The sequence below is a fragment of the Salvelinus fontinalis genome, unplaced genomic scaffold, assembly GCF_029448725.1.
Source record: "Salvelinus fontinalis isolate EN_2023a unplaced genomic scaffold, ASM2944872v1 scaffold_0073, whole genome shotgun sequence".
Classification (NCBI taxonomy): Eukaryota; Metazoa; Chordata; class Actinopteri; order Salmoniformes; family Salmonidae; genus Salvelinus; species Salvelinus fontinalis.
Window position 1 is genome coordinate 411,748 of NW_026600282.1, and position 70,827 is coordinate 482,574.

The window sequence follows — 70,827 nt, forward strand, 5'->3', positions numbered from 1 at the left end:
TCCCAGACACAGATCAAGTCTAGTCCTAGACTCAAAAAGTTATTTAGATAGAGATCGAGCATGATTTTCAGTCCAGGACTTCATGTGTCCAGGAAACCAGCCCTAACAGTATAAGTGTAGTATCTCCAGCTGTACACGGACCTTGTCGTCTCTGACCTTGGTGCCTCGGGGGGCGTCCCTGGGGGCGGGGCGGTCTGTTTTAGGGTTGGTCTGGCCCCTCCCTCCCGGAGCCCCTCTGGGCTGCATACCTGGAGAGTCCTTCCTCTGCTGGGGTTTCACCCCACTGTTAGGACGCTTCACTGCAGTAGGGGCCCTAACACACACATGCATAGGGACACACACAAACACACAGAGACAGGCACACACACGTAGGGACACACACAAACAGAGACAGGCAGACACACACAGACAGAGACAGGCAGACACACACAGACATAGACAGGCAGACATAGACAGGCAGACATAGACAGGCAGACATAGACAGGCAGACAGACACACATTTTCCATTAAGCAATCAAAGTCCAAGCAGTGTAGCGAAACAGAACGTCAGTTTGAGGGATCATGGTGGCTGTACGATGCTACAGGGCCTATAGGCTATTTTAGAAAGTCATAAGATATACAGCTAGTGAATGAAACTATGCAGCATGTAACCTTTTTATGATGGTCCTGTCACTGTAATCGCCATGCTATTCAGAAGATGTGTAGCCTACTCTCTGCCATGTGCTGCTGCAGCTGAACATCCAATAGGAAGCAGCAGCTTGTCAACTTCAAGAGGGGATCATTTGGTTAAGTGGCATTTCCTCCTCTCATATCAGTGGATAACAACACACTGATATGTCCAGTTCAATGCACACCACACACACAGAGTTATTGGAGCTATAACGTTACGGTGTTAACGCTACAATGCTCCACATGATGTTGCCTTAAGATATTAACTTAAAGCTCTGTACTTGTTCTTCGTTAAAAATGAGACCTTACACAGCCAGGTGCTGTTTACTCCGTCAGGTTTCCTCCACTCCACTCAGTAATGAAGCTGGTTTGGGGGAACCAGGCTCAAGTGATGATTAAGATTACCTGAGACCTGAAGAATTGTGTTAGGTCTCAGGCACTCCATGTACCTGTGCTCTGCAGGGGTGGGTGGGGGCCACACTGCAGGGTCTCTGGGCCCCTCCTCAGACTGAGGGACGGGGAAGTCAGCTGGCTTGTCCACCTTAAAACTCTCCAGAGTACCCACAATGCCTTTCACCTGCTCATACTCCTCCAACAACTCCTGTCTCACCTAGAGAGAGAGAAAGAGAGAGAGAGAAAGAGAGAGAGAAAGAGAGAGAAAGAGAGAGAGAGAGAGAGAACATTTCGGTAACACTTTTAGCCAACCGGTACATCACATTATTACTTGTTGAGCGTTCATAATGTCTTATTACCAATGCTTCTATGCTGCAACATGCATGTGTAATGTATGCGTTTGGGAGAGTCTCACCTGTTGCCACTTGACTTTGAGTGCAGGGTCTCTGAGGGCTTGGCCGTGTTTATGTATCTGCTGGATCACTCCCTGGTAGTAGACCATAGAGGAGTCATAGTTTCCCAGCAGAGCATACTCTCTGCCCTTCTTAGCGTTGTCACAGATCTCTGCCAGGTTCATCGTAAATGGAGGACAATGTCTCTGTGCTGGAACCGTCTGGCAGGGAAACAAAAGAAGGCAACATTAGGATGAAAGTTCTCCTTCGATCTTCGGGTCGAAACGTTGCACAATAAAACGGAGGCAATCAGCATCAGTGTGCGGGTATCTCTCTCTGTAGTTGACTTGTTGTACCCTGCACCTACAAGTCACTACTCTGAAACTAAGCTATATTAGTATGACATGATCTCAGCCCTGAGAATGTAAAAGTGACGCAAGTAAACCAAGATCACGGCATGGCTCACAGGCTTTATTAACAATGGGTACTGTTGTCAAACAGTAGTGAGAGCTCTGGGTTCCTTTTACTTTGCTCTACTGCTGGCTGTGTCATATGATCCCTTTCTTCAGTGTGTAGAGTTGGCTTGTCAGACTTACTATGTTCGGATTAGCTAGCTGACCAGCTAGCTACATACTATCTGAAATCAATTGACTGTTTGGACAGCCAGGGTTTGCAGATACTAGTTTAAATTGGAGTAAGAGCAAACGCTCTCTCAAAACAAGAGTTAGATATAATAAACTGTATAAACTGGAGGACTATGAGGTTATCACACCGTGTGGGCTAGGAGGTTCTCACACCGTGGGGGCTAAGAGATAATCAAACCGTGGGGGCTAAGAGATAATCAAACCGTGGGGGCTAAGAGATAATCAAACCGTGGGGGCTAAGAGATAATCAAACCGTGGGGGCTAAGAGATAATCAAACCGTGGGGGCTAAGAGGTTATCAGGACCTAGTTTGGGAAACCTTGTGCTAGACAAGCAGTAGGATCCCGGGTAGCAGCGGTCTAAGGCACTGCATCTCAGTTATTGAGGTGTCACTACAGACACCCTGGTTCGAATACAGGCTGTATCACAACCCGGCCGTGATTGGGAGTCCCATAGGGCAGCGTCGTCCGGGTTTGGCCGGTGTAGGCCGTCATTGTAAATAAGAATTTGTTCTTAATTAACTGACCTGCCTAGATAAATAAAATCTTATCCCGTGGTAAGCAGGATGTCCTATAGTTGATAGCAGTGTCCCTTCATTCCGGTTACACCTACATACCTTTCATTAACCATATGTTCATATTAGCTAAACTAACTACATTAACTTCAAAGCCTATTTAATGTAGCCCTACTTAATCCAGATGGGTTTCATAGTTAGCTAAAATAGCTAGCAAACATGATCTTCACAATGTAGCTAGCTAGCTATGGTAAATATGTTAACCATTATCATTAGCATTACTAATGGGCTAGTATGTGAATCAACAATAATAACATCAGAAGGAACCATTTTCAAAGAATGCACATTAACCATAAAATCTATCTCCCCGCATATCAGGACCCTGGTCTTGTAGTTCAAACACAGACATCTATCCATCTATTTTAATCAGCAGTATGTGTAAATGAAACAACATTTCCCATAAACCTCCAGTCAGTTACACCCCAAGCTTAGGCCAGATAACAAAACGAATCGCATGGCAAGAAAATACCCTCTCATTTAGAATAAATTACGTCCGCGCAAGTATGCCACAAAAACCCAAAGACAAACAAATAGCTAGTATTTACAACTATGTGCAGGAAGAGAATATGATTGTACCTCAAAGAGAAGCACTTGTTTCTGTTGTTGTCTGCAGTAGTCCGTTAGACGGTGCTGTTACCATGGCCGCGGAGAGACGCCGTGTGGAGAATGACGATCATATGGGGGAAGAGGAGGAAGAGGCGGGGCCGCTGGAGTTCGTGGATGACATCAGTCAACATCAAGAACGGAACAGACTGTCAAAATATAATGACATGGGTATGCTTACAGAATTTTCACTAAATTGTCTGGATTAAATGGTTTAATCGAAGCTGGAGGGTAAACAATGCATTCTTTATACATCTTTGTTCTAGACTAGAGAGAGAGCAAGACAAAAATAATGGTGTTCCAAAAAAGGTCCAGTTGCCAGAACCACAAATACAAAATTCCATCTAGACACGTTTCCCTAGAGCTTGGTGAGGTCTGGGTTCCACTCACCAACCAATAATTCACAAAATGGGACAAACACCAGAAATCTGCAAAAATATCCCCTGTGTACAGTGTTAAACACCAAATAATGAATGCAGAGCAGAATTAGGCCGATACCCGCTAATGATCAAAATCCAGAAAAGAGCCATTAAATTCTACAACCACATAAATAGAAGTGATTCCCAAACCTTCCATAACAAAGCCATCACCTACATAGAGATGAACCTGGAGAAGAGTCCCCTAAGCAAGCTGGTCCTGGGGCTCTGTTCACAAACACAAACAGACCCCACAGAGCCCCAGGACAGCAACACAATTAGACACAACCAAATCATGAGAAAAGATAATTACTTGACACATTGGAAAGAATTAACAAAAAAACAGAGCAAACTAGAATGTTATTTGGCCCTGAACAGAGAGTACACAGTGGCAGAATACCTGACCACTGTGACTGACCCAAACTTAAGGAAAGCTTTGACTATGTACAGACTCAGTGAGCATAGCCTTGCTATAGAGAAAGGCCGCCATAGGCAGACCTGGCTCTCAAGAGAAGACTGGCAATATGCACACTGCCCACAAAATGAAGTGGAAACTGAGCTGCACTTCCTAACCTCCTGCCAAATGTATGACCATTTTAGAGACACATATTTCTCTCAGATTACAGACCCACAAGGAATTCGAAAAACAAATCCTATTTTGATAAACTCCCATATCTACTGGGTGAAATTCCACAGTGTGCCATCACAGCAGCAAGATATGTGACCTGTTGCCACAAGAAAAGGTCAACCAGTGAAGAGCAAACACCAGTGTAAATACAACCCATATTTATGTTTATTTATTTTCCCTTTTTTAAACTTTAACTATTTGCACATCGTTACAACACTGTATATATGTCACGCCCTTAGTTCCTTTTTTATGTCTCTATTTTGGTTTGGTCAGGGCGTGAGTTGGGGTGGGCATTCTATGTTTGTGTTCTATTTCTGTGTGTTTGGCCGGGTGTGGTTCTCAATCAGAGGCAGCTGTCTATCGTTGTCTCTGATTGAGAACCATACTTAGGTATCCTTTTCTCACCTGTGTTTTGTGGGTAGTTATTTTCTGTCTTTGTGTCTGTACCAGACAGGACTGTTTCGTTTCATTCTTGTTATTTTTTTGTTTAGTGTTCTGTTTTTTAATAAATTAACATGAACACTTACCACGCTGCGCTTTGGTCCGGTGACTACTCTTCACCTGACGACAAAAATTGTGACAATATAGACATAATATGACTTTTGGAACTTTTGTGAGTGTAATGTTTACTGTAAATCTTTTATCGTTTATTTCACTTGCTTAGGCCATGTAAACATGTTTCCCATGCCAATAAATCCCCTTAAATTGAATTTATATGTTGTTCTCTGTGGTTTGACCCTTGGACAGTCACGCAGTGGCCTTATCTAGTTGCTTGAATGTTGATAGTGGATTAGGGTTACCTGCATGTCCTTGAAGGAAAGAAAAAAAGATGTGAAAGAAGTTATGATTTTATTCACATAAAATAAATGTTACCATTTGTCAGAATAATTTCCTCACCTCTTTGTCCAACTGATCAGAGAAAAAAAAATGTATGGCCTGATTAGAAGTGATGTGTTCAATCAGTTTATTGTTGTAATCATTTCACTACGACATTGCTGTGAACACTGACATGGGTTATAATTACAATTGGCATAATCTAAAACACATTAGGAACACGTTGATGTCAGGCCCTTGTCCATTTCAACACTGGAAAGCTGTACAGTAGCCCTCCGCAGTGCTGTGGAGGTAGTTAGTTAGGCGCAAAGAAAACATTATTCTGAATCTGAAATCAAAAACACATTTGGAAATGGTGTAGATACGGTGTGACACCATGTGTTTTTGCAGCTGGCTATATAAGTCTGCTTTTGTGTGTGTCAAGACTCCATGGCTACTTCCCAAATGGCACCCTATTCCCTATATAGTGCCCTACTTTTGTCCAGATCCCTATGGGCCCTGGTCAAAAGTAGTGTACTTTAGGGAATAGGGTACCATTTGGGAAGTGCACCATCCGTGGTGCCAGCACCAACCGCAGGAGGAAAAAACCACGCCTGGCCAAACCACACCACGCCTGGCCAAATCACACCTGGCCAAACCACACCTGGCCATTCTAAGAAAAGACTTAAAATAGAAAGTTAAATGCTATCAGAGCCAATACAATAACTGCTCATATAACTAGTGTTATATTAACTTTTATTATTCCCACATATTTTATCATCAATACCACAGAGAAAAATCTTTATAATATCTTTGTCAATACTTCTGCAGTTCCACTAAATATCCACTAGAAGTCAATCCAGGCCCATGCATTATGTGCAGTGTGAGTGAACAGCAGGAGGCTGGATTAATGAGGCTTTGAAGCCCGCTGTCTTGTCTGTTCTGTGGCACTGTGTGCTGCCTGCCTGTCTGTTATGTGGCGCTGTGTGCTGCCTACCTGTCTGTATGTGACTGTGGACTGCTGCTTTCAGACCTAGTCTGTCTACTCTGCTCTGCGCTAGCAGGATGATAGTCTCACAGAACAACTGAAAGGGAGCAGACCATTAGTAGGCCACTACACAGAACCAGCAACACACACACTCACACCGCCCTATCCTCTACCACCATTACTATCACTATGAATCCCAATGTATGCCTATTGTACTAGTGGTACCAGGAAATGACAGCAGTGGATGTAAACATTGTAAACACACAGCCATACTTCATTGTTGTTGTTCCATTGTTAATCTCTTCATGGACTGGGAGTGAACTCACTCTCAGCTGCCCGTCTACTGCTGCTGTTGTTAACCCTCTAACACGCAGAACTCGTGGTAGAACAGGGACGGGCAACTTGCGTCCCGGTGGGCCACTCCCCTTTTGAAGGCCCTTGGATCAATCCCCCCCCTCCCCCCAAAAAAAACATATGGTTTACAGATAGGTACAAAATGGTGTCCTTTTTCAAATCCACAGTCTATCATGAGTCATGATGATATTGATGACGACTCTATGACAACAGTTGGCATTGGCATTCCCATTGTAAATAATCACAGATTGTAAAATAACTCTGAATGGGGAAATCCCAATTTGTTTTCATATAGGATCACATGGTATCGCTGTTCTACTTAACTAATTTCTATCTAAACGTTCCGTTCAGTAGCATTGCCTCCTCTTGAATAAACCCCGTCTCTATCCTGTGTGTGTGTGTGTGTGTGATTGGTGAGTAACACCGTACATTAAATTAAATGAGGCAGTTCTCTTGTTTCACTGTGTTTGTCAAAGCACATAATCCTTCTTATATAAACCACTGCTGTTTTTCCCCATCCTGGATGGAAGTCAATGAGAGAGAGAAAGAGAGAGAGAAAGAGACAGACAGACAGAAAGAGAGATAGAGGAAAAGGCAGAGAGAAACAGAGAGGGAAGGAGAGAGAAAGAGAGAAAGACATTGAGAGTGAGAGATAGAGAAAGGCAGAGAGAGAAACAGAGAGGGAAACAGAGAGGGAAAGAAAGAGAGATAGACCTGGAGAGTGAGAGATAGAAAGGCAGAGAGAAACAGAGAGGGAAAGAGAGATAGACATTGAGAGTGAGAGATAGAGAGAAGGGCAGAGAGAGAAACAGAGAGGGAAGGAGAGAGAAAGACATTGAGAGTGAGAGATAGAGAAAGGCAGAGAGAGAAACAGAGAGGGAAACAGAGAGGGAAAGAAAGAGAGATAGACATTGAGAGTGAGAGATAGAAAGGCAGAGAGAAACAGAGAGGGAAAGAGAGATAGACATTGAGAGTGAGAGATAGAGAAAGGCAGAGAGAGAAACAGAGAGGGAAAGAGAGATAGACATTGAGAGTGAGAGATAGAGAAAGGCAGAGAGAGAAACAGAGAGGGAAAGAGAGATAGAGATTGAGAGTGAGAGATAGAGAAAGGCAGAGAGAAACAGAGAGGGAAAGAAAGAGAGATAGACATTGAGAGTGAGAGATAGAGAAAGGCAGAGAGAAACAGAGGGAAAGAAAGGGAGATAGACATTGAGAGTGAGAGAGAGAGAGAGAAAGGCAGAGAGAAACAGAGAGGGAAAGAGAGAGAGAAAGAGAGATAGACATTGAGAGCGAAAGGCAGAGAGAGAGAATGCCTCAGTATATCTAAATAAAGCAGGGAGAGCAGGAGACAGTGGTGCATGGTGTTATCATGCCACGTTGTGTGGCTAAGACATACTAACATCCTCTCTGTAGACTGTTAGCTGTAGCCTAGCCACAGTAACTTCTTCCACCAGGGTTAAGGAGAGGATACAGCAACACACATGCTCAAATGTTTATGCACACACACACACACACACACACACACACACACACACACACACACACACACACACACACACACACACACACACACACACACACACACAGCTATGATGAATCACTCCTCCTTAAACAGGACAGCATTGTCCACACACTGTCATTAAAAGTACACTTTAATAGTCTGTGTGTACATCCCAAATGACACCTTGCTGGTTACTGGGTTACACCCTGCTGGTTACTGGGTTACACCCTGCTGGTTACTGGGTTACACCCTGCTGGTTACTGGGTTACACCCTGCTGGTTACTGGGTTACACCCTGTTGGTTACTGGGTTACACCCTGCTGGTTACTGGGTTACACCCTGCTGGTTACTGGGTTACACCCTGCTGGTTACTGGGTTACACCCTGCTGGTTACCGGGTTACACCCTGCTGGTTACTGGGTTACACCCTGTTGGTTACTGGGTTACACCCTGCTGGTTACTGGGTTACACCCTGCTGGTTACCGGGTTACACCCTGTTGGTTACTGGGTTACACCCTGCTGGTTACCGGGTTACACCCTGCTGGTTACCGGGTTACACCCTGCTGGTTACTGGGTTACACCCTGCTGGTTACCGGGTTACACCCTGCTGGTTACTGGGTTACACCCTGTTGGTTACTGCGTTACACCCAGCTGGTTACTGGGTTACACCCTGCTGGTTACTGGGTTACACCCTGCTGGTTACTAGGTTACACCCTGTTGGTTACTGGGTTACACCCTGTTGGTTACTGGGCTACACCCTGCTGGTTACTGGGCTACACCCTGCTGGTTACTGCGTTACACCCTGCTGGTTACTGGGTTACACCCTGCTGGTTACTGGGTTACACCCTGTTGGTTACTGCGTTACACCCAGCTGGTTACTGGGTTACACCCAGCTGGTTACTGGGTTACACCCTGTTGGTTACTGCGTTACACCCTGTTGGTTACTGGGTTACACCCAGCTGGTTACTGGGTTACACCATGTTGGTTACTGGGTTACACCCTGCTGGTTACTGGGTTACATCCTGCTGATTACTGGGTTACACCCTGTTGGTTACTAGGTTACACCCTGCTGGTTACTGGGTTACACCCTGCTGGTTACTGGGTTACACCCTGCTGGTTACTGGGTTACACCCTGCTGATTACTGGGTTAAAACTTGAAACCTAATCCCTATATATCTACACACAATAACATACGCACTATACACACACGTACACATGGATTTTGTGTTGTAGATATGTGGTAGTAGAGTAGGGGTCTGAGGGCACACACTTAAGTGTGTTGTGAAATCTGTTATGAATGCATTGCAATTTTTAAATGGACCCTAGGAAGAGTAGCTGCTGCAGGAACTAATGAGAATCCATAATACATACAAATTCAAATACAGTGCACTATAGGCCCTGGTCAAATACAGTGCACTATGGGCCCAGGTCAAATACAGTGCACTATGGGCCCAGGTCAAATACAGTGCATTATGGGCCCAGGTCAAATACAGTGCACTATGGGCCCAGGTCAAATACAGTGCATTATGGGCCCAGGTCAAATACAGTGCACTATGGGCCCAGGTCAAATACAGTGCACTATGGGCCCAGGTCAAATACAGTGCACTATGGGCCCAGGTCAAATACAGTGCACTATGGGCCCAGGTCAAATACAGTGCATTATGGGCCCAGGTCAAATACAGTGCGTTATGGGCCCAGGTCAAATACAGTGCACTATGGGCCCAGGTCAAATACAGTGCACTATGGGCCCAGGTCAAATACAGTGCACTATGGGCCCAGGTCAAATACAGTGCATTATGGGCCCTGGTCAAATTCAGTGCACTATGGGCCCAGGTCAAATACAGTGCACTATGGGCCCAGGTCAAATACAGTGCACTATGGGCCCAGGTCAAATACAGTGCACTATGGGCCCAGGTCAAATTCAGTGCAGTAAAAGGAAATAGGTCTCCTCTCTCGTTTTAGGTCGAACTGACTAGTCTACACCACAGCAACCAGACAGGGGCACTGCAGGCCTCCTAGACACAGGAGACATTACAGTCAAACACAATGTGTGTAAAGCTTCTGTAAAGCACTATTCCTAAGTGTGCCTATGTCACTCTTGAGCTACGATTACTCCCCAGATTTGATACTCTCGTCGCGTTCGCGTGCTAGACGGAACTAGGAAACTCTGAAATGTCCAACTTGCTAACTGGTTGCAGTGATACACGTGACGCATTCAACCACTTACCAAGTCGTAAATGTCAAGAGTTACGACTAGCACGTGAACACGGCATCACAGCTATGATTATTCCCAGACAGGATAACCCATAAGTACCATTCATGACGGAATGTATTATTGTCTGGTTGTCAATTAAGACACTTGTGTTAACAAAGCAGTGAAGATGACTTTCCTCCTGGGAGGAACCCTGTGGATAATATAGTCAATACAGAATCAGTTGGACCTTTACATCAAACAGGTTCATTGATGAGCTATAGATGCATTGGCTTTGAGTTACTACTTCCATCCGTGCCCATTCTATTCAAACGACACCGTACGACACAATCAAAGGTTGGAAAACAGTAACAGTATGATAGTGCAACAGCTTACCGACTAATGACTTGTATCTATTAACCATGATAATCATCTAGTGGTGTTCCATCTACAAGAAAACATTTAATTAATACAAAATATATATATTTTAAAAAAAATGTTTATTGATGTCAGAAGCAATTCAGAATCAACCAAAACAGATATAATCCTTTCTTATTTTTTGTAATTACAGTGGTATTCAAACAGTACAGTAAAATAACGTTGATAATACGGCATCTAAAATAAGAGAACAAATACACCGGTCATTGAAAACAGAAGAACTTCTAGGACCCCAACGTATAACTAGGTAGTGTGCTGCTGTGCACTGCTACATCGGGAAAATAGACCCACCGGTTTCCCAGACAATTTTACAGCCGCTTTAAAACTGTACCAGGCAAGTCTGCATACCAAATGGCAACCCTTTCCCTATTGAGTACACTACTTTTGACCAGAGTCTCATAGTGAACTAAATAGGGAATAGGGTTTCATTTGTGATGCAACCAGGGATAATTGGTATAAATAGTACCTACCACTAGAAGAGAAGAACACTAGACAAACACAAATGACACTGTTGTAGAAAAGGAGAAAAAAAACTGTACAGCTTAAAAACGATTCTTATACACAGTGGTTACTTTTTTTTTTTGGTACAGGTTTTTTGTGTCTTTTTTCATTTTTTAAATGTTGTTTTGTTTTCAGTAAGTGTTGTGTACAGGGGGAGTTAAATGCTTTATAAACAAGACATTGTAAGTGCTATAGGTAACAACGGTATTCTACTCGTCATCCTCATCATCGTCATCCTCACCATCGTCATCCTCATCGTCGTCGTCATCATCGTCGTCATCGTTGTCGTCCTTGACGGGTGTGGCGGCCTTCGCTGGCATGCTGACCGGCAACTTACCCTTGTTGCGGTACGCAGTGATGTCCTGAGAACAAGGAAGTGGAGGAGATACATTTATTTTATTTTTTTAACTGTTGCTCTGAATGACACGTGGCTAGTGTTTCAGATGACTGGGGTGTAATCATTACTCCAAACAGTTACAACATTTTACATTTTAGAACGAAAACTAGTATTTCTATTGGACAGGATCAGCATACGGAGGGACTTACCTATTCTGGCCAATAGAGACGCTAGTTTACGTTGATAAACAATTACACCCCTGGTGTTAGTAGATCTTTCGACTGGTGACATTAAGGTATTTCTAATCAAACTGTAGAATATACTGTTGGTCACTTGGAGCCGAACCCCAGGTTGAAATCCACAAGTCTAACTTGAATTGTCACGATATTGATATGAACTACGAGAAAGTCCAAATTAGACACAGCCCTCAGAATACACCTGTCACCCCCGTCTGACTGCACTGTGTTACAGGTCCTCCAAATTGACGAAGGAACAAAAAAAGGGTTGTTTGTTTACCTTCTCGTACTTCTCCTTCAGCTTGGAAGCTTTCTTCTCATAGGGCACCTTGTCCTCCGCTGTTAGGTTGTTCCACTTCTCTCCCAGCTTCTTGGCCACATCACCGATAGACAGGCCCGGGGTCTCCACCTTCACCTGGGGTCTGAAGTCAGCGCAGAAAATGAAGAACGCAGACCTGGAGGATGGGAGAGACGGCGGTAGGGGAGAGACGGTGGAAGAAAGGAAAGAGAATTCTTATTAATGTTGTTTGGATATCATGAATTGATTGCTGTTGCCAAAACATGGGATACCCTGTTTAAATTGTAGTGTTAAATGGGTGCATTAAATGCAGTAGTTGTTTTATTCAAATGTAATCCAATTCAAATCACTTTTATTGTTCATTATTTTATTATAGTAATTTTTTCATTAATTTACTTTAGACATGCTTCTCTGAGACATGAGTCACAGATGACTGTCTTTTTCTGTCAGGCAGTACTCACGATGGTCTCTTGGGGGCGTTGGGGTCCTTGAACCTCTTCTTCTTCTCTCCCTTGGGAGGAATGTAGCTCCTCATCTCCCTCTCATATCGCACCTTGTCCAGTTTGGCCAGATCCTCAAACTTCCCCTTCTCCTTGGCGGACATGGTCTGAGAGAAAAACAACAACATGAAGAAGGTATTTAAGTACAAGTAGAAAACACTGGTGGTAAGATGCCAATAGTGATGAGTGTGTTTTGTGTCAGGTAGGGGCAACACACAGTGGTAGAGGAAGACAACATTTACAAGAGAATGATACACAAGGGGTGGCAAATAAGTATGGAACAACTTAGCTGTGACACCATTCATTTGAAACTAAGTTGTACCAAAGACAACTATCAAGGGATTGATAGTGGTACAGGACAGTTTCAACTAAAGGGGCTCCCAAAATGGCACTATATTCCCTATTTAGTGCACTACTTTTGGCACACAATTCCCTATTTAGTGCACTACTTTTAACCAGGGGCCCATGGGGTGCTGGTCAAAAGCACTGTACTAAATTGTGAATAATTTAAAAGGGTGCTAGTCAATCACAGCTGAGATGTGTTCCATACTTACCTTCCATCTCTCAGAGCACTTCTTGGAGAACTCTGAGAAGTTGACGGAAGCTTCCGGGTGTTTCTTCTTGTGCTCCCCCCGACAGGTCTGGACAAAGTAGGCATAGGAGGACATCTTGCCCCTCGGCTTCCTTGGATCTTTCCCCATCTCAATATCTAAAAATGAAATGTTTTAGAAATGAGCAAAACAGCAAAGAAAAAGTTAACAATGTTAAATATTATAAACATTGTAGGTCATTTTATTCAGTATTTTATGACAGAAAAACTATTTACTGTCAGTTTTTTTATTTTTAAGTGTCACCTAAATGCTTTTCTGCAAACTCTGCACGTGATTGGAGATCGCTGTTTGTTTTCTGTAATGTTCTCCTTCTCTCCGATCGGCCATACCGGCTACAGTTGGCGAATGATCGAGCTATAGTTGATTCGTGGACATTTTCTCCCATCTCAGCCATGGAACTCTGCAGCTCTTTCAAAGAGGCAGTTGGCCTCATGGTGAGTTCTAGAGCGAGAATCCTTTTCGCCCAACTGCTTATTTTGGAAGGCCGTCCTGATCTGGGCAGAGTCTCAGTGGTTCCATACACCTTCCACTTCTTAATGATTGACCTGACTGTACCCAATGGGATACTCAATGTATGGGAAATTTTCTTATAACCTTCCCCTAATCTGTGCCGATCTACAACTTTATCCCTGAACTCTTCTGAAAGCTCTTTGCGCCTCATGGTTTAAATTGACTACCTGACTGAGGGCCCTCACAGACCCAGGTGTATATTACACGCAGGTGGAAGCTCTTTCTCAACTTATTACAAATATGTGTTGTAACTGAGTTAGATTTTATTTGACAAAGGGGTTGAAGACATTAAATAATATAGTATTGGTTATTGATTTTGATTATTCATTTTCTAATCATTTGGATCCCCCTACCAGCCTGCACTAAAGACGGTTTCCTTCTCGCACTCTTGGCATCAGAACTGTAAACGCAGCCCTCTGCGAATAAACACGTCTGGTTCGTTTGTTCTGTCTGCTTGACAATACGTTTGTGGAAAACAAACCCTTTCTAGAGGAGTGTTTGTCACAGGGACTGTGCCCTTTGCCGAAAACGCATCCGTTATTTTTACTGGTCAAATCATGAGAAATGTAACTTTTTAATACTATTTTCGTGCATTTTGTTTACTTAAATTCGTCACATTTGATATTTTTATTTCATGCAGAATGCTTGTCATTCGATGATTTGAGTTTTAGCTACAGAACGTTACAGAAGTTCTCAGTCTAGATAAAAATGCGTGCAACATTGGATACTCTTCTGCATATGTATGCAAATATTTGAAATGTTTCACGCACTAAAGCAGAAAGAAAATGAGAAATACATATCGCCACGTTTCTGATGAATTCGTGTATAATGTTAAAATTATAGTGCATTTAAGTCTACAGAAATATATTCCTTAGAAAAAACAAACTCCGAAAAATCGAGAAAAATACCCTAAAACCACAAAATAACGTCAAAAGATGCTTCCCTTTCACTCTAAACTCCATTTGGCAACATTTGAAAAAAATCATAAAATTTGAAAAAAATCCCTAATATTTCCGATTATATATTACTGGAAGCTATACAGTACATCTGTGTTGTAACAAAGCAATGCCTTTCTATCTGCCGAGTGAAGTAGTAATGGCGCATAGGCTTCTCGTTGAGGAAAAGGAGGTCAACAACGACGGCAATATTTCTTCTTCCATTTTGTAAGAATGCCTTCTTCGTGAAAGAAAGTCGCCCTGAAATGTCTCCACCCGCATTCCCGGTCGCTTTATTAATCGACAAACATGTTGACAAAGCCCGCGAGCATGACAATACTTTTCCCCGGTAGATTCCTATTGCATTAGCCGCCGTTTATAGCAATACACTGGGTCTGTGCTATGCCTATGTGCGGGCTGTGTTGAGTTAGTTTCCTATTAGCTCGGAATGGCCGCTTGTCTTCATCCACTAACGTGGAGAATATGGCTCCTTCTCTTTGTGTCAATGCACAGCCATTACACGGTTTACACTAGATACCACAGCCACAAAGTCAAAATTGTCAATCGTAAAAATGAATGAAAACAAAAATGTGCTTTTTGGTCTTAATGGAAGGTCATTGTTAGGCATAAGGTTATCAGTGTGGTTATGGTTAGGTTTAAGATCATATTTTAAGAAGATAAATTGTGGAAATAGGCGGGGTTTAGGACTTTTTGGCTATGGTAACTAGTGACGACCCCATTACACAGATAGAACAATGAACCAGATGTTTCACCGGATGTACAAATCCAGCAGGCAATTCCACTCGCCACCAAATATGGTGATGAGAGGAAGCCTTGTGGTCGGCAGTGGGAGAAGATGGAATGAGATAGATTTTGTCCAACATCCTGCACATTTTCTAATCAATTAAACATTTGATCTCAATAAATTATTCTGTTCCCATTACTAGAATATGTAAAGAACAGATTGGACTATGTTTTATAGACTTTACCCTTTGCTAATGTTTCATAAAATTGCGTGGTTTAGAACGACTTCATGGGCATATTGAGTTATTGCACACGCGCACTTCAGAGTGGGCGTTCTCTAACGGAAATATGCAAATAAATGCTTACAACGTGCCAATAGGATATGCTAACTTGTGCTTTGCTCTGCCCACGTCCTTGCTTGTTCTGCCCACTATAATTCATTTGCTCCCATTGGAAACGATAGGCTGTGGTCTATCTTGGGTTAGTTAAATCTTTGGCCATTACATTGCATACAGTAGAGGGCAGCGCAACCGCGGGTACCCACCTTATTTCAATCTGTGATTTCACCCCTTTAACCTCGACGGTAAAATAAAAAAATACTGTCGTTGGAACAAGGACAGATGTGACTTTCATTTCCAATCGTTAGATTTTACAGTTTTATGCGTGTTTGGTGAGAAATCACGGTTTGAAAAAGTTGAAGTGAACTGCGCTTGTAAGGCTGTCTGCATTTTTCCTATGCGAGTAGTCAGCCATTACAGTAAAGCGCAGATTCCTGAGGTAATTTTTTTCACTCTTTTATGAGGCGATTGGTGAAAAATAACTATTAACAGCTTTTTTCCCCATAATGTTTTCTATATTTTTCTTTTCGATTTTCCCACGGTTTCATCTTCGCACGAGAGGCATCACAGCCTCGCAACACTGCAATGGCTAGCTATGGGCTGGAGCTCATACCATGAACCGTGTCTTCCACCATGAACCATGTTTGTGCGCTAATGTTACATAGCCAGCTGTCCGCTGGACATTACTGATTTTTAATTCGATAAATAAACCACATTTTATCATAACAATGCAACACTTACCTGACATGAATTAATAAAATAATTTGCATTCAAGGAAATCGACGTTTGTATTGAAATTCCACTGATTAATTTTGCTTTTTCCTTTTTTCAACGAGCGGCTAATGTGTGCTTACTGTAGAGTAAGTAACGTTAGCTGGCTAATTTCTTGTTTTTTTTACGTTCGCTTCGAATGAAAAATCACAAAATTGTTTCCAACCTAACATTCAAACATGGTCAATACATTTCTGAGGTATTTCTGCATTTTCTTATCACTTTCATCCTTATCGACACTTAACATTTTTTTCGTGCCTGATACTTACCAAAGCGGCTGCCGCTGTATCTCAATGCACTGCAATGGCTGTATGTTGAATACCAGCGATACGCAGTGTCTTCAGTCTTAGCTTCTGTAACATTACTGTCGATGGTGCTCGCCTCCCATTGGCCACCGCCAAGTGTATCGCACGTCTGATTGGATATAACTTTTTCATTGCCCTAATATCAGACGATGCGCTATTGGCTATTTTTTGTGAAACGTCACCGGAGTTTTAAGTGGCGCGGTGATACGAAACATGTTGCTAGTGCTGAGCTTGGGGCGCGCAGCTTGCTAGATCGTGTAGTAGTGTGTTTGCTATAGTATTGAGTTATGTGTTTTGAACACAGTGTAGCAAATGAATGGGGCAACGTGGAGCGTTCTAGTGAGCTACAGAGAGGTAAAGTGAACGCGATACGGGTGTTGGTAAGCGTTTCCCCCGATCATCAATCACAACCATTGACTATTCACACCACCCAATGTTAACTTTATTAGCAAATTATGACTTTGTTCATTAAAGAATAGGATGGTGGGTTTTAAATAGGAATAATAGAAAAGTGTTTGAGCGACCTCTTGGTAGGATGATATGTAATGTAGAAGGAATTTTAGATAATTTGGCATTTGTTTTTGACCCAATCAATAGGCTCTTGACACACCTATCAATGCAGGTGTATCAATAACTGTCTAATTATTTAGCCACCATCGCTCTGCTTTTCGACACGAGACGGCGTTTACTGTGTTGATAGTGATTGTTTAAGATAAATACAAGATTCTTTATTCACATAGGTTCATCTAATGCACATGGGGTATATTGCTATCAGTGGGAGCACCACAAACATAACCTGTTTCGTGTGCGCTCTTCTGGCTATATGGAGCGGTGAGACGCGCAGTAGGCTACAGCTCTGACTCGAACCGTTACTTTGTTTCATGTGCGCTCTTCTGGCTATATGGAGCGGTGAGACGCGCAGTAGGCTACAGCTCTGACTCGAACCGTTACTTTGTTTCATGTGCGCTCTTCTGGCTATATGGAGCGGTGAGACGCGCAGTAGGCTACAGCTCTGACTCGAACCGTTACTTTGTACCGTTATTTTTCTTCTATTGTAACTGTACGTTTTGTTACAATGTAGCTAAAGGCTAAACCTTTTGAATACATTTGATATGATACAAGGAAGAGCATCGCGGGAGACCTACTAAAATATCTTTGATGTCAACGCGCTTACAGTAGCCTATGCGTGTATGTTTCAACCCAATGTTCCAATTATCGCATGCGCTCGCACTCCTATGAATAGAACTGTATTAAATGCCATAGCCCATGGGGTATTCCCATCTTAACCTACGAGGTCCGGAGTCTGCTGCTTTTCTGTTGTACATGATCATTATTTGTACACAACTGGTGTCCCAGGTCTAAATCAGTCTCTGATAAGAGGGAACAATGAAGAAATTGTGTGGAACTGGCTTCGAGGTCCAGAGTTCAGTAGCCCCTTATAGGTACATTCAATTCACACATATAAAGTCAATCCATGGATTGATTCAAGCCTAACTTACAATTTTAATAAAAACAATAATGTGTCATTAGAAATATAATCATATTTTGATCTTGACAATTTTTTGTAACAATTTTTAATAAGCAGATTTGAATGTACCCTTGTTGATAGCACCATGCCCTTTATATTATAGTAAATGGGACAGTGCTGGTTTTGCTCATTCATTATCAAATCAATTATCGTCATCATACCACTGACAAAAAAACGCTGGGATTTTTATAGGGCTCTGAGACATTGTCTTTGCTGGGTGTGGAAAGTACAACAATCAAGATAATGATCATGTCTAACGTAGAATTCAATGATGATGGTGATGCTGGTGATGGTGATGATGCTGGCGATGATGATGTGATAATGATGATGATGCTGTGATGATGATGCTGGTGATGATGATGATGATAAAGCTGATGATGATGATGGTAGTGATGATGATGGTAGTGATGGTGATGGTAGTGATGATGTAGTGGTAGTGATGATGATGGTGATGATGATGGTGGTGTTGATGATGGTGATGATGATGCTGGTGAAGATGATGATGGTAGTGATGATGATGCTGGTGATGATGATGATGGCGGTGGTGATGGTGGTGATGATGATGATGGTAGTGATGATGATGCTGGTGATGATGATGGCGGTGATGATGATGGTGATGATGGTGATGATGTGGTGGTACTGTTGATGATGCTGGTGATGATGATATGGTGATGATGATGATGATGATAATGATGGTGATGATGATGCTGGTGATGATGATGGTGGTGTTGATGATGATGGTAGTGATGGTGATGATGGTGATGATGATGCTGGTGATGATGATGATGATGCTGGTGATGATGATGCTGGTGATGATGATGATGGTGGTGATGGTGATGATGATGCTGGTGATGATGATGATGATGCTGGTGATGATGATGCTGGTGATGATGATGCTGGTGATGATGATGATGATGGTGATGATGATGATGGTGATGGTAGTGATGATGATGATGGTGATGATGATGATGATGTGATGATGGTAGTGATGATGATGTGATGATGTGATGATGGTGATGATGTGATGATGTGATGATGATGATGATGATGATGGCGGTGATGGTGATGATGATGGTGGTGATGGTGATGATGATGGTAGTGATGGTGATGCTGGTGATGATGATGATGATGCTGGTGATGATGATGATGGCGGTGATGGTGATGGTGATGATCCTGGTGATGATCCTGGTGATGATGATGCTGGTGAAGATGATGATGGTAGTGATGATGATGCTGGTGATGATGATGATGGTAGTGATGATGATGCTGGTAGTGATGATGATGCTGGTGATGATGATGCTGGTGAAGATGATGATGGTAGTGATGATGATGCTGGTGAAGATGATGATGGTAGTGATGATGATGCTGGTGATGATAATGATGGCGTGATGATGGTGTTGATGGTGATGATGATGATGGTGTTGATGACAATGATGATGATGATGATGATGATGGTGATGATGATGGTGATGGTGGTGATGTATGATGATAATGATGGTGGTGATGATGGTGGTGATGGTGATGATGTATGATGATAATGATGGTGATGATGATGGTGATGGTGGTGATGATGGTGATGATAATGATGGTGATGATGATGGTGATGCTGGTGATGATGTATGATGATAATGATGGTGATGATGGTGATGCTGGTGGTGATGATGATGATAATGATGGTGATGATGATAATGATGATGATAATGATGGTGATGATGATGATGGTGATAATGATGGTGATGCTGGTGATGATGTATGATGATAATGATGGTGATGATGATAATGATGGTGATTATGATAATGATGGTGATTATGATGGTGGTGGTGGTGATGATAATGACGGTGATGATGGTGGTGACGTAATGATGTGATTATGGTGGTGATTATGATGGTGGTGGTGAGTGTCATGTGATTTTGCGATAATGATTGTAATGATGATGATGGTAGTGATGTTGCAGGGGATGCTGCTGCTGATGATGATGATGAGGATGGTGGTGTTGATGATGATGGTGGTGATGATGATGGTGGTGGTGGTGATGATGATGGTGGTGGTGGTGATGATGATGTTGATGATGTATGATGGTGATGATGGTGATGATGATGGTGGTGGTGGTGTTGATGATGATGGTGATGATAACAATGGTGTTGATGATGATGCTGGCGATGGTGATGTGATTTTGTGATGATGGTGGTGATGATAATGATGGTGATGATGATGGTGGGGGTGATGATAATGATGGTGATGATGATGGTGGGGGTGATGATAATGATGTTGATGATGTATGATGGTGATGATGGGGATGTGATTATAGTTGTGAGGATGATGAAGCTTTCCTTTCACATTCTGATATTAACTTGCTGTTTGTTAGCCACATTTTTTGGCATCATTATCATCATCTTAAATTCAACCACCCTTGATTTATATTTCTACAATCCAATTTCTATGTATCAGGGCCTGTATGCATACTCTGTTGCCTGCTGTTATGTCAAACGTCTCCATTTTCTTTAGAGGTTACATTGATACCCTTAGACCTACAGAACAATCGAAGGGTAACACTGATAGCGGCACCAATCAGAATTTGCCATAGGAATACATTCTAGCATCGTGTAATTAAAAATAAAGGGAGGGGATATGTCCACCCACTAGGAACAATTGAGGGGAGGGACCTAATAGACTTACTTGACAGATAAGAATAAATACAGTCAAGTTTTTTTAACAAAGGAAAAAAAAATAGGGGGAGGGGAAATTCCACCGCTCATATCTACGAGTAGGATTCAGGGAGCAGAAACTGATCCCAGATCTGTACCTAAGGGGAACTTTTATCCAGAGCCCCATTTGTCTCTGTCTGGCTATTATTACTGTCATCTGTCCCATGTAGCAGCAGCACCGGTAGTATAATGACAGAAAGCCAGCCAGCCTGTGCATGAAGCACAGGGAGGAAAGGAGAGAAGAGGAGAGGAAAGGAGAGGAGAGGAACGGAGATGAGAAGATGGGAGAAGAGAGGCAAGGAAAGGAGAGGAGGGGGATTAGACAGCCCACCACCAATGTATTTATGCATTCTATTGAGGCCTCTCTGGGGAAAAAAATATGCAAATTCATTTGTCATCAGGAGAGAAAAATAAAGGACAGCAGCGGTGCATACAGGAGGGGCTGAAAGAAGGGGTGTCGGAGTGTTATGTGCCTGAGTGCATGCATCCATGTGAAGGGGGGAGACAGGAATATGGGGATGTGGAAGGGGACAGGAGAAGGGGAACAGTGGAAGGGGTGACAGAGGAAAAGGGGACAGGGGGAGAGGGTCAGGGTGATGGTGTGACAGGGGAAGGGGGGACAGGAGAAGGGGAACAGGGGAAGGGAGTCAGAGGGATGGAGAAAAAGGGGAGGTGCAGATTTTTTTGTTGATGGGCGGGGCAGGAGCACTCAGACATGCATGAAAGGGGGATTGTTTTTCAGAGATTTGTAGTACCTACCCCACCGCCCGCCCTCTCGCCTCTGTACACTGAGAACCCCCATAACCCAAAGAACCCCCCTCTCCATTTCATGTTTCTCCTTCTATAAATTCAAATCAAAAAGAGATGCTGAACTAAATGTGCATAACAAAATATGACATACTGTAGTTGCATTAGTACAGCAATTATTATTATTAGTATTCATATTAGTCCAGCAATGATTAGTATCAGTATTCATATTAGTACAGCAATTATTAGTATCAGTATTCATATGAGTACAACAATTATTAGTATCAGTATTCATATTAGTACAACAATGATTAGTATCAGTAATATCAGTACACCAATGATTAGTATCAGTATTCATATTAGTACACCAATGATTAGTATCAGTATTCATATTAGTAAACCAATGATTAGTATCAGTATTCATATTAGTACACCAATGATTAGTATCAGAATTCATATTAGTAAACCAATGATTAGTATCAGTATTCATATTAGTACAGCAATTATTCACATTATGTTGACCATGTAATCTTATATTATTATCAAATCTATTAAATAGATTGGACCTCTACTCCACAATGTCTGCTGTGTGTTGCAGGCAACTGTGGTGAATCGGCTGTTCTTCTTGATTTCAATCAAAATGTACCAGTCTCATAGAGGTAGATAGAGGACTCATCATTGTGTCTGTGACAGATTTATTATTATTATTATTTGTTTTATTTATTTCACCTTTATTTAACCAGGTAGGCTAGTTGAGAACAAGTTCTCATTTACAACTGCAACCAGGCCAAGATAAAGCACAGCAGTTCGACACATACAACAACACAGAGTTACACATGGAATAAACAAACATACAGTCAATAATACAGTAGAAAAAATAAAAGTCTATATACAGTGAGTGCAAATGAGGTAAGATAAGGGAGGTAAGGCAATAAATAGGCCATGGTGGCGAAGTAATTACAATATAGCAATTAAACACTGGAATGGTAGATGTGCAGAAGATGAATGTGCAAGTAGAGATACTGTGGTGCAAAGGAGCAAGATAAATAAATAAATACAGTATGGGGATGAGGTAGTTGGATGGGCTGTTTACAGATGGGCTATGTACAGGTGCAGTGATCTGTGAGCTGCTCTGACAGCTGGTGCTTAAAGCTAGAGAGGAAGATACGAGGCTCCAGCTTCAGTGATTTTTGCAGTTCGTTCCAGTCATTGGCAGCAGAGAACTGGAAGGAAAGGCGGCCAAGGGAGGAATTGGCTTAAGGGGTGACCAGTGAGATATACCTGCTGGAGCGCGTGCTACAGGTGGGTGCTGCTATGGTGATCAGTGAGCTGAGATAAGGCAGGGCTTTACCTAGCAGAGACTTGTAGATGACCTGGAGCCAGTGGGTTTGGCGACGAGTATGAAGCGAGAGCCAGCCAACGAGAGCATACAGGTCGCAGTGGTGGGTAGTATATGGGGCTTTGGTGACAAACCGGATGGCACTGTGATAGACTGCATCCAATTTGTTGAGTAGAGTGTTGGAGGCTATTTTATAGATGACATCGCCGAAGTCGAGGATCGGTAGGATGGTCAGTTTTACGAGGGTATGTTTGGCAGCATGAGTGAAGGATGCTTTTTTTGCGAAATAGGAAGCCGATTCTAGATTTAATTTTGGATTGGAGATGCTTAATGTCAGTCTGGAAGGAGAGTTTACAGTCTAGCCAATGGGCAGTACCATTGAGACAAACCGTTCTGAAGTAGTCAATTTTCTTTTTCACGATTGTCTGATCCTTCCTGATGTCCCAGTTGGACATGGATCAGCCAATGAAGTTAGAAGTCCCACCCTGTTGACTATATTAAATGGTGGAAGTCCTCAGTGGCTCCGCCCATGATAAATAGCCTTTTTGCCACTAGAGGCCTCTATCATTATCTATGACCAGTCTAGCCAATAAGGTGTTATACATTGCGTGACCATTGGGGGGTGGTACACCGACGTCTTTTTCCCCGTTCGAAAGGAAGGTAAAGCTTGCTACACAACCAGCGCCAAGCGATTGTCATTAGCTACCACAGCCACAAAGTCATAAACCCCGCCCATTTTCTACAATTTTTCTTCTTAAAATCTGATTTCTAACCTAACCTCCACCTCACTTTTAACCGTATGGCAAAAATAAAAATAAAATGAAGACCAAATTTGTAGTTTTTCATGAATTTTTACAATACAGACAATTTTGACTTTGTGGCTGCACTATCTAGTCAAAAGTTATGACAAGCACCCAACCGGAAACACAACGTTTCGACCCCGAAAGAGCGGTGCACATGGAAACACACCGGGGACCCGAGTTGATGAATGAATTAAATTCAGATGGATTATTGTAATCATATTCATCTCTAAATTGGATAGAATAAGCTCTTTACTGAGGTAGGTTAAAATATTAGCAAGATTTGAGGTCTAGCGTTTTTTCAAACTGCTAGCTAGCATGGCTTTGCTAACAACTAGCAAAAACCGCACCACGTTATAGCTAAAGTTACTATTTTTTTCACAGCAACATTAAATTCCATTCCCTGCATTGTCATATCAACTGTGTTACGGACATTAGTATGTATTATTATGGGTGTATAACGTTTAGCAATTCATTTAGCTAACTTCGCTAGATATCCAAACGTAATGCCAACGTTTTGCTGCGTGTACTTTGCCAATGTACTGTCTCTCAGCGTGACAATTGTTATCTTTGACTAACTAATTGACCAGCATCTGCGTTAAGACCCCTCTGACTCACAGAAAGCTCCGATTCAAACTCCCATTCACTAGCTCTGCAAGCGTTATAATTGCAAAATGCGTTCATTGAATTTCGCCGAGAAACTACCTTCATTTACTCCCGTTATGGCCGGTATATACTTCCACAAAAGGCGTAAGTAAATCGGTCCAATAAAAATATTAGCTCAAATACCTTTTCAGTATATCCTGTTACTATCATCCGTAAAATATATTTTCAAATCAATTGGTCCTGATTTAATTGGTCCTGATCAATTGGTCCTGCATGATCAACAGTACAACTATGAAACTCCTAGAACCAAAATAACTTAGCTCATTGGTTTATTATTATTATAACGCCTATGAATCGGAGCATTCTGGACTTTAGAGGTCCCTAACGCAAAGATACTGGTTGAACTAGGTAACTACTTAATCATGTAACCATATATTCTACCCCTGAAAGACAGTGCTTAGCTACACTAATCTTCAGTTTTGCTGGCTAGAATAGTACTGTGTAGTCAATAGTGTGCACATCTGAATAAATATGGTAGTCAATTGCAGGTGTCTTGTCAGTAGGCCAGTGTTCCATTGGCTGACATGGGTTCATTCTCTGACTCTTCTTTAGATACATACATCTCTTGGTAACATGATACTACTCACTGTACCTAACATATAATGCTTTGTTGTTGTCCCTCCCCCATAGCCTACCATGCTGAGGTGGTGAGACTGGGTGGTCACAGTGATATGGTAATGTAAAGTGAATGACTCAGGACACTGACAGTACTGGCCACGACAACAAGAAACAGCAGTGGTTTGCCTGTGATGAGTGGCGACGGCACTGGTTTGTGGGCCCCTGGCCTGCTAGCAGGGTATTGGGAAAAAGTCAGTTGAACTCGTATTGTCTTCCTCTCACTTACTGTCACTTGTGCAAAGCTATTTTGGGTCTGAGAGATGCTGTCTGATTGGAAAGGCATAATCCTCTTGTATCCCAAATCAAAATTCAAAATAGAGAAACTCAACAAAACAAAAGAAATGGAAACTTTGGTTTCAAAAAGCGAAAGGTTTTGATCTGTTGTTTGGGTGTTTTTGAGGTTTAGATTGATTGACATGCTGCCTGGTACAATGAAAAACGTAAAAATGATTCTCATATCAACTGGATTGATACTCCACTGTAATAAATTATATCTTGAGATACAAAAAATAACAAATCTATGATACTGAGTCCTCTAATCTGGTACTTCACTGTACTATATGGCATTGAGATACTCTCTGATTCTAAATTATACTGTGTACGATACTCTGATGTCACTCAATTACATTTTGACGATACCATTATTGGGATCCATTATCCATTATTCCCCCCGATGCATTAAATGAAAACACAAAGCAGGCTATACTCTTTTGTCCTTTAAAAACCTGCTGTGTGTAAGATAGTGTACTATAGCTTGGAAAATAAATGTGTCTCTGGATGACAACATATCTGTTTACAACATTATGGCTGTCTTCCTAAAGAAGTAAAATCTGCTTTGTTTTTTTGTCGTCTGGCTAACATACTAACGAGTATCGGGTACTGGTCAGACTAGTACTGGTCAGACTAGTACTGGTCAGACTCTGTTGTACTCCATGATACTGTACAATAGTCTGTGTAATTACTGTATGTGGTCTCTCTGTTGACCAGGTTACCCTCCCCTACTGATATCTATCAGGGGTTTTAACATGTTTTGTGATTGGTCCCTGCAGATCCAGGAACGCTCAGCTTTGTTGGAGACCTGTCCATGGTGTGCTGCTAAAGGACAGTCTCTGGCCCTGCGCTCCTACAGGATCAACTTCCAGGAGTTCATCACTCTCTGCACTGACCCACAGGTAGGGTAACGTTAACACACACACGCGCTCACTTACACAGACACACAGACGTGCACGTATACACGCGCACACAATCAGCACAACGTCAACAAAAAACGGGTGTTTCACAAAGCAGGATCAATGGGTGAATTCTAAACTGTCTGAACAAGACACCAGTTTTAGTAGTTTCCTAGAGAAACTGGGTTTGCTCTGTTGTCCGACATAGTGGCAGTATTATGAGAGAGTCAAGTTTTGGCTGAATTCTGTGTTATTGTCAGTAGCAAATGCAGTCAGAAACTGTGCTAAAGTATCCTTTCACTCTGCTACTTAATAGTATGAGTGTTGTCCTCTAGTGTGTTCCTGGGCCCCATCCTTCAATGCAAGAGTGAAAACAAGTAGTAGAAACAAGAAACAATATGAAGCCAAAGTGAAGTTTGAACTTCCCCAGACAGTTACCCATCATTTCTTCATTCAGCCTCGCCTCTTGCCAGGCCATTGTAAATAAGAATTTACTTGCCTGTTTTAAATAAACAAATAAATCAAAGTAACTTCTCCCCTACAGTGCCTGTTTCCCTTGGTCTCTCGTCCTTTGGAGGATGTCCTAGCCAGCCTCGTACCTCCTCTACCCCAAACTCAGACAGGGAGCAAGAGGAAGAGTCCCTGCGGGTTGGAGAACGGAAACCCTGTACCTTCCCCCAAACATGCACGATCAGTGGAGTCAGAAGTAGCCGAGGACGCCGTATCACCGAGTGGAGCTCTATCAGTCAGCGGCATCACTAACAAACTCAATGGGGAAGAAGAGTGCTTTAATGGGAAGAAGGAGAGAATCAGCCAATCAGAACACACCAACATGGATCTGGTGGATACAACTCTCAAACACACACTTCCTGAGACTGAGAGGGGAGGGGCCAACGGATACCACAAGGATTCTGGTTGGTCGATGCCAGAAGAAATGGACAAGGAACTTCTAGAAGAGGAACAAGATGGTCTCTTTCTCCCAGAGGAGGATACACCTACTTTAGACAAGGGTTTTCCTCTCCAAAAGAAGACGCTACCGGTCTTACAGGTGGCCGTTTCTGTTGTAGAGCCTACTGTAGAGTCTGAAGGTGCACCAAAGGAGGGTCTCTCTACTTTACAGGAGGCTCTATTTGCCCTAGACAATACTTTATCTGCCCCGCAAGTAGCCATTTCTGTCCCAGAGAAAATTTCACGTCCTTTACATGTGGCCGTTTCTGCCTCAACGTCTACCCCAGAGAAACCCTTGGCCAAGGCTGCTTTAGTGGAGGCTGTCCCTACCTTAGAGGACACGGTCTCTCTCTTCAAGGTTCTGACTGCCCCAGGGGAAGTTACACCATCACATCAGAAGGTTCATCCTCCCTTACAAAGGACTGTGAAGGTTGTGTCTGCGCCAGAGAAGGTTGTGGGGACACCTGACATGGAAGCTGTCCTGGTGTTGCAGGAGGCTCTGACCATCTTAGAGGAGGCTTCACCTGGCATGAAGGAGGGTCTCTCTGTATTAAAGAAAGATGAGGAGTGTTTAATCTCCTTGGAAAAGGAGGATGAAGTGGCTATACTTGTGGCTTTGGAGGATGTCCCTGCCTTAGAAGAGGTTGAGAAGGCTCTACCTGCCTTGGTGGAGGATGTTCCTGCTTTAGAGAAAGATGAGGAGGTGGCTACACCTGCCTTGATGGATAATGAGTACGGAGAGGAGGATTTGCCTGTCTTTGACGAGGAAGAGAAGAAAGAGGATGAAGAGCGCCCCCCAGAGGTGATGTGTAGGCCCTGTAGTGTGGACCTCAGTCAGAGCAGAGTGCCTGTTGAAGTTCATCATGATGATGATGATGATGATGATGATGGTCCTATCAAAGCTAGAAGAAGAGCTCAGAACGCCCGGCAACTAATCAGTAGCGAGGATGAGATGACCGGCGCAACCATGGAAACAGAAGGGGAAGGAAGCATTAAGGAGGTTGTGGAAGTTGTGGCATCACAGCCAAAAAAGAAAATGGGCCGGCCGAGAAAGACTCCTATTATTAAATACACGCAGGAAGTGGTGCCCAACTTTGACCCGGAAGTGATCTCGACTGAGGAGTTGGTTCCGGTTCCCGGGCCTCACCTATTCTGGAGGAATGAGAATAGTCTGTGTTGGCTGGACACCTTGCTGGTAGCGCTGGTCCATCTTCACACCCTGAGGGACAGACGACCCACCAAGAGGCCCGCTGGAGGTCAACCTGTCTGGGACCTGTGTGAGAGGTACAACCAGGCCTGTGGGCTCATTACAGCCTACCAACACACTGGCGCAGGTGGGTGGACATATCTATTTAGTAAGGTTTATTTAAGGTTTATGTACAACATTGGCAGCTAAGAGCTGAATATCTATTTTGAATGGGGAAGAATGTATCCGCACACACTATCTCTTTAATACAATACATGTATTGATTGAATTAACCCTCTATAGACTTAGCCCTGTCTAAGCCCGGTGGCGGTGGGGTTGTACTAAGCTATATGGAATTGTTTTAAGAAGGTCATACCAAGGATAATTTAGCTATTTGATTTAGAATTGTAAGACTCCTTGCAGCGTCATTTTTTTAAATAATTTTTTCTGTTGGCCTTTCTGCTATTAGCCCATACAAATTAATTGCATAAAATATTCACTACATGGATAAACAGATACTCCCCCCAAAAATCTAAAGTAACTTTATTCTGAAGTGTCTGTGCTGTATTTGAGAGAGATAAAAAAAGAACAGGAAATATTTGTCACTTTTTTGTCATGTATTAACCATCAAAATTATGAAATAACACATGGAATCATGTAGAAACCAAAAAAGTGTTAAACAAATTAAAATATATTTAATATTTGAGATTCTTCAACGTAGCCACCCTTTGCCTTGATCACAGCTTTGCTCACTCTTGGCATTCTCTCAACCAGCTTCACCTGGAATGCTTTTCCAACAGTCTTGAAGGAGTTGGCACTTGTTTGCTGCTTTTCCTTCACTCTGTGGTCCAACTCGTCATTAACCATCTCAATTGGGTTGAGGTCGGGTGATTGTGGAGGCCAGGTTATCTGATGCAGCACTCCATCACTCTCCTTCTTGGTCAAATAGCCCTTACACAGCCTGGAGATGTGTTTTGGGTCATTGTCCTGTTGAAAAACAAATGATAGGCCCACTAAGCACAAACCAGACGGGATGGTGTATTGCTGCAGAATGCTGTGGGAGCCATGCTGGTTAAGTGTGCCTTGAATTCTAAATAAATCAGACAGTGTCACCAGCAAAGCACCATCACACCACCTCCTCCATGGTTCACGGTGGGAACCACACATGCAGAGATCATCCGTTCACCTACTCTGCGTCTCACAAAGACAAAGCGGTTAGAACCAAAGATCTCAAACAGATTTCCACCGGTCTAATGTCCATTGCTCGTGTTTCTTGGCCCAAGCACATCTCTTCTTCTTTTTAATGTCCTTTAGTAATAGTTTCTTTGCAGTAATTCGACCATGAAGGCCTTCCGCTCCTCTGAACAGTTGATGTTTAGATGAACAATGTGAAGCATTTATTTGGGCTGCAATTTCTGAGGCTGGTAACTCTAATGAACGTATCCTCTGCAGCAGAGGTAATACTGGGTCTTCCTTTCCTGTGGCGGTCCTCATGAGAGCTAGTTTCATCATAGCGCTTGATGGTTTTTGTGACTGCAGTTGAAGAAACTTCCAAAGTTCTTGACATTTTCCACATTGAATGACCTTCATGTCTCAAACTAGTGATGGACTGTCGTTTCTCTTTGCTTATTTGAGCTGTTCTTGACTTGGTCTTTTACCAAATAGGGCTATCTTCTGTATACCCCCCTCCACCTTATCACAACAAAACTGATTGGCTCAAACACATTAAGAAGGAAAGAAATTCCACAAATCCACTTTTAACAAGGCATACCTGTTAATTGAAATGCATTCCAGGTGACTACCTCATGAAGTTGGTTGAGAGAATGCCAGGAGTGTGCAAAGAGCTGTCATCAAGGTAAAGGGTGGCTACTTTGAAGAATCTTAAATATGAAATGTTTTGATTTGTTTAACTTTTTTTTGGTTACTACATGATTCCATATGTGTTATTTCATATACGTCTTATATATAAGTCTTCACTATTCTACAATGTAGAAAATAGTACAAAATAAAGAAACCCTTGAATTCGTAGATCAAAACGGATAAATACCATCATCTTCGTTATTCTCATTTTGTGAGAAGACCGACTTTTTAAACGTGATTGTTTCGTGGTGTGACGGTCACCTCTCTAGCTCTGTCACCTTTCCTCACAGATACAGAAGTGCAACATCAGCGGTGGATTGAGAGGCATCCAATGCGGAAAAACACATCTAGTTAAACTGACTGATTTCGGGGGGATAAAAAAATGCTAGTTAAATTTTCACGGCGTTGCGGACATGAACAACGTTTCGTCAGCAAGCTGCCTTCAGCAGGGCTTCTTGTGTATTAATCTATTACCTAATCCTTAATACATGTTTACACCTGTTTGTGTTTGTCTCCCTCATTTCTCTCCAGACAGTGTAGTCAGAGTGCCCTCTGCGGTGTTACAGAGGGTCCAAACTGAGATGCAGGCCATCAGGATGTCCATCTTTAAACTGCTGGAGCCCCTACTGAAATGTAAACTGGGTAAGAACCTGTCTGGGGGCCTCCTGAGTGGCGCGGTGGTCTAAGGCACTGTTAGCTGTGCCACTAGAGATTCTGGGTTCGAGTCCAGGCTCTGTCGGCGCCGGCCGCGACCGGGAGACCCATGGGAGGGTGCACAATTGGCCCAGCGTCGTCCGGGTTAGGGGAGGGTTTGGCTGGCAGGGGTGTCCTTGTCCCATCGCGCACTAGCGACTCCTGTGGCGGGCCGGGCGCAGTGCACGCTGACACGGTCGCCAGGTGTACGGTGTTTCCTCCGACACATTGGTGTGGCTGGCTTCCAGCTTAAGTGGGCATTGTGTCAAGAAGCAGTGCGGCTTGGTTGGGTTGTGTTTCGGAGGACGCACAGATCTCAACTTTACATCTCTCCCGAGTCCGTACGGGAATTGCAGCGATGAGACAAGACTGTAACTACCAATTGGATACCACGAAAAAGGGGTAAAACAAATAAAAAATATTTGAAAAAACAAGAACCTGGCCTGGAATCATAGAGGTGATTGGTGATGGCTCTCAGCAGTTCATAGGTCAACCAATGTGTGAAACCTAGAGTCGTTCTGGATAAGAGCATCTGCAAAATGACTCAAATGTGCAAATGTATTACATTAAATACAGAAATATCTCATTTACATAAGTATTCACACCCCTGAGTTAATACTATATTGAAGCACATTTGGCAGCGATTACAACTGTAAGTCTTTCTGGGCAAGTCTCTTAAGAGCTTTCCACACCTGGATTGTGCAACTTTTGCACATTATTCTTTAAAAAAAGGATTTGAGCTCTGTCAAATAGGTTGTTGTTCATTGTTAGACAACCAGTTTTGGTTCTTGCCGTAGATTTTCAAATGGATTTAAGTCAAAAGTGGAACATTCACTGTCCTCTTGGTAAGCAACTCCAGTGTAGATTTGGCCTTGTGTTTTAGGTTATTGTCCTGCTGAAAGGTGAAATCCTCTCCCAGTGTCTGTTGGAAAGCAGACAGAACCAGGTTTTCCTCTAGGGTTAAGCCTGTGCTTAACTCTTCTGTTTCTTTCATTTTTTAATCTTGTAAAACTCCCCAGTTTATAATGATTACAAGCATACCCATAACACAAACATTCCACCTTCTCATCCATCTCTTACCTTCAGAACTAACACAAACATTCCACGATTGATTCAAAATTGACCTGATTTTACTTTGTGAGCTGACCCCGATAAAAATAAAAAATAAAAAAAGTTTTATTATTATTATTTTTTCGTTAAAAAAAAAAAATCCCTGACCCCTGCTGTCTCCTCTCCTGCAGGTCAGCATGAGACACCGGTGTTCGCCCTGCCCCTCCTCCTCCGGGCTGACTCCTGGGCAGAACCTCTCTTCCAGCAAGCATATGAGTGGCAGTTTGAGTGTATCTCAACAACTTGTCAACATGCCACCAACACCAAGTAAGAGCCATCTTGAACTTTTAGGGACAGTGTTCTAGACATAAATATATAACCTAGTCTTGGACTAAGAAGCACTTTCAATGGTGAATCTTCAGCTCTCTGTGTGATTTAGTGATCAATATCATTATTAGTCATTATCCTAGAAGATCTGTGTTTGACAACTGTTAACAACATTCTTTAGTTTTCATAAGAAGCCTCGTCGTCCCACTGCAGTACTGCAGACTCTGTTATATTAACCTAATGGTCAATACTGTAGAATCGGTCCTATTAACCTAATGGTCAGTACTGTAGAATCAGTCCTATTAACCTAATGGTCAATACTGTAGAATCAGTTCTATTAACCTAATGGTCAGTACTGTAGAATCGGTCCTATTAACCTAATGGTCAGTACTGTAGACTCTGTTATATTAACCTAATGGTCAGTACTGTAGAATCAGTTCTATTAACCTAATGGTCAGTACTGTAGAATCAGTTCTATTAACCTAATGGTCAGTACTGTAGAATCAGTCCTATTAACCTATTGGTCAGTACTGTAGAATCAGTTCTATTAACCTAATGGTCAGTACTGTAGAATCAGTCCTATTAACCTATTGGTCAGTACTGTAGAATCGGTCCTATTAACCTGATGGTCAGTCAGGTGAGAGAGCAGATTTATAAGTGTCTTGTCCTCGCTCGCTCTCTCACCTACCTTCAGTAGACCTGGCTTGTAACAGCACAACGTGCTGCTGGGATAGGCATGGAAATGGAAATTAAAGAGGGAATGAGAGAAGTGAAATGAATATAATCAACATGGTGATTGTGCTGGAGGAACGTCCAGTCTTCTGCCCTGAGGATGTCCCTGAAGAGGAAAGAATAGGAAAATGAGTCATGAATGAAAACCAACGTTTACTCATCTAATTCCTTCCTCTAGTTTGGGGATTAGTCATATTATGGCTCATTGAGAATCTTAGACCAGTACAAGTTTACCAAAATAGACAGTGAAGCAGGTATTGGGCATCATTTTAGCATTGCAAAGAGCCAACAATACTGTGAACCTATTGGTCTAATTAAGACTCTTCAAGGAACTTGGCCCAGTAGCTACAATACAGACGGTGAAAAGGGTAGCGATTTAGTCTGTTGAAACTAATCCGTTATTTACTGGAGGGGCTGGTAGCCTAGAGGCTAAGAGCGTTGGGCCAGTAACTGAAAATGTGCTGGTTTGAAACCCAGAGCCGACTAGGTAAAAACAGTCTGTTTCCGTTGAGCAAGGCACTTCAACCCTAATTGCTCCTGTAAGTTGTTCTGGATCAGAGCGTCTGCTAAATGACTCAAATGTAAATCTCATTTAATATTTCCTGTCGTTTTTGGTTGGTTTCTTTTGAAGAGCTTGGCTCAGTACAAGTTTACCAGATGATGAAACATGTAGGTATTATTTGTTGAAACGTTCATCTCCTATATTCCTGTGTGAATTAAAATGTAATCGGTTTAGATTTGCTTATAATAATTTGAGATGAAAACTATATAAGCAGAAAGACTCGTTCCCATACCGGGAGTTGAACCCGGGCCGCCTGGGTGAAAACCACGAATCCTAACCGCTAGACCATATGGGAAGCTGTGTCTGTCTGTATTTTTAATTGGGCTTTTGAATGGTAACAATGACGTAATGTTGACAGAAAGGGAGTGTACAAGGACATTTCAGAAAATAATTTTCATAAAACAAATAAAGGGGGAAACTGACTCACTCAACTGGACCAAAAGGTCTGTGTGTCTTTTATTTACTATCAAATGTGTTTTTCTTTCAGATGTAAGAAGACCCTCACCACTTTCACCAAGGTGCTTTCTGATTGGCACCCTCTCAACGCAGCCCACCAATCACGTTGCAGCAAGTGTAATAAGAGGAAGCAGACCAGGATGTTGGTGCTGGAGAGGTGAGGGCGCAACCTCTAACCTTTCATACCTGGGGTGGATCTCAACCAGGGTTGGGGTCAATTCAGTTTTTTTTTAATTCAGGAAGTGAATGAAATTGAAATTCTGTTCACGAATTGAGAAGTCCTCATAGAAAACAACGGGCAACTTCCTATTCAGTGGAGGAATTGACCCCAACCCTGATCTTAAGTGGATTCCGCTCCGGAGAATTCCAGGCCCTTGTCTCTTTACCCATTCATTCAGTGCAGATGGAGGAAAGGAGATGAGTAGTGGAAGCCACTGTAGACTATTGAGATGGACCCGTGTAGTTGATATTGTAGACTATTGAGATGGACCCGTGCAGTTGATATTGTAGACTATTGAGATGGACCCGTGCAGTTGATATTGTAGACGATTGAGATGGACCCGTGTAGTTGATATTGTAGACGATTGAGATGGAGCCGTGCAGTTGACTATGATTCCACCTGGTGGCCATGTTGGATTAATTTTTCCGACAACAGCTGACTGGCTACCGGAAAGAACATGATAACAGTGACTAAAACTATTTGATTCATGAGTATTTGGCTACTCTAACATGGCAGAAAAAATATGTTTATGGATTCCCCGCAATCATGAAAAACTATTGGTGACGCCACGGAGATAATACTCAAGAACTGTCAGAAAAGTGAAGAAACCTTTTTGCCTGTCAAGACCTGAACCCAGACAACTGTCAGTACAGGGTCTGCTACGATCATTTCATCACTGGTAAGTCAAGTCTGATCAATTCTGATTTCGAGTTTAGTTTAGCCATTATGCTAACCAGGTGTTAACAACAACACTGTTAGACAAAATTAGCTAGCAAGATAGCTTGTAGTCTAGCTATTAGCATGTGTTGCGTGAGTTTAACTTTTTCGGGAAGCAATTTTTGCACCATAAAAACTGCACCTTTTTATAACAAAGGATCGCATGCATTTATCATCGCAGACTAATGTAAGTCTAGTATTCCTAATGTGATGAGTAGATTGGATGGTCATAATTTAGTCTATTAATAAGTGGGTAGTGGCATAGGCCTATAGGCTATTCTAGAGACCTTTCTGTCCTTTTGCATGGGGAGAAATGTTGCCTTTGACAAACATTTCATGGACTTCTAAAATGACTGGAGACATTAGCAGAATCTTTTTTTTAATACAATGGTAGTCTAGGCCTACTCTGCTGACACTGACAACAGATGAATGAAAACGACCTTGTCTAGAATGTAAACATATAATCTAGGCCTATGAAAAGGGGTCATGGCTAGAAGGGATCCAGCTATTGGCAAATTAATGTAAAGTATTTAATTTTTTGGGGCATTTTAGCTAAACCTTTTCCTTACCTTACCCTAATAATTATCCTAACCTGCTATGTTAATTATCCTAGCCTGCAGCGTAAATTCTCCTAATTTGCTACGAAAAGTCAAATTACGTTCATTTGACAGAAGTCAGATCCCTTCTAGCGATGACCATGAAAAGAGAAGACACAAATTGTACAATATAAGGCCCTTATAGCCTGGAGGAGGACATTATTGTCCAATGACCCAGTGATCACTTGGAGAGAACTTGATTCATAAGTAGAGGTAAAATGTATGGACATTACAGCATAGGACAAATGCCTCACTGGGATATGACAACCTGTTGTGTTGACTAATGTTCCAGCCCAACAATATATTGAATATTTATGACACTTAAACACAACCAAACAATTGAGCCCTGATGGTGTTGGTGACTTAAATAAGGGATATTCTAACAGCAGGTGTGCTTCTCATTTGTTTATGTACTGTAGGTTCACCAGCTGACCTCTGTCAAGACACCGACGTCGCCTGGAGTCCCCCTGTGAAGATGTGCAATGCTGCAGCAGCCTCAGTTTCCCCCCCTGTGAAGATGAGCAATGCTGCAGCAGCATCAGTTTCCCCCCCTGTGAAGATGAGCAATGCTGCAGCAGCCTCAGTTTCCCCCCCTGTGAAGATGAGCAATGCTGCGGCAGCCTCAGTTTCCCCCCCTGTGAAGATGAGCAATGCTGCAGCAGCAGCATCAGTTTCCCCCCTGTGAAGATGAGCAATGCTGCAGCAGCATCAGTTTCCCCTCCTGTGAAGATGTGCAATGCAGCAGCAGCATCAGTTTCCCCCCTGTGAAGATGAGCAATGCTGCAGCAGCATCAGTTTCCCCTCCTGTGAAGATGTGCAATGCTGCAGCAGCCTCAGTTTCCCCCTGTGAAGATGTGCAATGTTGCAGCAGCCTCAGTTTCCCCCTGTGAAGATGTGCAATGCTGCAGCAGCCTCAGTTTCCCCCTGTGAAGTTGTGCAATGTTGCAGCAGCCTCAGTTTCCCCCTGTGAAGATGTGCAATGCTGCAGCAGCCTCAGTTTCCCCCTGTGAAGATGTGCAATGCTGCAGCATCCTCAGTTTCCCACTGTGAAGATGTGCAATGCTGCAGCAGCCTCAGTTTCCCCCCTGTGAAGATGTGCAATGCTGCAGCAGCCTCAGTTTACCCCCTGTGAAGATGTGCAATGCTGCAGCATCCTCAGTTTCCCCTCCTGTGAAGATGAGCAATGCTGCAGCAGCCTCAGTTTACCCCCTGTGAAGATGAGCAATGCTGCAGCAGCCTCAGTTTCCCCCCCTGTGAAGATGTGCAATGCTGCAGAAGCCTCAGTTTCCCCCCCTGTGAAGATGAGCAATGCTGCAGCAGCCTCAGTTTCCCCTCCTGTGAAGATGAGCAATGCTGCAGCAGCCTCAGTTTTCCCCCTGTGAAGATGTGCAATGCTGCAGCAGCTTCAGTTTCCCCCTGTGAAGATGTGCAATGCTGCAGCAGCTTCAGTTTCCCCCTGTGAAGATGTGCAATGCTGCAGCATCCTCAGTTTCCCCTCCTGTGAAGATGAGCAATGCTGCAGCAGCTTCAGTTTCCCCCTGTGAAGATGTGCAATGCTGCAGCAGCTTCAGTTTTCCCCCTGTGAAGATGTGCAATGCTGCAGCAGCTTCAGTTTTCCCCCTGTGAAGATGAGCAATGCTGCAGCAGCCTCAGTTTTCCCCCTGTGAAGATGAGCAATGCTGCAGCATTTTATACTTCTTTGTCCAGATATGAAAGGAGACATCCTTCAGTTAGACACATTGATTGTCAAAAATGCTCTACTTTGGTCAATCTGAATGATCATGTTGTGCCATTTGAGTAGAGAGCACCTTGTCATGACAAAATAAACCATATTAATATATAAAATGTAATTCGAAACAACATGTAAAATTCAAATTTTTATGATATTGTTAAATTACTGTATTTTAATATATAGGTGTATAGGTGATATTAAAAGTATATTGTGTGTCATCTCTGCTTCACCCCATTGAATAAAATGTATTTCTTATAGCCCAACTATTGTCTTTCTTTTTACAGTTTAAACACATTTAGCATAGACAATGTAATTGATGTGGTAGTCTTAGGCATCTTCATTATCACAGTGGCACCTCCAAGTCTCCCAGAAGGTCTGAGAGGCACAAGTATCTGTCATTGAACTTGGTGGTCGTAGTTTGTATGTTCTAAGATAAGGATCCCATCTCCTTCTACCAGACATTTCACCGCCAAGATTACAAGGGTTGGATTTTGCACTAAACAATGTCATGTCAGCACAAGGCATGTACAACATCTGGTGTAGTCTTAACCTCTACAGTGCATTTGGAAAGGATTCATACTTCTTGACTTTTTCCACATTTTGTCATGTTGCAGCCTTATTCTAAAATGGCTTAAATTAGATGTTTTCCTCATCAATCTACACACAATACCCCATAATGACAAAGCAAAAACAGTTTTTTAGAAATGTTTGCACATTTATAAAAAAAAAAACGAAAATTAACACCTTATTTACATAGGTAGTCATACCCTTTTGCTATGAGACTACAAATTGAGCTCAGGTGCATCCTGTTTCCATTGATCATCCTTGAGATGTTTCTACAACTTGATGGAGTCCACCTGTGGTAAATTCAATTGATTGGACATTATTTGAAAAGGCACACATCTGTCTAAATAAGGTCCCACAGTTAACAGTAGATGTCAGAGCAAAAACCAAGCCAAGAGTTCGAAGGAATTGTCCGTAGCGCGCCGGGACAGGATTGTGTCGAGGCACAGATCGGTAGAAGGGTACCAATAGGCATTGAAGGTCCCCAAGAACACAGTGGCCTCCATTCTTAAATGGAAGAAGTTTGGAAACACCAATACTCTTCATAGAGCTGCTCGCCTGGCCAAACTGAACAATTGGGAGAAGGGGAGGTGAATAAAAAAACCCGATGGTCACTCTGACAGAGCTCCAGAGTTCCTCTATGGAGATGGGAGAACCTTCCAGAAGGACAACCATCTCTGCAGCACTCCACCAATCAGGCCTTTATGGTAGAGTGCCCAGATGGAAGCCCCTCCTCAGTAAAAGGCACATGACAGCCTGCTTGGAGTTTGCCAAAAGGCACCTCAGACCATGAGAAACAAGATTCGCTGGTCTGATAAAACCAAAATTGAACTCTTTGGCCTGAATGCCAAGCGTGAAGTCTGGATGAAACCTGGCACCGTCCCTACGGTGAAGCATGTTCGTTGCAGCATCATGCTGTTGTAATGTTTCTCAGCGGCCAGGGACTGGGAGACTAGGCAGGATCGAGGGAAAGATGAACGGAGCAAAGTACAGAGATCCTTTTTATTTTTTTTTACCCCATTTTTTTTCTCCCCAATTTCATGGTATCCAATTGGTAGTAGTTACTGTCTTGTCTCATCCCTGCAACTACCGTACGGACTCGGGAGAGGCGACGGTCGAGAGCCATGCGTCCTCCGAAAAACAACCCAACCAAGCTGCACTGCTTCTTGACACAATGGTCGCGGCCGGCTGCGACAGAGCCTGGTATCGAACCCAGAATCTCTGGTGGCACAGCTAGCACTGCGATGCAGTGCCTTAGACCATTGCGCCACCCGGACTGGGGCCAAGGTTCAACAGGACAATGACCCTAAGCACACAGCCAAGACAACACAGGAGTGGCTTCGGGACAAGTCTCTGAATGTCCTTGAGTATTCCAGCCAGAGCCTGGAATTGAACCCAATGGAACATCTCTGTAGAGACCTGAAAATAACTGTGCAGCGACACTCCCCATCCAACCTGACAGAGCTTGAGAGGATCTGCAGAGAAGAATGGGAGAAACTCCCCAAATACAGGTGTGCCAAGCTTGTAGCGTCATACCCACGACGACTCAAGGATATAATCGCTGCCAAAAGTGCTTCAACAAAGTACTGAGTAAAAAGTCTGAATACTTATGTAAATGTGATATTTCAGTTGATCAAATTTTGAAGAACACTGTAACGTAAAATGTGGAAAAAGTCAAGGGGTCTGAATACTTTCCAAATGTACTGTTACATTGTTGACTGGTATAATTTTTTTCTTGAACATAAAGCTCAACAATATGTAAATAATGTTAATCAATAATGCTTCAGAAGGACAATGTCAAGGGGTGCAAATGCCTACAGGGCAGCTTTTCCCAAATTCGGTCCTCGGGACCCCAAGCGGTGCACATTTTAGTTTTTTTGTCGTAACACTACACCGCTGATTCAAATCTTGATGATTACTTGATTATTTAAATCAGCTGTGTAGTGCTAGGGCAAAAAAATAATAATGTGCGTACCGAGGACCGAGTTTGGGAAAGCCTGCCATAAGGCTAATGCCATCACACTGTAGGCCAGTGGTTCCCACTCCGGTCCTCGAGAACCCCCAATAGTACACCGTTTTATTGTAGCCCCGGACAAGCACACCTGATTCAACTCGTCAACTAGTCATCAGGCTGCAACAACAATGGCTGGGAACCACTGCTGTAGGCCTATAGCTGCATTGGCGTTGCCATTATCAGCTGCAAAATGGGTTCACATGGCTGATATCCTGAAAAAAGTGACAAATAATACTAATTGTAAAGCTTACAACTGAACAAAAGGTCATGTTAATCTGAGAATATAACACACAAATTAGACAGATTCCCTTTTGCAGGATCGTGAGCTGTGATGAATCAACGTTGACACTAGTTCATCTTGAATAATAGTTTTTAAGTTAACAATTAAAACAAGTTTAAACACTTCACTTCAAAGAATCAACACTATTTTATATAATTTCAAAGTGTTCACGTAAACTAACTCATATGTAAAAGTTAGACGTGTTAGTAACAAGTAGGCTATTATTACTAAAGCATAACGTTAGGTGAACATAAACATGTAAATACCAGAAGGGGCCAACATTGCTCCGCTGATCCCTGATCTACTGGTTGAGAGGACTTCTATTCCAGCCCAGCAATAGCACACTTCATTTTGATAAATTGAATCATGTATGTTAGTGCTAGGCTGGAACAAAAGCCTGCACGCCCAGCAGGGTTGGCCTGCTCCAGTTGTAGTAGGTTTCTACATTGTGTGTGTGACTTTTTAAAATGTATTTTTCTTTACTCAATATGCCAACATAAGTACACATATGATCCATGGTATACAAAGGATGTACCCTTATTCTATTGAGGGCATTGTTTAGGACCTCTTCATCTGCAGACAGGGTTTCACAGCTCTCTCTGTATCTGAGGACACAAAACATCACATAGAAACAGGCTGAATTCTACTCAAATTAGACAGCACTAAATATTATGTTGCTGTGTCTCATAGTTTTTCATCACTAGGGACTGGATCTGGAGAATCTCTTCATAGTGTACTCCCACAAAGGTACCTGCCCTATCCAGAGTAGCCTACTTTCCCTTCTCTGACAGCTGGAACTGCTAGCTATTCCTTTCACCCTTTTCCGTGGCTGTTAGCTAGCTAGCTACAAATGTATTTTGAGTTACAAAAATAAATATATCAAGATAGGTAGCTAACTAGCTAATATGAAGATCGCTTGCTGGTGATATTTAATTTACTTGGTTAGCTATACAGTATGTAAAATCAGCTAGCGAACATTACATTAGCTCATTTGAGTTAGCTTGCAGCTGTCATTTTCAAAATATATTTACTTACTTGAATAGGTTCTCCCACTGCCTCCGTTTTCTGGGTCCTTAGAAAAAAACGAAATAATGGGCAATCTTCCCGACGTTTACGGTGATAGCAAAACGCAGCCAGCCATGTGGACGATTGGAGGACTTCCACCAGACTTGCTGGTCTTCCGACATGGCGCCTGGTGCGGTTGCTAGGTGATTTGTGAAGCAACTGCAAAAACGCTCGATTGTCTTGGTTTTTCTTTTTCATGTTTTCTGTTGCAGATTGTTGTTCTGTTACCAGTCGGCGCAGATGGAGGACAGGAAATGAGTAGAGGATTTATCCAGACACCATGTTGCAGATTGTTGTCGGTGCAGATGGAGGACAGGAAATGAGTAGAGGATTTATCCAGACACCATGTTGCAGATTGTTGTCGGTGCAGATGGAGGACAGGAAATGAGTAGAGGATTTATCCAGACACCATGTTGCAGATTGTTGTCGGTGCAGATGGAGGACAGGAAATGAGTAGAGGATTTATCCAGACACCATGTTGTAGATAATGTATTGCTTTCTCTACCTCTGTTTCCTGAGGCTGATATCTATTGTGTCTGTTCCACCAGGGTGTCTCCTGTGTTTGTGCTGCACTTTGTAGAAGGTCTTCCTGACAACGACCTCTGTGTGTACACCTTCACCTTCCAGCAGCAGAAATACTCCGTCACCACAGTCATACAGTATGACCAGCAACTCAAGCACTTTGTCACCTGGATACGAAGACCTGACGGTCAGTGTGACTTTGTCATTTAGTTCAGTATAACTTTATTTGTCCCTTCAGGGGCAGTTGACTGTCATTTCGTTAGTAAAGTTTTTGTTGTTGTTTACTGGTCAACAAGTTCAGTTGTTCTTTTTAAATGTGTACGTCAGGATTATCAACTTCCCCAGAGTCAGATGAACTCATGGATACCATTTTTATGTCTCTGCGGACAGGTTGAAGGAAATGGCTAACTAGTGTTAGCGCAATGACTGGAAGTCTATGGTAACTACTAGCATGCTTGTAGATCGCTAGTTAGCATTGGCTCACGAAACTACTTCTCAACTTCCTTCGTACTAGATGCAAGGACAAAAAAATGGTATCCATGAGTTCATCTGACTCTGGAAGTAGATAAAGGGCTTAATTGCCAAAATCTCAAAGTATCCCTTTTAAAAATGCTATATATAGCTTATTCATACCTCCATTATCAATGGATAGAAACAAGGATATTTCATTACAGAAAAGTAATGTCAGTCTCTGTCTAATCATGTCTAGCATTTATAAAGTGCAAACCAGTAGGTCTCTTTACATTGTGTTGGGGTAACTTTAAAAGAGATGGACAGCACACCAAAAATACCTTCAATAATCCATTTAGTTATCACAAGGTTCAGCACCTTCCTACTATTGAGGAATGATCAGAGTGAGCATGTTACCCATTCCTCTGTGACTGTATTAACTCTCCCCGTCCACCACCAGTGTATAGAGCCCATTCCTCTGTGACTGTAGTAACTCTCCCCGTCCACCGCCAGTGTATAGAGCCCATTCCTCTGTGACTGTAGTAACTCTCCCCGTCCACCGCCAGTGTATAGAGCCCATTCCTCTGTGACTGTAGTAACTCTCCCCGTCCACCACCAGTGTATAGAGCCCATTCCTCTGTGACTGTAGTAACTCTCCCTGTCCACCACCAGTGTATAGAGCCCATTCCTCTGTGACTGTAGTAACTCTCCCCGTCCACCACCAGTGTATAGAGCCCATTCCTCTGTGACTGTAGTAACTCTCCCTGTCCACCACCAGTGTATAGAACCCATTCCTCTGTGACTGTAGTAACTCTCCCCGTCCACCGCCAGTGTATAGAGCCCATTCCTCTGTGACTGTAGTAACTCTCCCTGTCCACCACCAGTGTATAGAGCCCATTCCTCTGTGACTAGTAACTCTCCCCATCCACCACCAGTGTATAGAGCCCATTCCTCTGTGACTGTAGTAACTCTCCCCATCCACCACCAGTGTATAGAGCCCATTCCTCTGTGACTGTAGTAACTCTCCCCGTCCACCACCAGTGTATAGAATCCATTCCTCTGTGACTGTAGTAACTCTCCCCGTCCACCGCCAGTGTATAGAGCCCATTCCTCTGTGACTGTAGTAACTCTCCCTGTCCACCACCAGTGTATAGAGCCCATTCCTCTGTGACTGTAGTAACTCTCCCCGTCCACCACCAGTCTATAGAACCCATTCCTCTGTGACTGTAGTAACTCCCTGTCCACCACCAGTGTATAGAACCCATTCCTCTGTGACTGTAATAACTCTCCCCGTCCACCACCAGTGTATAGAGCCCATTCCTCTGTGACTGTAGTAACTCTCCCCGTCCACCACCAGTGTATAGAACCCATTCCTCTGTGACTGTAGTAACTCTCCCCGTCCACCGCCAGTGTAAAGAGCCCATTCCTCTGTGACTGTAGTAACTCTCCCCGTCCACCACCAGTGTATAGAACCCATTCCTCTGTGACTGTAGTAACTCTCCCCGTCCACCACCAGTGTATAGAGCCCATTCCTCTGTGACTGTAGTAACTCTCCCCGTCCACCGCCAGTGTATAGAGCCCATTCCTCTGTGACTGTAGTAACTCTCCCTGTCCACCACCAGTGTATAGAGCCCATTCCTCTGTGACTGTAGTAACTCTCCCCGTCCACCACCAGTGTATAGAACCCATTCCTCTGTGACTGTAGTAACTCTCCCCGTCCACCGCCAGTGTATGGAGCCCATTCCTCTGTGACTGTAGTAACTCTCCCTGTCCACCACCAGTGTATAGAGTCCATTCCTCTGTGACTGTAGTAACTCGTAACTCTCCCCGTCCACCACCAGTGTATAGATCCCATTCCTCACTCTTCTCTGTTGCTGTCTCTCCCCACAGGATCGTGGTTGGAGTTTGACGATCTGAAGCACCCTAACTGTGTCTCCCACACCCAGCTGGTGGTCCCTCCTAGAGAAATCCACGTTGTCTTCTGGGAGTTGAAGACCGACAGACCGGACAACCCACAGACACCTTGCTCTCCCCCTGTATCCCTGACAAGCACTTTACTGACACACAAAGAATTGCAGCAACCTCCCTTAGCCAAACTCTTTGTCAACGATGAATCTCAAGACATCTCTCAGACGGTCTCTAATGATGCGGACACTGACATGGACACCCCCATAACGGCTGGCTATATGGATAACGATATGGTCACAACATTAAGGAATAACGTTAACTCTCCCATCGCCATCGGTTCCACCAGCGTGCCTCATGGCGTACCGGCTCAGTCCTGTTACCCCAACCTCACTCTCCCTCTCCTTCACAACGACACAGCCATTGTCGAGGCACTGGCGGTGTCTGACGATACCGACAACGACATCATGGACACCACGGTAACCACCGGTAACGCTGGTAACTCGTCTATCAGTAGCACCACACTGCTCGACACCTTCGAGGGCCTCTCCCACGATGACATTGTCACCCTGACGCTCGTAGAGGTCAAAGTTGACTCTGATGGGAGGCCGTTGGACGACAACAATGTCTCCCTGGCTCCCAGGCAAAATGGAGACCTCAGTCCTCTTCTACCTGCTCCTACACCTGAGGCCGAGAACCCCGCACCTGCCCATGAAACGCCCCCTGAAACAGATGTTGTCATCATCAAAAGGCCATCGTCCCCTGATACGGCCAGTGGGTTTCTCCTTGACAGCAGTGACGGTCCTTCTGAGCCCGACTCTGAAAAGCCCACTCCTCCTAGTCCTCCCAAGCTCAGAAGGGGCAGAAGCACCAGCAATAAAGCCAAAATGATGGCATCCAACACTCCAGTTGCACCAGCAGCTAAGGTGGTCACGACAACACCACCAAGAACAGCTACACCAATGGCACTTCCTGGAAACTGTGGTGGAATAATCCTGCCTTCAGTTGTATCTATGATGTCACCATCATATGTGGAACCCAGCACCCTCACATCAGAGGCCCCTACTACTCCCTCTCCCCCGCCCCACTCCGAACCCGCTGCTACATCCATCTCTTTGCAGAGCAAACCCGGCCTTCCTCCACCCCTGGACCCCAACTCTCGCTGGTCCTACCTGCTTAGCCTCCACCCCACCTCCATCCCCAATCCCCCAAGAACCCAGAGTCATTTCAACCACTCAACACCCAACCGGTTCCAGCAGCTTTCACAGAGCTGGCAGACCCCAAGCATAGCTCCCCCCAACCCAGACGCCAGGCTGAAGAAGCCTCCGCCTCTACCCAAACCCAAACTAAGTAAGGTGGACAACGAGGCTCTGCCGGTGAAGGCTGCCGATATGTACGGAGGGTTCCAGGCCAGAAGCAGGATCGTAAATATTAACATAAACAGTCCCTCCAAGACTTCACCTCCCACCCAGCTTCTCTCTCAAAGAACTGACCCTCAAAATGGACCCTGGAAGATACCAAGTCAACATGCCGCCCTCGTCTCGCGAAAACCCCTTATCAACCACACTACTTCAGCAGTGCCTATTGTGACATCACTTCCTCCCTCTCAAGGAGTCACGGAGCTCCCTAAAATCTCTTCCTCTAAGAAACACAGCCCAGGCGGTCAGGTCAGTGAGACCGATGCCCTCAGGTACAAGCTGCTGAAGAAGCTGAAAGCCAAGAAGAAGAAACTAGAGAAGCTGAATCAGATGCTGGGTTACCAGGGGGGTGTGGGAGGACGGGGGGAAGTAACCTGCACACCAGACATCACTGATCGGAGTCCTTCCCACACCGTGAGCTCTAGTACCTCTGTCTATGACAGTCCCGCATACGACCAGTTCTTTGCCGACCTTCTGTCGCCGGCGACGACCGCCAGCAACCTATCGCCGGACAGCACGGGCTTCCTGGAGATGCTGACCACCAATGGGCAAGAAGGGGGCGGGGACTTGGCGTGTGGGAGGAATGATATTAGTGGAGCCTCAAAGGTGGTGACACCTGTGATCTTGCCTACGGCCAATCATGGTGTAGTAGTGTCACAGCCTGGTCTAGCCGAGCCAATCACGACCTCTGGTGAGAACTTCCTGGAAGAGTTCATTTCAGGGTCGGCCAATCAGCAGACGGAGATGGAGACTGATACCCTCAGTGCTCTCGACCTGTTCTTTTAAGCTCGTTAACTACAGGTCTAGGATCTGCTAACAACTCTTACCCAACCCCTAAGCTTAAACGTTAGGGGAAATGCTAAGCTTACCTCAGATCAGTGGCTAAGGCTACGTCTCAAATGGCATGCTAATCCCTATATAGAGCCTCTGGTCAAAAGTAGCACCATGGAGATCCTATTAAATTAAACTATTGTAATTCCTAATTATTATGAGTAGTGCACTATATAGGGAGTAGTGTGCCATTTTGGCCGCATACAGACAGTACATGCTACTATTCCTTTCAGTCGGGAGAATATGTGTGTGTGCTTGGCATCAATGGGTTGTTCTGTTCTGGATAGCATGTGTTACATGAAGCGTAATCAAACGGCCATTTTAAAGGGAGAGTTCACCTAAATTACAAAGTGACATATTGGTTTTCTTACCCTGGAAGCGGTCTATGGACAAGGTATGATAGCAATCTATGCTTTGGTTTAGTTTCCCTGGCACTGTTTCCACGTGCTAACATTTTAGCATTTGTGGCACAAATCCCATTCAAGTCATGGGACCGATATTGTTTTCTATGCATCCTGTTCAAATCATATTTAAGTGACTGTTTAGATTCACAATCAATTTTAGATCATTTTGGATGGTTAGGACAGGATGCATGAAAAATGCTAATATCGGTCCCATGAATGGGATTTCTGACACAAATGCTAAAACGTTAGCATATGGAAACAATACCAGGGAAACTTAACCAAAGCATGGATTGCTGTCATCCATAGATTGCTTACAGGGTAAGGAAACCAATGCGTCATTTTGTAATTTGGGTGAATTATCCCTGTAACTCTGGGAAGCACTCGGATATCGCTCATGTATTTTTTTGGTTTACCAAGAATGTTGAAGTTGAACATGGAGTAATGTTAATACTCACTGAGGCTTTGTCTTGAATGGCACCCTATTCCCTACATAGCGCCCTACTTTTGACTAGGGTCTATAGGGATCTGTTCAAAAGTAGTGTACTTTTTAAAGGGAATAGGGTGCTTTTCGTGATGGAACCATAGTACTTACAGGTTCTGAGGCTTTAAGGGAGATTAAAAATGGAGGTTGTTTGAGTATTCTGGGAAGTTAATAGACCCAATTATTTGATCCTGCTTTGTGGAGGGGGGAAAAATCTCCTGCTTTGTGGAGGAAAAATCTCCTGAAGACGACATATGCTGTTTTTGTTTGCCTCTTATTTTCGTTTGTCTGAATTACTTGAAAACCTGAAAACTAGGATAAAAAGCCTGACATCTATGATAAAAATATGTTTGTGTTTTAAAGGGTGGTTCGATCTCTTATCTTTTGAATGTATTTTTTGTAACAAAAAGTGTGACAGAGTTCTAAAATGTTGTGCTGAATCAGATACTGTATGTAATTCTAATAAAATCTTATTTACATGGATACACATGTTTTGGGGGGTTATATAAGTAAGCCTTGTCTGAGCCAGAATCTAATAATTGTTTTTGTATTAGCGTGAGTCCGCGTGATGTAGCTGTACCTCCTGGACAGAACACTTGTCGGTCTTAGTGGAAAATACTGTGACTCCTTGGAGCAAATCAATGCTCCATATTGATCATTTCTAGAATCTAGAAGAAATTGTTTTTGGGGAGAGTTGTGAGAATTAACTAGACTGATCCCAGATATGTATGTGTTATCATGCCAACTCCTGAGGCATGATGGCACAACAGACAGGTAGTGATACCCAGGCTAAGAATCATCAGCAACCTACAGGAAAGTATACAGACTTTACTAAACTAAAATGAAGGGAAAGATATGAAAATGTGGTGATGTAGCTTTGTAGTTATGGTCTCATTACAGGGTGATAAATTGTACTGAATATACATTGTTTGGTAAGTAGTTCCACCACCACCTATTTACTGGTAATACAATCTCACTAGTAGTGACGCTACAAATGGCATACTTTACTTCACCATAGCAGGCTCTTCGATAGTGCTAATGCGCCCCCTAGTGGAGAATATTTGAAAGAGCATGTCCATTTACCCAACCTCGGTTTTTCAATATTCTACCAAAGATGGTAGATAAATAGAGTTTATCCTGATTTTTTTTTTTTTTTTTTTTTCCCAAGGTTTCTGTATGTGTAAGTGGGCGTCACCTCTTTCGCATGAGCATGCTTTTCCCGCGTGAGCTCACGGTTCCTCCATAATATCTGGCATATTCATGCAAAAGAGAGGACTGCAGCTTAAGCCCCACCCTCTTCAACATATATATCAACCAATTGGCGAAGGCGCTAGAACAGTCTGCAGCACCTGGCCTCACCCTACTAGAATAGTCTGCAGCACCCGGCCTCACCCTACTAGAATAGTCTGCAGCACCCGGCCTCACCCTACTAGAATAGTCTACAGCACCCAGCCTCACCCTACTAGAATAGTCTACAGCACCCGGCCTCACCCTACTAGAATAGTCTGCAGCACCCGGTCTCACCCTATTAGAATAGTCTACAGCACCCGGCCTCACCCTACTAGAATAGTCTACAGCACCCGGCCTCACCCTACTAGAATAGTCTGCAGCACCCGGCCTCACCCTACTAGAATAGTCTACAGCACCCGGCCTCATCCTACTAGAATAGTCTGCAGCACCCGGCCTCACCCTACTAGAATAGTCTGCAGCACCCGGCCTCACCCTACTAGAATAGTCTGCAGCACCCGGCCTCACCCTACTAGAATAGTCTGCAGCACCCGGCCTCACCCTACTAGAATAGTCTGCAGCACCCGGCCTCACCCTACTAGAATAGTCTGCAGCACCCGGCCTCACCCTACTAGAATAGTCTACAGCACCCGGCCTCACCCTACTAGAATAGTCTGCAGCACCCGGCCTCACCCTACTAGAATAGTCTGCAGCACCCGGCCTCACCCTACTAGAATAGTCTGCAGCACCCGGCCTCACCCTACTAGAATAGTCTGCAGCACCCGGCCTCACCCTACTAGAATAGTCTGCAGCACCCGGCCTCACCCTACTAGAATCTGAAGTCAAATGTCTACTGTTTGCTGATGATCTGGTGCTTCTGTCACCAACCAAGGAGGGCCTACAGCAGCACATAGATCTTCTGGGCCCTGACAGTAAATCTCAGTAAGACAAAAATAATGGTGTTCCAAAATGTCCAGTCGCCAGGACCACAAATATGAATTCCATCTAGACACCGTTGCCCTAGAGCACACAAAAAACTATACATACCAACCAAGAATTCACCAAATGAGATAAACCCCAAATTGAGACTGCATGCAGAATTCTGCAAAAATAACCTCAGTGTACAACGTAAAACACCAAAAAATGCATGCAGAGCAAAATTAGGCCGATACCCGCTAATGATCAAAATCCAGAAAAGAGACGTTAAATTCTACAACCACCTAAATGGAAGTGATTCCCAAACCTTCCATATCAAAGCCATCTCCTACATAGAGATGAACCTGGAGAAGAGTCCCCTAAGCAAGCTGGTCCTGAGGCTCTGAAAACAAACACAAACAGACCCCACAGAGCCCCAGGACAGCAACACAATTAGACCCAACCAAATCATGACAAAACATAAAGATAATTACTTGACACATTGAAAATAATTTACAAAAAAAACAGCAAACTAGAATGCTATTTTGCCCTAAACAGAGAGTACACAGTGGCAGAATACCTGACCACTGTGACTGCCCCAATATTAAGGAAAGCTTTGACTATGTACAGACTTAGTGAGCATAGCCTTGCTATTGAGAAAGGCTGCCATAGGCAGACCTGGCTCTCAAGAGAAGACAGGCTATATGCACACTGCCCACAAAATGAAGTGGAAACTGAGCTGCAATTCCTAACCTCCTGCCCAATGTATGACCATATTAGAGACATATTTCCCTCAGATCACACAGACCCACAAATAATTAAAAAATAAACCCAATTTTGATAAACTCCCATATCTACTGGGTGAAATACCAGTGTGCCATCACAGCAGCAAAATTGGTGACTTGTAGCCACAAGAAAAGAGCAACCAGTGAAGAACAAACACCATTGTAAATACAACCCATATTTATGTTTATATTTTTTCCCCCTTTTGTACTTTACCTATTTGCACATCGTTACAACACTGTAAATAGACATAATATGACATTTGAAATGTCTTTATTCTTTTGGAACTTCTGTGGGTGTAATGTTTACTGTAAATTTGTATTGTTTATTTCACTTTTGTTTATTATCTACTTCACTTGCTTTGGCAATGTTAATGTATGTTTCCCATACCAATAAAGCCCTTAAATTGAATTGATAGCTGGTTCTCGTCTACTTATTGTCCCCTCCCGCTCGCCCCATCCGCCCCGAACATAACAAATTATCCAGTCACATATCACGCCCTGGGGCACCTGCTCCGCGGCGAGGGAAATAAGTAGACCAGAAAGAATTGCGGAGTGTAGTGTCTCGCGTTCTCTACCATCTCTGGTTCCATCTAGCTACAGTATGTAAATGATTATCAAATAAGGTATTTTATCAGTTGGAGGAATCAATGTTTTGTTTAATTTATTAACATAAATTATGCATGTGTAACAGTCAGTACTAGCTAGGCTGATGTATTGGATGTTCTCTTGACTATCTTATGGTTACTAACGAAGAATACTCCTCGCCAATTGGAACGTCGTGCATGCATAAAATCATAATTGTAAATATATCAAAGTAAAGTGAATCGCCTATAAAATGATTTATTGGTGAGAAGACTAGTAAGAAAAATATTCGTTCCCATACCGGGAGTCGAACCCGGGCCGCCTGGGTGAAAACCAGGAATCCTAACCGCTAGACCATATGGGACGGTGAATTTGTTTGTCATCAATGGACTTTTGAAGATACTACGCAATGACAACAACAATGACGTAACGACGACGGAAGGGTGAGGGAGGTCCGTTGCCAATACGCACATCAGTAAGGAAATGTCTGAGAAATAGTTTGCATAAAACAAACGGAGGAAAAAAACTGACAGTCTAACAGGAAGTACAAGAGAGAGAGAGAGAGAGAGAATGTGTGCGTGTGTGAGAGAGACAGACACAGAGAGAGTTATAACTGTTGTCCCTCTTCTATCCTTATATTCAAAAAGCCTTTCCCCCCTCTGTTCTCCATCTATCCCTCCGTTCTGAGTAGTCATGTTGTCCATAGTGGTGGAACACATCTTTCTCTTGGTCATCGTCACTCTCATTAGCGTCCTGCAGAATGGTAAGATAATTAATACACTTTATATAAATTATTTTGGTTATTATTATAATTAAAAAAATTACGTTTGACTACATTTTTTATTTTATTTCAACAAGGATGTCCCATTCATATGAATAATATATGTATAGAAAGGAGGCCTGGGCAAAAAGACAACTGTGGTAATAATTTAACTTTATGGGTCTTTTTGCCCAGACACACATTAAACCTAATCCTGATATAAAAATCACTTTCAATGGCGATTTTTTAGTCCAGGACTAGGCTTAATCTGTGTTTGGGAAACCGGCCCTATCTCAGGTAAGAGACTATAAACTTAATATATTTTCTATTTGAACCAGGAAGTCCCATTGAGATAAAGAATATCTTTATAAATGGAGACCTGTGGAGGATTTACTCACATTGTAAAGTAGCTTACTATGTGATTTATTACAGACGTTAGTAGTGGTGTAGTGTTCTTTGTTTTTCATACTGTAAAATGTATTTATCATTTAACCTTTCGGTCGATGCTTTGATTTGAATACTATGCTTTACTTTTAAATGACTGTATATCACTTGATAATCACGTCTTTTTCTTCACTTCTCTGATCGACGATGAAATACATTTCTGAACGGTTGGTGTTTTATCTGTCGTGTTTATTTCCAGCTTTCTTTGCAACAAAGGTAGAGAGGGAGGGTAAAGAGCACAACAACAAAACTGCTTTTGAGAGAGTGTCCTGCGCCAAGTAAGTAACTTTCACAAACACACACACACACATATCATTTTTCCCAGACACACATTAAACCTAGTCCTGAAATAAAAATACTGCTTTTAAATGCCAGTAAAACTAAATGCATGCTCTTCAACCGATTGCTGCCCGCACCCTCCCGCCCGACCAGCATCACTACTCTGGACGGTTCTGACCTAGAATATGTGGACAACTACAAATACCTAGGTGTCTGGTTAGACTGTAAACTCTCCTTCCAGACTCACATTAAGCATCTCCAATACAAAATTAAATCTAGAATCGGCTTCCTATTTCGCAACAAAGCTTAGTTCACTCATGCCGCCAAACATACCCTCGTAAAACTGACTATCCTACCGATCCTTGACTTCGGCGATTTCCTTTACAAAATAGCCCCCAACACTCTACTCAGCAAACTGGATGTAGTCAATCACAGTGCCATCCGTTTTATCACCAAAGCCCCTTATACTACCCACCACTGCGATCTGTATGCTCTCGTTGGCTGGCCCTCACTACATATCCGTCGCCAAACCCACTGGCTCCAGGTCATCTATAAGTCTTTGCTAGGTAAAGCCCCGCCTTATCTCAGCTCATTGGTCACCATAGCAGCACCCACCCGTAGCACGCGCTCCAGCAGGTATATTTCACTGGTCATCCCCAAAGCCAACACTCCCTTTGGCCGCCTTTCCTTCCAGTTCTCTGCTGCCAATGACTGGAACGAATTGCAAAAATCTCTGAAGCTGGAGTCTTATATCTCCCTCTCTAACTTTAAGCACCAGTTGTCTGAGCAGCTTACCGATCACTGTACCTGCACACAGCCAATCTGTAAATAGCCCACCCAACTACCTCATCCCCATGTTATTACCTACCCTCTTGCTCTTTTGCACCCCAGTATCTCTACTTGCACATCATCATCTGCACATCTATCACTTCTGTATTAATTCTAAATTGTAATTATTTTCACCTCTATGGCCTATTTATTGCCTCCCTACTCTTCTACATTTGCACACACACTGTACATAGATTTTTATATTGTGTTATTGATTGAACGTTTGTTTATGTGTAACTCTGTGTTGTTGTTTTTGTCGCACTGCTTTGCTTTATCTTGGCCAGGTCGCAGTTGTAAAAGAGAACTTGTTCTCAACTGGCCTTCCTGGTTAAATAAAGGTGAAATAAAAATAAAAAACCCACACACAATGTACAATTATATTCTTTCCCTGTGTATTCAGAATATGAACTAAGCCCATAACCCAAACAAGGAAGCACCATTTTAACTGTTGATCCAGCTGGTTATCGTTTCCCCTGTTCTTTAATGCTTATTTCATTCCCATACATGCTACTATCCCCGTGTATCAAGCCATGACCTAATAATAGCCATGCCGTAACCCACACAAGACTGTGTGTGTTTCTTTACACAATGGTAGTGTTGCCTGTGGGAGAAGGGTTTTGCATATCTCACGTCTCCTCTCTCTCTTTCATCTGGTCACCTTTTGCATGTGATTTCCATCTCTCCTAACATTACTAACCATCACATGGAGTTTCCTCAAACTAGACTCTGCTTACTGTGTGGATCTGCCCTGGGGCTGTAGGGGAGGTTAGACTCTGCTTACTGTGTGGATCTGCCCTGTGGGCTGTAGGGGAGGTTAGACTCTGCTTACTGTGTGGATCTGCCCTGGGGCTGTAGGGGAGGTTAGACTCTGCTTACTGTGTGGATCTGCCCTGGGGCTGTAGGGGAGGTTAGACTCTGCTTACTGTGTGGATCTGCCCTGGGGGCTGTAGGGGAGGTTAGACTCTGCTTACTGTGTGGATCTGCCCTGGGGCTGTAGGGGAGGTTAGACTCTGCTTACTGTGTGGATCTGCCCTGGGGCTGTAGGGGAGGTTAGACTCTGCTTACTGTGTGGATCTGCCCTGGGGCTGTAGGGGAGGTTAGACTCTGCTTACTGTGTGGATCTGCCCTGGGGGCTGTAGGGGAGGTTGGACTCTGCTTACTGTGTGGATCTGCCCTGGGGCTGTAGGGGAGGTTAGACTCTGCTTACTGTGTGGATCTGCCCTGGGGGCTGTAGGGGAGGTTGGACTAACGGTTTCCTGTACAGATGTTAAACCTAGTCCTGGACTAAAAAGCATACTCAATGGGAACAGCCCCATTGTAAGTGTTTTGTATTCCAGGACTTGGCTTAATCTCAGACCAGGAAATCATCCCACAGGGTGCATCTCCATAGTATGAAGTGACTTCCTCTCCTTGTCTCCTTTCCTTCAAATATTCTGGTCAAGAAAAGGAATAACGTAGATAAAGACACATGAAGGAACAGAGGATCAGGACTGTTTCATTGGAGGCCATCGTTGTTGCGCTGATGTACTTCCTGTATTAAAAAAGGAAGCAGTGGACCCACATCCTTTCTCTGCTCCTCACCTTGTTGCATTGTCCAGAAATAACCTGCCTGTAAGCATTTCATTGGACGATGTCTATTATGCACATCCTGGACATGTGACTAATACAACTTCTCTGTAGAGAGGACTAAGTTAAGGTGGTTAGGTTGACATCACGTGTGAAGAAACACACATACACACGCGCACGCGCACACACACACACACACACACACACACACACACACACACACACACACACACACACACACACACACACACACACACACACACACACACACACACACACACACACACACACACACACAAAGTAAAACATTTTGCAATAAAAACCAAAGTTCAGGAAGTTGCTGTGTGGCTGCGCTGTCACACAGGAACTATATGTTTGTATTTTCAGGAAGAGGCAGTGTTTTTATTGCAACACCTCTCCCTCCCTCCCTCCAACCCTCCCTCCCTCCAACCACTCCTCCTTCCTATTGAGAGAGCAAGGCTGAGGATGTTGTCAACCCATTTCATCATTGTTACTTTACTGACTGCAAACTACAGAGTCTTTTACTGACCACAGAATATTTGCAATAGCTCTCGTGACTCAGGGCTCTATTCATTCTGAATTGTTACAGATTCCGCTATAGAACTTCAATAGCCATTTCCGATTGAGCCGACATACGCAGCTGTTACCGTGAACGCAGTCTCCGCTAAAGCGAGAACATTGCCTTTACGTGTCAATCACGCTGTAATGCTGAGTTTCCACGGTATGGATCAGAACCCTAACACTTCATACGAGTCTCAGTGTGTGTTAGTATTCACTGTAACTTCAGCATCAAACTGTCTAAGCCTCCCAAAGGCTCCATTTCAATCAGATCTGCATTAGCCAACATCCACATAGCGGTGGAACTTCGTTAGAGCTGTCGAAGCCACAAGTGGCTCCCGTGTGTGACTCAGTTGGGTAGATTGTGGTATATGCAACGCCGGGGATGTGGGTTTGATTCCCACAGGGGACCAGTAAGAAAAAATATGAACATGTATGCACTCACTACTGTAAGTTGCTCTGGATAAGAGCCTCTGCTAAAGGACTAAAATGTAAATTATACCTAAAGCGGGCATTGGCTATGTTGAGTCACATTAATAGAAATCCCATGCAGCCTCGTAAACTGTAATCTACACCTCCATTAAGATGCTAGGAATCTTTATTTAATTGAATGATTTTTCAGTTGGAGCGTAATTATTTCTGTATAGCCTATGTAACAGTATAACTTTAAACCGTCCCCTTGCCCCGACACGGGCGCGAACTAGGGACCCTCTAGCCATTTCACATCCGTTACACTCACCCCCCTTTCAACCTCCTCCTTTTCCGCAGCAACCAGTGATCCGGGTCAACAGCATCAATGTAACAGTATAACTTTAAACCGTCCCCTCGCCCCGACCCGGGCGCGAACCAGGGACCCTCTGCACACATCAACAACAGTCAACCACGAAGCGTCGTTACCCATCGCTCCACAAAAGCCGCGGCCCTTGCAAAGCAAGGGGCAACACTACTTAAGTCTCAGAGCAAGTGACGTAACTGATTGAAATGCTACTAGCGCGCACCCGCTAACTAGCTAGCCATTTCACATCCGTTACACCTACACTATCTCGCTCTGAATTTCTAACACGAGTGGGGCAGGTGTGGATTTTTTTTTTTTTACCTTTATTTAACTAGGCAACTCAGTTAAGAACAAATTCTTATTTACAATGACGGCCTACCCCGGCCAAACCCAGTCACCGCTCAGCCAATTGTGCGCCGCCCTATGGTTCTCCCAATCATGGCCGGATGTGATACAGCCTGGATTTGAACCTGGGACTGTAGTGACACCTCCAACATCGCCAAAACATCTGTTATGCGTGTGTCTTCTAGCGCCGGTTAACCCTTGATCTGATGGAATCTAGGCCTAACTGTGGTTTTCACCGTGTGTTTCTCTTGTCTGTCTCCATAGTCGTAACTGTATGGATTCATACCCTACCTTCCTAGCAGTGATGTGGTGTGCTGGGCTGTGCCTTAACCAAGGTAAATCATCACAGATACTGTACGTCACGTAATGTTCCCCAGTCTCTCTTTTCATCTAGCTAACACTATCTGTGATCTTGGTGTGTTCAGCTCCGGCTGCCTTCGCAGGGATCATCTACCTGGTGGCCAGGCAGAAGTACTTTGTCGGGTACATGGGTCAGACATCTCAAAGGTGAGAGTGTGTGTACCTGTGTGTGTAATGTATGTATTTGTAACTGATTGACTGCTGTTTTGCATGTGTGTGTGTGTGTGTGACTTAATCAACTGTGTTTCTGTCTGACAGCACTCCAGGGTACCTGTTTGGGAAACGCGTCCTGGCCTTCCTCATCCTGATGTGCATTGTGGGTATCTTCAACTTCCTGCTGTTGCGTTACTTCGGCAGCGACTATAAAGACACCTTGGAAATGATCACCAACGCAGCCTCCGCTCTACTCCTCATTCCCTGAACTACGGCAGTGACAATAAAGTCTATGTTTTGTGTCTGTGTGTGCATGTGTGTATTTGCACAGTGCAAGGGTAGCAAGTGGGGTGATGTGATGGGTGATTCAATGGTGTGCAATTATCTGCTTCTGTGCTCAATCATTTCATGTTATATTTTCTGTAAAAAAAAATGTTTTATTTGAGTATGGGAAATAAAAACACAAAAGCTACATAGTATTGAATTCCATTGAAAATGTATAAAATATGTTGATATGCCACAGCTGTCCTTCTAAATGACATTTGAACAGTTTCTAAAGTCAGTCCAAGGTGACCCTTCATCTAAAGAGCATACAACATCTCAACATCTACATTCAAATGTTCTACAAATCATGTCTCCATGTTCTAGAAATCATGTCTCCATGTTCTAGAAATCATGTCTCCGTGTTCTAGAAATCATGTCTCAATGTTCTACAAATCATGTCTCCGTGTTCTAGAAATCATGTCTCCGTGTTCTACAAGTCATGTCTCCGTGTTCTACAAGTCATGTCTCCGTGTTCTACAAATCATGTCTCCATGTTCTACAAATCATGTCTCCGTGTTCTACAAGTCATGTCTCCGTGTTCTACAAATCATGTCTCCGTGTTCTAGAAATCATGTCTCCGTGTTCTACAAATCATGTCTCCGTGTTCTAGAAATCATGTCTCCGTGTTCTAGAAATCATGTCTCCATGTTCTAGAAATCATGTCTCCGTGTTCTAGAAATCATGTCTCCGTGTTCTAGAAATCATGTCTCCGTGTTCTAGAAATCATGTCTCCATGTTCTAGAAGTCATGTCTCCATGTTCTAGAAATCATGTCTCCGTGTTCTACAAATCATGTCTCCGTGTTCTACAAATCATGTCTCCATGTTCTAGAAATCATGTCTCCATGTTCTACAAATCATGTCTCCATGTTCTACAAATCATGTCTCCATGTTCTACAAATCATGTCTCCATGTTCTAGAAATCATGTCTCCATGTTCTAGAAATCATGTCTCCGTGTTCTACAAATCATGTCTCCGTGTTCTAGAAATCATGTCTCCGTGTTCTAGAAATCATGTCTCCATGTTCTACAAATCATGTCTCCATGTTCTAGAAATCATGTCTCCATGTTTTAGAAATCATGTCTCCATGTTTTAGAAATCATGTCTCCATGTTCTACAAATCACGTCTCCATGTTCTACAAGTCACGTCTCCATGTTCTAGAAATCATGTCTCCGTGTTCTAGAAATCATGTCTCCGTGTTCTAGAAATCATGTCTCCGTGTTCTAGAAATCATGTCTCCGTGTTCTACAAATCATGTCTCCGTGTTCTAGAAATCATGTCTCCGTGTTCTAGAAATCATGTCTCCGTGTTCTAGAAATCATGTCTCCATGTTCTACAAATCATGTCTCCGTGTTCTACAAATCATGTCTCCGTGTTCTACAAATCATGTCTCCGTGTTCTACAAGTCATGTCTCCGTGTTCTACAAATCATGTCTCCGTGTTCTAGAAATCATGTCTCCGTGTTCTACAAATCATGTCTCCATGTTCTAGAAATCATGTCTCCGTGTTCTACAAATCATGTCTCCATGTTCTACAAATCATGTCTCCATGTTCTACAAATCATGTCTCCATGTTCTACAAGTCATGTCTCCGTGTTCTACAAATCATGTTGCCATACACAATACACACTTTTAAAATATTTTCTAACAACGTACATAGCCTTCAGAAAGTATTCATACCTCTCAACTTGTTCCACATTTTGTCTTACAGCCTAAATTCAAAATGGATTAATTAGATTTTTTTTCTCTCCCACCCAGCTACACACAATACCCCATAATGATGAAGTGAAAACCTGTTTTTACAAACGTTTGCAAATTTATTGAAAATTAAATACAGAAATACTCCTGATTCAATACTTTGTAGAAGCACCTTTGGCAACGATTACAGCTGTGAGTCTTTCTGGGTAAGCCTCTAAGAGCTTTACACACTTGGATTGTGCAACATTTGCCCATTATTCTTTTCAAAATTCTACAAGCTTGGAGAAAAAATGGTTGTTTGTCATTGCTAGGCAGACATTTTCAGGTCTTGCCCTAGATTTTCCAGCAGATCTAAGTCAAAACTGTAACTCGGCCACCCAGGAACATTCACTGTCTTCTTGGTAAGCAACTCCAGTGTAGATTTGACCTTGTGTTTTAGGTTGTCCTGCTGAAAGGTGAATTAATCTGTCTTGTGGAAAGCAGACTGAACCAGGTTTTCCTCTAGGATTTTGCCTGTGCTTAGCTCCATGCCATTTCTTTTTTTATCCTGAAAAACTCCCTAGTCCATAACGATTACAAGCATATCCATAACATGATGCAGCCATGAAAATATGGAGTGGTACTCAGTACTATGTTACATTGGATTTGCCCCAAACATAACACTTTGTATTCAGGACAAAAAGTGAATTGCTTTGCCACATTTTTTGCAGTATAACTATTAGTGCCTTTTTGCAAACAGGATGCATGTTTTGGAATATTTTTTATTCTGTACAGGCTTCCTTGTTTTCACTCGGTCAATTAGGTTAGTGTTGTGGAGTAACTACAATGTTATTGATCCATCCTCAGTTTTATTCTATCACAACCATTCATCTCTAACTAATTTAAAGTCACCATTCCTGAGCGGTTTCCTTCCTCTCGGGCAACCGAGTTTGGAAGGACGCCTGTATCTTTGTGGTGACTGGGTGTATTGACACACCATCCAAAGTGTAATTAATAACTTCACCAAGCTCAAAGGGGATATTCAATGTCTGCTTTTTTTATTTGTATGCATCTACCACAGGAGGCTGCAGAGGGGAGGACGGCTCATAATAATGGTTGGAATGGAGTAAATGTAATGGTATCAACCACATGGAAACAACATGTTTGATGTGTTCAATACCCTTCCAGCCATCACCAAGAGTCCGTCCTCCCCTTTAAGGTACCACCAGCCGCCAATCGGTGCCCTTCTTTGCGAGGCATTGGAAAACCTCTCTGGTCTTTGTGGTTGAATCTGTGTTTGAAATTCACTGCTCGACTTGAGGGACCTTACAGATAATTGTATGTGTTGGGTACAGAGAGGAGGTAGTCATTCAAAAAATCACGATAAACACTATTATTGCTCACAGAGTGAGTCCATGTAAACAGCGGGACAGCGGAGTCAATCACCACCTTCCGGAGACACCTGAAACCCCACCTCTTTAAGGAATACCTAGGATAGGATAAAGTAATCCTTCTGACCCCCCCCCCCCTTAAAAGATTTAGATGCACTATTGTAAAGTGGCTGTTCCACTGGATGTCATAAGGTGAACGCACCAATTTGTAAGTCGCTCTGGATAAGAGCGTCTGCTAAATGACTTAAATGTAAACTTATTATGTGAATTGTTTACTTCTGAACTTATTTTGGCTTGCCATAAGAGGTTGAATAGTTAAGACTCTTTTTTTTTTATTAATTTTTTTATTATCTAAAAACATCCTTCCACTTTGTCATTATGGGGTATTGTGTGTTGGTCAGTAACAAAAACAAAAACTCAATTTAATCCATTTTAAATTCAGACTGTAACACAACAAAATGTGGAAAAAGTCAAGGGGAGTGACTTTCTGAAGGCATTGTAAATATGAACTTCTTTTGCGCTATTCTTTCAATAGTTTCATGCCGACTGGCTTACTCCATCTTCCCATTAACATAACAGTGCAGCAGAGGGTTAAATTCTCAAACCAAAGCAGCAACATTGAACTGACCATCCATGTCTTACACTAAACGAGATGATCCAGTCTACTGATAAACAGCTCCCCCCAGTGGTGGAATCCTGCATAGCAGGTATCCCAGCTTCTCACTTCAACTGACAGGTGTCGTTGTCCACTGAAACATGGGCCTCGGGAAGAGGCGAAGAGAGAGGATTTACTCCGCCCTAAATATGTCCGTGTGAGATAAGACCTTTTTTTCTGTATGGAGGTCTATGAGAGAGTGTCGAATTACATGGGGCTAATTTGATTTCAATAGAAGTGTTGTAATTTTTAGACTGTTTCAAATGTACTGATATAAGTGGATGCAGGTGGCATTCAGGCAGCTTTGCGAAAAATGACTTGTTGTTCACACGCATATCTGCCCTCTCATTGGCTAGTATCGTCCCAGCTGACCTCAATTGCCTTAAAGCATTTAGGACATGCATTTCCATTGTTAGAGCGGTCACTCGACTACCTTGTCAATATAATAGATAATCTTTGGCCTATGTCCAGTCTTCTTGCCCATCAAATAGTTATTATTGATTCTTGCTTCTTCTCATCTTCCATGGTAGGAGATCTACAGGGAAGAAATCACAAAGTAAATAAACATGTGCTTGTTTACTTCCTCCCAGAGTGGACACCCTAGCTATGGCCCAATCATCTCCTTCCTCCCAGAGTGGACACCCTAGCTATGGCCCAATCATCTCCTTCCTCCCAGAGTGGACACCCTAGCTATGGCCCAATCATCTCCTTTCTCCCAGAGTGGACACCCTAGCTATGGCCCAATCATCTCCTTCCTCCCAGAGTGGACACCCTAGCTATGGCCCAATCATCTCCTTTCTCCCAGAGTGGACACCCTAGCTATGGCCCAATCATCTCCTTTCTCCCAGAGTGGGCACCCTATCTATGGCCCAATCATCTCCTTTCTCCCAGAGTGGACACCCTAGCTATGGCCCAATCATCTCCTTTCTCCCAGAGTGGACACCCTAGCTATGGCCCAATCATCTCCTTCCTCCCAGAGTGGGCACCCTAGCTATGGCCCAATCATCTCCTTCCTCCCAGAGTGGACACCCTAGCTATGGCCCAATCATCTCCTTTCTCCCAGAGTGGACACCCTAGCTATGGCCCAATCATCTCCTTTCTCCCAGAGTGGACACCCTAGCTATGGCCCAATCATCTCCTTTCTCCCAGAGTGGGCACCCTAGCTATGGCCCAATCATCTCCTTCCTCCCAGAGTGGACACCCTAGCTATGGCCCAATCATCTCCTTTCTCCCAGAGTGGGCACCCTAGCTATGGCCCAATCATCTCCTTCCTCCCAGAGCGGACACCCTAGCTATGGCCCAATCATCTCCTTCCTCCCAGAGTGGGCACCCTAGCTATGGCCCAATCATCTCCTTCCTCCCAGAGTGGACACCCTAGCTATGGCCCAATCATCTCCTTTCTCCCAGAGCGGACACCCTAGCTATGGCCCAATCATCTCCTTTCTCCCAGAGTGGACACCCTAGCTATGGCCCAATCATCTCCTTCCTCCCAGAGTGGACACCCTAGCTATGGCCCAATCATCTCCTTCCTCCCAGAGTGGACACCCTAGCTATGGCCCAATCATCTCCTTCCTCCCAGAGTGGACACCCTAGCTATGGCCCAATCATCTCCTTCCTCCCAGAGTGGATCTATTCCCTTCACTGATTTGAACGAAAATGACTGGTATAAGAAATATCGCGGAGCAATGGGCTGGTGGGAGTCTCCACCATATTTCAATGCTTTTAGATTTGTGGGAAGTTGTGAACGAGTGCACACTTCAGGAGGACAGAGATATTATTGTGACGGACCCTTTGATGGCCACAAGTAAGATTCAGAGAAACACAGATTATTCAGCAGTAAACTGTCCGTAAATAGAGAATACACATCAATAAGCTAAGAGGAAAGTTCCAGATACATTAATAAATAAATAGGCCTTATTCATTCATTGTATTTGACCTTGAAATGGCGTTTGCTGAAGCCGAGCCAGTGTGGGAAGTCGAAGAGGGCATCAGAGTAATATTTCAGGGTGAAGCAGGTATCCTTCCACACGGGGGTGACCTTCTCTCTGTTGCCTAGGAGACGGAAACTCTCCCCTGCCCAGCCACGTAACGCATCACACAGGTCAATCTGAAAACAAAAAAAGCAGAGGGAAAAATGTATTTCAACTTTACATAAAAAAATAATAAATATGAATATGCTATTTTCAATGACAACATCTTGAGAGGTGGCTGAGTAAAGAAAATAAGCTTGTTATCTAAGAATCACTCTTATTAAATATTATTTTTAATAACAGAAAAATGACAAACTCACGTCAACCCTGTAGCTCTCCCCAGCCACAGAGGAGATAGTCCTGTCCAGGCCTCTCTCAATCTCCCACTTGATCAGAGGGTTACGGCCATCAATGGACACCACATACTGCTGGAGCACTGAGGGGAGAGAGATAGCGAGAGCGAGAGCCAGAGAGAGAGAGAGCGAGAGCCAGAGAGAGAGAGCGAGAGAGAGAGCGAGACAGAGAGCGAGAGAGAGAGAGAGAGAGAGAGCGAGAGAGAGAGTGAGAGAGAGAGCGAGAGAGAGAGTGAGAGAGAGTGTCAGAAAGAGTCAGTCAGCCCTGTGAAGGCCACTGTGTTAGTTAGTAATACGCCATGAGTCTCTGTAGTTAGGCTGTGAGTCATACTTAAAAAGGTCACTCTGCACCGCCTGCTACCGGTCACAAACCACAGTTACGTTCCAAATGGCACCATATTCCCTATATAGTACAATCTATTGACCAGAGCCCTGGCCAACAGTAGTGTACTATATAGGGAATAAGGTACAATTTGGGAAGCAGATAGTGATTCATTATAACCTCCATATGGAAGGGCCAGCCCAGGTTAAAAATACATAAATAACATGTTGTTTCACTGCATGGTTAACAACTATGTGCTGCTGATATCCACCAAAACAGACATACCGTATCAGGCTAACATTTACTCCTGTACATATGCAATCTGTTTATTTGATGCAGTAAAGAGTAATGTTATGAAAAGTCATTTATGAAAACCATGGACTCCAGCGCGCCTTGTCTGCTGCAGCCTACAGGTCCATTACAGATAGAACAGTGAAAAGTTTTACCTTTTATGTTTTTGGGAGCTTTCCTATCTGTCGATGAAGGTTTACTTTCACATGCAGACACCAGTATATATATCTTTTTTGAGGTTAGGCTCTTCCTGAAGCGAGTGTAATCTCCCAAATTTCGCAATGTGATTTTCCTGAAAGAAAATAAATTGTTGGGTACATTTTCGAATGGGAAGTTAGTTAAGAAGTTGATGCTCAGTTGAATTAATTATATTTTCAAGGCTGACTAATGCATCAAACTTTTTAAATTAACATATTCCTTACTTTCCCTGCGAGTGCTGGAAGACTACTTTTCCTCCTCTGGATAACTCGAAGTCATCGATGAACACGCAGCAGTTTTCAGGATCGCTTTTCACGAATCGGTAGCCAGCTTCTACCGTGAAACCGGGCGGAGGGTTCCGCAAGAATTCCTCAACTTCTATAACTTCCATCGTACAGCGGGAGACGTCTGTGATCGTCATGTCTTTGGAGATATGTGGAGTTTTCTGTCTCGAGCAATGTCTGTTTTTCTGCTTGCGATTCCAGATCACGTGATGAGGAAATGAAGGTCTTGTAAGATGAACCAGTGATGGGCATTCCGGATCTTTTCAGTGGACCGGCTCGTTCGGCTCAGCTCACCAAAAAGAGCCGGCTCCTTTGGCTCCCAAACAGCTCTTTAAAAAAAAAAAAATGTTTTGTATGTTTTCAAGTCAAACAGTTTGCGATAGTTTTGACTATGATTGGTGGTAAAATAATTCAAATTAAATGATTCAATTAAATCATACTCTACCTTATTAACCACAATGTATTTTAAAATGCATTGGTTTGTTATGAAAAATAATGCTATTAAACATTTGTATTTAAAGTATAACTTTTTAATGTATATAAACAAAGTGCATATAAATGTAACAATTCAAAACAAATACAATCTGGACAGCGTAATAATAGAATATTGCACCATATTAAAGAAAAATAAATAACAATGTGCAAAACTGCAGCATCCCACTTAAAACATTAAACTGGTCCCTCTTTTCGCTCCCTTATTTATTGCCATGTTATAACCAGCAGCACACAGCAATGATTACCATATTTTACTTTTATGAGAGATTTGCATTCAGAAATGCAAGCTGCCTCACTTTCGAGGTGTTTCTTCTCTCAGTAATTATTTGTCCCGTTTTCAAGAAGACTCTCTCAGAGGGAACGGATGTGGCAACTATGCAGAGTTTCCCTGTCATGACTTTAGAAAGCTGGCGGTAGACAGAGGCCTTGTTCTTCCACCAGCTCAGAGGATCTGCAGATCTTTTGAGGAGGGGCTGCTCCAAATAGGATCGGACCTCCATTATGACATCTGCTGAGGGATTCCTTCGTGCTGCATCCCCAGTTGCTCTCTCGTCAAACAGCAACCAAACAGCAGACGTTTGTGGCACTACTGCTGGTGCTTCTGCTCCATCTGATCCCTCTTCTTCCTGTTGCCCTGGTGCCTGAGCCAGCTGACTGCTGGGGCTGTCCCTCCCTGCTGTTGAGGTTATTCTTTGAAGAGCCTCATCAATCGTTCTGGCATCACTGAAGGCTAACTTCTTAAACCTGGTGTCAAGTGCAGCGGTTTCTGATAGCACGTGATTATATTCCATTCTGTGGAACTTTCTGTCCATTGATGAACGTAGGGTGTCCATCAACTCTGTCACATGTCCTGTGGTTACATTTGCTTCTCTCTGGCGGCTGGCTGTGATTCACTGCAGACCCTTACACAGGAGTATCATTTTTGAGGCTGTCACATAGCTGAAAAGAGAGAACAGTAACTTATTAGTTCAGGTTCATGTTTTGTCTACTGATACTACATTCTCATCTACTGCTCATATACATATATAAAACTGTATTAAATAATGATGTAGTAATAACTGCTTACTGTACCTCTCTCCACTGATCTCCACAGTGACCTGCTCAAAGGGTTCCAGGACTCTGCACACCTCCTCCACCACCTGTGCTCGTGTGAAAGTATTCCACAGCTGCTTTCACTTTGTCCACAGTGGGCTTCAGAGCATCTCTTACAATCAGGTTGATTGTGTGGGCAAGACATGGATGATGGGTCCATTTTAACATGTTCATGGCTTTGGTTATGTTAGCTGTATTGTCGCTAACACAACAGACCACTTTTCCATCTACTTGCCATTCTCTGGCCACTCTCAACAGTTCCTCTGCCAAGTTCTCTGAGGGGTGTCTGTCGCTGAACTCAAAGCAGTCCAGAAGACAGCTAGACATCGAAAAATCTTCAATGAAGTGACATGTAACCGACATGTAAGAAGCGGTTACCCTTGATGTCCTGCAGTCAGTGGTAAGGCAAACTGCAGTAGCTTTTTGGACTCTTTCCTGCACTGAGGCCTGTGTTCTCTCGTACGATTGTGGAATAAGTGATTTTGAAAGGGTTTTCCTGCTTGGAATTGTGTACATTCGATTTAGAGTATTGCTATAATTTCTAAAACCTCTGTCCTCCACGATCGAAAATGGCTGGAAATCGGTGGCCTTGTTTTGCTACAGACATAGACTTTTGCATAAACTGGTCCATAGAGAACTGCATTGCTGTGTTTCGCAAAGTAGGCCTACTTGACTGAGTGGATACATCTCCACGTGTGGAGGTGCTGGCTCCACCACTATCACTAGCAGGCCCGCTAGTTTCTCGAAGCTCTGCTACAGCTAGCATCACAGTTGAGTGCACAGTTCACATATGCTGGTGTAGGTTGTGCATAGAACCAACTTTATATGAGATTTTGTTTTGGCAAATTCTACACTGTGCTCTAACATTGTCTACATTATTAAAATGCATCCAAATGTTACTGTGCTTCCGACTCATTTTCCAGCCGTTGTTTTCACAGAGTCTCCTCGGCTGGAGAGAGAGGAAGCGTGAACGACCCGTCACTAAGATGAACTGTCTTTGGAATAGAATGTCTCAGTCAGAAAGTATTTTCTTCACAATATCACATATGAATGACATGGATTGACGCATTCAATAGTGGTGACTTGAAGATTATTTGGATGGAACATTTTTGCTGTATCCATTTAAAAAATAAAAAATCCTTGATCTAAAAGCGACCAGATGTAGTCTATTTTATTTAAACGTTTTCTAGCAAGCAAAACCTAGGCCTACTTTTCCCATTTTGATTTATTCAACTTGTTACAATCTTCTATGTGTTGCTTTACTTTATACACTAGGGCCACACTAGGTTTTAGATTCTAATGCTGGACTCACTGTAGTGTCCTGAAATATGACACAGAAAATATGTATTCACTTTATAACTGCTAGCCTAGTAGGCGTTTTTCCACTCTGTTTGGAATCTTCCAATGAGTAAAAGTCAGACTTGCCCTCAATGATGAGTGATGTTTTTGAGAAAGAATAGACTATTGACACTCACTCTGACCATTTGTTCATTTGTAGGCAACTGGATGAGGCTGAAAAAGTGTGTGTGTGTGTGCTGACTTGACTGGGTGTCTGCTTACCTATGTAGCCTATAATGTGTGTGATCTGAAGGGGCAAACACATGTCTTTCCCCTCTGAAAGTCCCAGAGGGATGAGGTTAAGGGTCAGTCCTCAAAGTGTGTTCCAAATGGCAGCCTATTCCCTATCAGTGGAGGCTCCTCGGAGGAAGAAGGGGAGGACCATCCTCCTCAGTGAATTTCATAAAAATAAAAATAGTGAAATGTTAAATAAAGTTATCCTTTTTAGATAAAACTATACTGAATATATTCACGTCACCAAATAATTTATTAAAACACTCTGTTTTGCAACATCGGTCAACAGTAGACTCGACAGCACTCTGTAGGGTAGCGCCATGGTGTAGCCGGAGGACAGCTAGCTTCCGTCCTGCTCTGGGTACATTGACTTCAATACAAAACCCAGGAGGCTCATGGATCTCACCCCCTTCCATAGACTTACACAGTAATTATGACACTTTTTGGAGGACGTCCTCCAACCTATCAGAACTCTTGCAGTATGACCTGACATGTTGTTCACCCAATCAAAGGATCAGAGAATGAATCTAGTCCTGAAAGCATAAGCTACAGCTAGCTAGCACTGCATTGCATAAAATGTGGTGGGTAGTTGACTCAAAGTGAGAGAAAGACAATAGTTGAACAGTTTTGAACAAATTAATTCCTTCAAAAATGAAGGAGAAGCAAGAGAGAGAGAGCAATATATATATATATTTTTTTTTAACCTTCACTTTCACTTACTTAGCTCGCTAGCTTGTTTAGGCTACTCAAACACCCGGCTCAAACAGAGGGATGCTATGTTAGCTAGCTGGCTATGGTTATCCAACACAGGAACTCTTCCAAGTCAAGGTAAGCTTTGGGTTTTATTAATTTATTGCCAAAGGGGCTCGCTGGTGTAACTGCTAAACTGCTTGCTGACTACACTGTACTGCATGATTGTAGCGGGTTTACTAACTAGTTAGCTCTAGTAGCAATGTTGACTATGATGTTAGCTAGCTAATAATGCCGATAACGATCTAGGCTGTGTGTAGAGGTTAGCGGTTATGATATGAAGGTTTAGGTTGTAAAGATTTTTTTGCCTGGTCACAGACAGCTGTGAGGACACAACAGTTCACCTGACACAGGACTGAATCCAAACATTACACTGTTGATTTTATGTGCATTTTACATTTACTGTACTTTTTACCGCATTTGTTGATAATGAAATCCTCTGGATACATTCATTCAGCAACATGATAATAATATTCCTTGAAAATGTGGGGTAGGTGCAACAAAATACAAAAAAAATGACAAGGGTTTGAGTGAGAGGACTAACTGGTGTCTCCAAGTGGACACACACCTCTCTAAAGTGTTCTCAGTTCCTAAGTCATTTCAATGCACTTTTATGACTCAAAGAAGATTATTAAACTATAAGGTGCTTTTTTTGAGCTCTCATATTTTTTCTGTTGAGGAACTAGAGCAAAAACACTTAGTTGTTTTGTTTGGAACCCCGCTTTTACACAATTACTGTTTCCACAATACTAAAAGGTCCATTATAAATTCTGGGTCAGATGGGTCATTATCTGAATGCTTGTTCTATTGCCAACATGACTAGCTAAATGTTTACAAGACGATTCAATGGAGCAGATTGTCATTTTTGGTGCTCATTAAAATGAAGTCATGAGTGCTCTCAGATGCTTGGTCCGCGGCAAATTTTTCATAGCAATACAAACAAACAGGCTAATTCTGTTCAGGACAGCCCAGGGTATAGCACCATGTCATCTGGTAACTGTACATCAAACATAGTAATGATGAACTTTGACACTGTGTATGACATTAGTTTTATGATATGGAAATGTCAAGTCCACATTTGGACTCACGGTGTTTGACTTACTTGTATAACATCAAAGCGGTTTGTATTATTTTTCAAAAATACATTGTGTCCTCTTCATTTTACAGAATTCCTCTCACTCAGACAACAAAACATTTGCAAATGTTGCCCGATTAGCGGGTACTCAAGTTCAGAGCGGCTGTCAGTCGAAACCCATACAGATCTGTCAAACAGAGAACATGAGCTCCGACGTCGGATCTGGGTGTGTGTGTAAAAGTGTAGTGTTTGTGTGTCGGTGACTGTGATGTGTGCATCTGTGTCTCTTTTTTTCCTGTGAGAGAGCAGTGTGTATTGTGTTGTCATGTCTTTGCTATCATTAAATTGAAGACTTATAGTTTTTATCAAAGATTCCTGGAATTAGGGATTACGCGATCACTTGAGTAATAACGTAACTAATTAACTATGAATTTGGGAGCACCAGGGAAAGTTGTCAGATTACAAAGTTATAATTTCCCAATATAACCTTTCAGATATTTTCATATCTGATCAATAGTCTTCTAGTTAATGATTTATTTACTTTACCTCACGTTAGTCTCATTCCAAACGTTGTAAATTGTTGATTATCTGCACAAACCCAGTCTTCACTATGAGTCATCCATACATCAATTGTCTTAAATCATGTATTTATTACTAACTAATTAATTCACAAAAACGCATAAACAAACAAACAAACTTAAAATTGGTTACATGAAATGGGAGAAATATGCCCTAGTGGCTGAACCGGCATGGCGGTTTGTTAGACAAAAGGGAAAATTGCGTTCGACTAAGAATTCACTACAGAGTCCATAATTATAACAATTGACATGCTAATCCTTACACATGAACGCTCACTCATTCGGGAACAATTGCAATCAATATATATATATTTACGCTCGGTGTGTGTCGTCTTGATCGTTGGAGAGAAGTTAGTTTCTGTTGGAGTGAAGTTAGTTTCTGTTGGAGTTCCTTCTGTCTCGGTTATTGTGGATAGTTCAGAGTGACATTCGTTATAGAATGGATGTTTCGGCGGTTGTCTTTCTTCGCGTTCAATGATACCGAATTCCTAGCTGCAGACTAGTAGTCAATATCAAAGACTTGTTCTTATTCGGCTAAGAGTTTAACCACGTGGTATGGTTAAAGATTCAGCAATTATACTTAACCTTCGTTCTCCCCATGGAGAGAAAACATGGTCCAATGGTAATTTCTCAGAGTTGATTTTTATTCAGATAGCAGGAAGGGGCTGTCCTTGGATGTCTGACCCAACTGGCTCAGGGGCGGGTCCTCGGGTTTAGTTCAAATCAAAAAGGGATTTGTATTTTTCTTCATTAAACAGTCCAAAATCATATTACACAATTATACAAACAGTATCATACTCACTCATTCATTTTATACAACAAACAGATGTAAACCTCATATCTGAGGTTATTATATAAACAGCGGTATGGTAATGTAGTCCCACAGTCTCTCATGAGTTTCCCACATGGGGACAAACGGGCATGTTAATAG

At 43.0% G+C, this 70,827-nt stretch overlaps 5 protein-coding genes and 2 non-coding genes across 9 annotated transcripts in view; 2 read left to right on the plus strand and 5 right to left on the minus strand.

Annotated features, from left to right (window-relative positions):
* katnal1 (katanin p60 subunit A-like 1) overlaps nt 1–3,356 on the minus strand; it is a 19,666-nt gene extending 16,310 nt beyond the window's left edge. Inside the window, exons 1-4 of one of the 2 annotated variants that reach the window (XM_055911572.1) lie at nt 3,248–3,356; nt 1,478–1,675; nt 1,119–1,279; nt 157–313 (exon numbers count right to left, since the gene is read on the minus strand). In XM_055911572.1, the coding sequence (XP_055767547.1) occupies nt 157–313; nt 1,119–1,279; nt 1,478–1,639 (480 nt within the window). In that variant the 5' untranslated portion in view covers nt 1,640–1,675; nt 3,248–3,356. Of the gene's footprint in view, nt 1–141; nt 314–1,118; nt 1,280–1,477; nt 1,676–3,247 lie in introns of both variants that reach the window. The other variant, XM_055911571.1, reaches the window with a different exon arrangement.
* A 7,288-nt stretch (nt 3,357–10,644) lies between these two features.
* Nucleotides 10,645–16,760, minus strand: hmgb1a (high mobility group box 1a). Of its 2 annotated transcripts, none has more exons than XM_055911569.1 (5): nt 16,652–16,760; nt 13,028–13,182; nt 12,435–12,580; nt 11,956–12,130; nt 10,645–11,464 (listed from the first exon to the last, which is right to left on the minus strand). In XM_055911569.1, the coding sequence occupies exons 2-5, from the start codon at nt 13,172–13,174 to the stop codon at nt 11,312–11,314; spliced, it is 621 nt and encodes a 206-aa protein (XP_055767544.1). In that variant the 5' UTR covers nt 13,175–13,182; nt 16,652–16,760; the 3' UTR covers nt 10,645–11,311. The 2 variants fall into 2 exon arrangements, with proteins under 2 accessions (XP_055767544.1, XP_055767543.1); XM_055911568.1 differs by lacking the exon at nt 16,652–16,760 and adding an exon at nt 13,328–15,464.
* Nucleotides 16,761–23,913: 7,153 nt separating this feature from the next.
* Nucleotides 23,914–47,756, plus strand: LOC129842871 (SUMO-specific isopeptidase USPL1-like). The gene is made up of 9 exons (XM_055911566.1): nt 23,914–24,067; nt 25,104–25,282; nt 26,141–26,263; nt 26,805–28,542; nt 30,786–30,896; nt 32,189–32,324; nt 34,106–34,231; nt 41,811–41,971; nt 44,125–47,756. Exons 2-9 carry the CDS (start codon nt 25,223–25,225, stop codon nt 46,341–46,343), a joined length of 4,674 nt encoding a protein of 1,557 aa, XP_055767541.1. The 5' UTR covers nt 23,914–24,067; nt 25,104–25,222; the 3' UTR covers nt 46,344–47,756.
* On the minus strand, nt 33,842–33,913 carry trnae-uuc (transfer RNA glutamic acid (anticodon UUC)). The gene has a single exon. It is a non-coding gene; the product is annotated as a tRNA-Glu (tRNA).
* Nucleotides 47,757–51,074: 3,318 nt separating the features above from the next.
* On the minus strand, nt 51,075–51,146 carry trnae-uuc (transfer RNA glutamic acid (anticodon UUC)). The gene has a single exon. It is a non-coding gene; the product is annotated as a tRNA-Glu (tRNA).
* Nucleotides 51,147–51,317: 171 nt separating this feature from the next.
* Nucleotides 51,318–57,343, plus strand: LOC129842876 (arachidonate 5-lipoxygenase-activating protein-like). The gene is made up of 5 exons (XM_055911574.1): nt 51,318–51,545; nt 52,186–52,264; nt 56,623–56,693; nt 56,784–56,865; nt 56,977–57,343. Exons 1-5 carry the CDS (start codon nt 51,476–51,478, stop codon nt 57,137–57,139), a joined length of 465 nt encoding a protein of 154 aa, XP_055767549.1. The 5' UTR covers nt 51,318–51,475; the 3' UTR covers nt 57,140–57,343.
* Nucleotides 57,344–58,989: 1,646 nt separating this feature from the next.
* Nucleotides 58,990–64,584, minus strand: LOC129842875 (mesenteric estrogen-dependent adipogenesis protein-like). The gene is made up of 5 exons (XM_055911573.1): nt 64,275–64,584; nt 64,008–64,144; nt 63,207–63,322; nt 62,853–63,023; nt 58,990–61,451 (listed from the first exon to the last, which is right to left on the minus strand). Exons 1-5 carry the CDS (start codon nt 64,469–64,471, stop codon nt 61,431–61,433), a joined length of 642 nt encoding a protein of 213 aa, XP_055767548.1. The 5' UTR covers nt 64,472–64,584; the 3' UTR covers nt 58,990–61,430.
* Nucleotides 64,585–70,827: the final 6,243 nt, after the last annotated feature.

Bases quoted from the DNA above. Each gene is read 5' to 3' on its own strand.
- hmgb1a (XM_055911568.1), bottom strand. From the start codon at position 13,745: ATGAGGCGCAAAGAGCTTTCAGAAGAGTTCAGGGATAAAGTTGTAGAT. The intron at 12,581-13,027 runs GTAAGTATGGAA...TTTTTCTCTCAG, and splicing joins AGTGCTCTGAGAGATGGAAG to ACCATGTCCGCCAAGGAGAA. The intron at 12,131-12,434 runs GTGAGTACTGCC...CCCATCCTCCAG, and splicing joins AACGCCCCCAAGAGACCATC to GTCTGCGTTCTTCATTTTCT.
- LOC129842871 (XM_055911566.1), top strand. From the start codon at position 25,223: ATGAGTGGCGACGGCACTGGTTTGTGGGCCCCTGGCCTGCTAGCAGGG. The intron at 25,283-26,140 runs GTCAGTTGAACT...TGGTCCCTGCAG, and splicing joins TAGCAGGGTATTGGGAAAAA to ATCCAGGAACGCTCAGCTTT. The intron at 28,543-30,785 runs GTGGGTGGACAT...ATTTCTCTCCAG, and splicing joins CTACCAACACACTGGCGCAG to ACAGTGTAGTCAGAGTGCCC.
- LOC129842876 (XM_055911574.1), top strand. From the start codon at position 51,476: ATGTTGTCCATAGTGGTGGAACACATCTTTCTCTTGGTCATCGTCACT. The intron at 51,546-52,185 runs GTAAGATAATTA...GTTTATTTCCAG, and splicing joins CATTAGCGTCCTGCAGAATG to CTTTCTTTGCAACAAAGGTA. The intron at 52,265-56,622 runs GTAAGTAACTTT...CTGTCTCCATAG, and splicing joins GAGAGAGTGTCCTGCGCCAA to TCGTAACTGTATGGATTCAT.
- LOC129842875 (XM_055911573.1), bottom strand. From the start codon at position 64,471: ATGACGATCACAGACGTCTCCCGCTGTACGATGGAAGTTATAGAAGTT. The intron at 64,145-64,274 runs GTAAGGAATATG...ATTTTCTTTCAG, and splicing joins TTCCAGCACTCGCAGGGAAA to GAAAATCACATTGCGAAATT. The intron at 61,452-62,852 runs GTCAAATACAAT...TCTTCCCTGTAG, and splicing joins TCAGCAAACGCCATTTCAAG to ATCTCCTACCATGGAAGATG.